The sequence below is a fragment of the Eleutherodactylus coqui genome, chromosome 1 (genome assembly GCF_035609145.1).
Source record: "Eleutherodactylus coqui strain aEleCoq1 chromosome 1, aEleCoq1.hap1, whole genome shotgun sequence".
Taxonomy (NCBI): Eukaryota; Metazoa; Chordata; class Amphibia; order Anura; family Eleutherodactylidae; genus Eleutherodactylus; species Eleutherodactylus coqui.
Window position 1 is genome coordinate 99,393,691 of NC_089837.1, and position 72,089 is coordinate 99,465,779.

General features: G+C 46.1%; 1 protein-coding gene across 2 annotated transcripts; it reads left to right on the top strand.

The window, feature by feature from the left end:
• The first annotated feature begins 5,251 nt into the window (after nucleotides 1–5,251).
• Nucleotides 5,252–52,691, top strand: LOC136623722 (calcium-binding protein 39). 2 transcript variants are annotated; one of them, XM_066598200.1, is made up of 10 exons: nucleotides 5,252–5,549; nucleotides 23,979–24,061; nucleotides 30,018–30,169; nucleotides 36,154–36,318; nucleotides 36,527–36,645; nucleotides 38,975–39,143; nucleotides 41,905–41,964; nucleotides 42,112–42,177; nucleotides 47,329–47,472; nucleotides 50,512–52,691. In XM_066598200.1, exons 3-10 carry the CDS (start codon nucleotides 30,056–30,058, stop codon nucleotides 50,698–50,700), a joined length of 1,026 nt encoding a protein of 341 aa, XP_066454297.1. In that variant the 5' UTR covers nucleotides 5,252–5,549; nucleotides 23,979–24,061; nucleotides 30,018–30,055; the 3' UTR covers nucleotides 50,701–52,691. The 2 variants fall into 2 exon arrangements, with proteins under 2 accessions (XP_066454297.1, XP_066454298.1); XM_066598201.1 differs by lacking the exon at nucleotides 23,979–24,061.
• The last annotated feature ends 19,398 nt before the right edge of the window (nucleotides 52,692–72,089 follow it).

Sequence of the window (72,089 nt, forward strand, 5' to 3'; positions counted from 1 at the left end):
CCAGTATTTTCCAACACTGGTAAAATTCTGCGGTGACACCGGCAGCGTCTTACTGGTATGACATGAAGCCTAAGGCCTCATTCAGACTCCTGTATTGCAAGCTGCACCTGAGAAAATTGGGCACAACTCGCATCAGACAGAAAATACAACCATCTGAATAAGTCCCAACATCATCCATAATCGTAACCTCCCACTCCATTCTCCAAGACTTTCCCTGAGCTGCACCACTTCTCTGGAATTTGCTATTTCATACAATCAGGTTCATCACCAATATCCAGTTTAAGGCTGGCTTCACACGAGAGTAAGCGTAACTGCGCATGCTTTAGCGCACCTTTTTTGAGCTATGAACGGCTGTTTTGCATGCATATTGATGTATTTCACTACATCTTTTCTGCCCGCAGGGCATGGCTGTTTGCGCGCGAGAAACCAATACACTCTCAATGAAATGGCTAATTTGTCTAATGAGTTCCAGATGTGCTTTTTTTTCCTGTGCAATTATGCAGCGTTTCATGCATTGCCTTGCGTACAGCATATAGATTTGCGCACCCCCTAGACGTCTATGGGGTCCTTTGGTGTGCAAATACACAGAAAGATAGAACATGTTCTATTTTTTTGAACAAAAGAAATCTAGGGTAATCTGTCCATTGAAGCAGTGTGGGTATTACGGAGCGCTTCTCTCTCCCTTGTGCCCGCCGTTCACTAGCTGATTCACCCAGCAAACACTTGGAGCTGCCCAACACACGGAGGATCCATTCCTTCTGCTCAGCATGCAAACCCCTTTGCTTCTCTTTCTATATTGTAACAAAATCCCTCTGATCCACGCCAGGTGCTCCGCCTACTTCCTGTGTATGAATCTCCATAGGGTTAATATTGTCCATTGCATCTAGAGCCCCCTCTTATGGTGAGAGCCAACATTGCAGCATCATAGTAAAATGTTTAAAGGGGTTTTCTGACATAAAATTGCATTGCTGACAGTCGGGAAAACACAAATATTAATAAAATAAATTCCCACTGTCTGCTACCGCTCGGGTACTTCAGGCTTTATTTGCACTCTGCCTACAGCGGTCATGTGGTTGTTTACTCATGTGACTGCTGTAGCCAGTAGGGGTACCAAAAAGGGGCATCATCAGTGACGTCCCATAAGCAGGGCCGTACATCAGATGGGCTTCTAATGTAGGAGGCCAAACAACATGTTTTCGGGACGCCACCTGCCCTGGAAACTATATTAATTAAAGGGCTTTCCCACTACTGAAAATTGCTCTACATCCACTCTTTCCTTCCTGGTTACTGCTGCAGTCAATCAATGGCCACAACAGTAATCTTCTATAGCCAGCAGTCACATGCCTTAGTCAGCAGTAACCAAGAAACAGAATGACGGCTTGGGTCGGAAGCACACAAATGGGTCAGATTCCGGATGCGGGATCTCGCAAAGGAATCCGATCCTGTACCTGTTACAGTAATCTACCCTGGATACGCCAGCCTGGGTTGCCCTGGATCTTACTAGCAACCCGTCCCTGCCTACTTGCCTCCACTCCTGGCTAACCCCAGGCGGGCAACTGGGCGGCAGTCCCTACGCTATCTAGGGACCGAGAAGGAGCGCTGGAGTACCTAGAAGAAATGGGTAGACTACTGACAGGACAGGCAGATGTAAAAGAACCAAGACGAAACAATACAAGATAGGTCCGAGGCAGATGGAACAACCTGGCAGATGGTAACCAAATAGCAGACAAGCTGACAGAGGCAGGAGACCTACAGATGAAGACTGGCCATCAGCCTGAAGGAAACCAATAACTGGCAGTGAATGCACCTCACTGCCAGCCTTATATACAGAAGCCTCCGCCCAGGGACGGAGAGAGGGAGGCGACTACCTCCCAGCAGGATCCAGTATACAGGAGCTCATGAACGGATCTGTAATCACAGGCGCATGCGGCACCTTCCGGACCCACGAGCGTGCGCACCTCGCCATCCAGCCACCCGCACCCTCGACAGCCGGACAAGCCGGGGGGATGCACCCCGACTGTAGGAGCCAGCGCCCGGCCGGCGCATGATAACAGTACCTGGCCGGCGTCCGCACGTACCCATTTCTTGCCTTCTTCTGTACTGTGGATGGTCCGGCGCGCGAGCTGTTGGACATGCACAGTACAGATTTTTTTCAAGTGTTTATCTTTCCTGCGCCGTTGCTAGGTGATGACGCGAGTCCCACGACCATGCTGCAATGTCAATTGCGGAAGGCCCGCCGGTAGCGTATGCATCCGGAGGGATGGAAAACCGCTACTAAGCGAAGGGAATGTGACTGTATGACAGGAGAGAGTTTGCCGGGAGAGAAATCTCACAGATAACTTAGACTGTGGATTATACAAAGTCCCCAAGAATCCTCCGTTACACCACTATAACTTGTTTCTGTAAAAAGACTGTTTTATTTGGATCTAATTTCAAGAGTTTAAGTAAACAAACAGGATCGACCATTCCCAGTTCTCGTTCAGAAAATACCCTGTGTCTGGACTACTTTATTACATCTGGGAGATCCGCCACAGAGGACAGAATGGTGGCGTCACGAGTGACAATTGCACTACAGGTAACCTCCGGTTACTATCCCTGTGATCTCCCCCAGCAGTACCGTGGACGGGTCCCGAGCTACCACCAGGGGAGGAGATGGCAGACCCCTGTGACAAGGCCTTCCCCTACCCTGCTGTCTCCTCGGGTGTGGGCCCGCTACTTGGACGCTGCATATGCAGATGCTCCATTGGTTTGAATTTTTTTTCCAATGACACATCCCTTTAAGGCAGACCTGGGCAAAGCACGGCCCGCTGAATAGCTCGGACCGGCCCGCAAAGAGTGTCCTGGTGACTCACCAATGAGTCCGGTGCTCATGTCCACGGGGAAAATCGGGCCCGCTACGGATTCTACATGTAGAATCTGCAGCGGGTCCCTCCTGCCCCGCGGACATGAGCGCTGAAAATACAAATAAATGACAATAAACTCACCTCCCATCCGCTCCGTTTCTTCTCTTCGCGGCGGCGTCATCTTCTCTCGTCGCGGCCGGATCTTCATTCTTCGGCTTGGCGGATGTGCACGATGACGTCGGTGACGTGCCCCGCGCATGCGCCGGGCCGAAGCAAAATGATCCGGCCGCGGCTGAGAGAGGATGGCGCGGCGCCGAAGAGAAGAACCGGAGCGGGTAAGTAAAATGTGATTTTTGTGTCCCGCGGATCCGGACGGCTTCCATAGGCTTCAATAGAAGCCCGCGGGAGCCGTCCCCGCGGGAGACCCGCATGAAAATGGAGCATGGTCCAGATTTTTTCATGCTCCATTTTTTTTAAAATCACTTTTATTGACGATCCGCGGGTATTTATCTACCCGCGGGTGGTCAATGCATCCCTATGGGGTGCGGATCCGCGCGCAGGAGAAGAGTTAAAATCCGCTGCGGATTTTAATTCTTCTTTTCCCCGTGGACATGAGCCCTAAGTGATGCCACTGTAACTTCTGAGTGGAGATGGGAGTGCTCCTTACCGCTCCCCTCTCCATTGGCAGACACGGGAGCCGCGCCGTAAAACGGGGTGAAACACCGGGTGTTCACCGCGCCGTATTACAGCGCCATTCATTTTCAATGGCGGCCGTATTCTGGCCTCAAATCGGGCGGCTGGAATACGGCCCCATTAAGGCAATGTGCATGGAGCCTTCGTATGTTGGTCTGGCCCTCTAAAACCATTCCAATTTCTCATGTGGCCCCATGGGAAAATTAATTGCCCACCCCTGCTTTAAGGGCTTCTTCAGATGGGTGTATTTGCGCCGCACGTGTAATATGCAGCAAATAGAAAGCATTGATTTCATAGGATCTGCTATATCTTTCTACTTTGCGCAGCAATGGTCCCTATAAAAGTCTGTGGGATGCGTGTAAATGTGCAAGCCGCTGCTCAATTCTGTGAAAAAGAGAATACATCTGGACCTATTTGGGCTAAATAGCTTTTTAATTTAGGGTGGAGGGAGTGTCACGTGCACATATAAACACGCCCTGCAAAGAAGTACCATACTAAGCATGAACACGCACAAATACGTTGTGCTGAGGTGAGCGTATTTGCGCATACATTGTCTAAAAAAGCCCTAAGATTGCTGGACATTGTACAAAACACTTGTACCTCCTGTCTCCCCTCTGTCCCCATAGACTGTATGCTCTTGCAAGCATGACCCTTAGGCCCAATGCACAGGGGCGGATTTATGCTGCAGAATGCGGAGGTGTCCTCCTGCAGATACCGCAGCAATAACCCTCCATAGAATGCTATGCAGAAAAGAATTTTCATGCACACGAGCGAAAACCAATTGCGGTTTCCGCTCGTGGATGAAAAATCGCAGCATGATCTATTTTCCAGTGGTTCCCGCACAGACGGCTTCCACTGAAGTCAATGGAAGCCGCCTGTCTGCAATTGACAATGCAGATGGGCCACAGATTCTGCGGGAAAAAATTTCTGTACTGCGCATGTCCGATGGCGACCATCCGCAGTACAGAGCAGCCAGAAGAAGAGAGGTCTGTGCCGATGGCCGCCTGCACACACAGGGTCACCCGTCGCGTGTGTTGGTACAGCGTATTCCGCACGCGGGTCTTGAGCGCATAATCCGCTGTACCGATCTGCCATGGGATGGCCATGCTGCCGCTCACAGGACTTGCAGAAATACGAGCACAAGGCAAATTGCAGAATATCCTATTTTGGCGTGTATTACGCGAGCTTACACACCGAGTTAGTACATGGTGACGTCTGATTTGGTCTGCACGCTCCGCCGGCCCTGTAAAGCGCTGCTGCATATGTTGGCGCTATATAAACATTAATGTAGGTTTTTCTTTAAATTGAAAAAGTCATTTCCGACTGCTGAAAATCTGCTCCATCGTCCAGAAGACCTATTCACAACGCCTGTCAATGCTACACTGCAACAATCCTGCAATACTCCACTTGGAGGGCTATTCTCATACTCCGTGTCTCCATCAGTATTGCATCAGTTATGCAGCTCCAGGCCCCCTCCCACTTGTCTATGTGCATCCCACCACGTCCTCGCGGCTCCCTCGGGAGTCCCAGCTTCAGTCTATGTGTCACATTCTACAGGACACCACCCACCACATGTCCAACTCCACCTGCTATTCATCGCGCCACCACACGGGGGAGCGCGTCAGCTGGCAGAGTATTCCACTGACCACTCTAACCTACTTTACCATAGAGTTCCATAAGATCTCCAGTTCCTTGGCTGTCGCTCGATGAGTGACGTCATCTCCTGCGCCGGAAGTGATCCCTCTGGGACCGAGAACACCATAGAGACGGGAGGAGCCGCCCGGAGTTACCCGTAAAGAGAGAACAGAAAAGACCCCCGGAGTGACCCTTCACAAGAGACACCCGGGAGAGACAGTCAAGGAGTGGCCGTGCAGCGGTGTCACGGATTTCTAGACACCCCGGAAGTGACTGGAGAGAGGACAAAAGCGGAGAAGAAAGGAGCCCCGTGTAGTGAGCCGTCAGCAGAGAGCCCGGCAGAGGGGGGCCCTGTGTCTGCTGCTCCCCAGCTCGCCTGTGAGTATCCTGGGCGTTGTGCATCCATGCTGTACTGTGTGCATTGTGTGCCTGCAGCGCCCCTCCCTGTTGCAGGACAGTCTGCTTTGTGCAGTGTGACCCAGGTCCCTGACTTGTTTTGTTATGCTGCCCTCTCAGTGCAGGCCTTGCAGGCTGTGATTGATGCATCATCGACTCTTAACTTTTCCTTGCAGAGTGTAAAGCTCATTGCAAAGTAACCGAGGCCTCTATATATGTAAATGTCTGATTCAGCATGCTGGTACTTTTAGTTCCAACACTGTTAAAGGGCTGGTCCGGTTACCAGGGAACCTTTTCTCTATGGGTCCAACAGTGCTAAGATAGGAGCTATACTTGTCTGAAGCCCCCCATCATCCTGCGTTGCCCCCCCCCCCCCTGCGTTTGTTGTAGCCGATGATGTCACATGACCACTGCAGAGCCCTCTTTCTGAAATCGGCGATCCCATCCTGGATGCCGGGGCGGTCGGATGACACCCGTGATGTCAGACTCATAGGGAATTAGGCAATTCTGTTTGTTTTTCCCTATCACTTGACAGATCAGTTTGTTTTGTATTTTGCTGGTATTTAGGGTGGCGTTACACGTGACGCTCCATAAGCGGGTTGTTGGCGTGTAAACGATAGTTGTCTGCCTTTCCACACAGCAGTGATTGTTCACTTGTTTGTTTCTCGCTCACCTCCCTGTTCACACCAGACCATAATTAGATCAACCAGCGACTATTTTTAGGTGAGCTACAACAAAGTGACTAGTGAAGGTATTCTCGCTCGCCATCCTGGTTGGAGGCTGTGTTTACACGCTATCGCTCAGGACAGGCTGACGCGAGCGTATTATCATTGCGTGTTAAGCTGTGAATGGAGTCAATGAACGTACATTTTTATTGACCTGCTCACACTAGCGGTTTTTATGGCATATGATATATCCTGGTAGCATTTGCGTGTAGTGACCTCTTCTTCCGTTTTGTGTAGAGCTTGTTGACCACTAGACGTCTATATGCGAAAACTGAAAGGTTTCACAAAGTTAAGAGTTTAAGAGGGGCTATTGGAGTTTGAGAAGCTGGATGGTCGTATCAATCAATTGCTTGCCACCTGGGCAGTTTCGACCAGACTGTTAGGGCCAGTGGATTCATGAGGGCACACAAGGCAACCGGGCTCAGGAGACCATCGACAGACCACCAGTAGAGAAGATCGTCTGACAAGCATGAGCAGCTCCAGCTGTTTTGTTGTCCACCATACAGAGACAGGGCACAATCATTACAGGCCTGTCGGAACCATGCGTGATGAAAGTGGACTGCTACACAGTGGAAGTGGGTTGTCTTTGGCGATTGATCCAGGTTTAGTTTGGGCACTGACTGTGCCCGTGTTTGTGTCTGGAGACCTGGGTGCGAGCTGCTATGTGATGATCTGGGGGGCCCTCGCATACGTCAGTGCAAGAGGGTACTAGAGCCTCCATGCATGTATCACATCTTGTATGCAAGCTAGAGGCGGTACAACAGGGTACTAGAGCCTTCATGCCTGCCTGTATCACATCTTGTATCCAAGCTAGAGGCAGTACAACAGGGTACTAGAGCCTTCATGCCTGCCTGTATCACATCTTGTATCCAAGCTAGAGGGGGCCCAACAGGGTACTAGAGCCACCATGCTGTCTGTATCACATCTTGTGTCCAAGCTAGAGGCAGTACAACAGGGTGCTAGAGCCTCCATGCCTGCCTGTATCACATCTTGTATCCAAGCTAGAGGCAGTACAACAGGGTACTAGAGCCACCATGCCTGCCTGTATCACATCTTGTATCTAAGCTAGATGCAGTACAGCAGGGTACTAGAGCCTCCATACCCACTCATATCACATCTTGTATCCAAGCTAGAGGCAGTACAGCAGGGTACCAGAGCCTCCCATCAACAGGTCAGTTTTCTGCAAAAAGTTATCCTTTTTGTTCTGATATTGTAATTACTTTTCAACATTCTAATCACACATCAAAAAACCAAGCGCCTAGAAGGAGTTGTTGGAGACTTTCTATAATGAGTGTAATAAAGTGCTTGTGCCAACATACTTACCCCCTTCAGAATGCAGGACTCAGGTCCTGGCAAGCAGCTGACTGCTGGGGGGAAGTCATGGCCGATCAGTTTTTTGCGCTCCATTACTGACATTGCAGGATGGTTTTTCAAATGCATGGCTATTCTCTCGTACATGGGTGCACTGTGACTGCTTATAGAAGGGAGCTCAGAGCGGGGGGCCCAGCTCTATGATGACTGGGCCCTAATAAGGCAAATGAAGAAGGGTTAGCTTCTTCGCACATCCCTTTTAAGGGGTTGTCCAAGTTGTATTTTTTTTTTTAGTAAAACCGTGTTTCCCATACTATAATGTAACTAACAGCATACGCTCTCCGCTGCACCCCATGCTCTACTCTGATGTCATGTATACAGGCTGTCTCAGCCTGTTTATGGTATATCACAGGTGCTGCAGGCAATGACAGAACTCGGTGCTTGAGCTCTGTCATTGGCTGCTGTGTCTGTGACGTCCTCTAAACTGGGTGGGACTGCAGCCTGTAAACAAACAAAAAAGAGCAAGGGATCGAAGAGAAGGGAGAATATGCCAGTTGGTCAAGTTATACAATGGGGAACAGGGCTTTACTTTAAGGGGTTGCATTTTAAAGAATGAGTGACTCAACAGGGATACAGTAAAAAAGAAAAAGACATCCAGGAAAAAATGACACATGCCAGCCCTAATCAAGCCCCATATGTCCTACTGTAGTATAGCACAGTTGCCCTGATCAGGGTTACCTATGCAGATGCCTAAAGGCACTGTTACAGGGGACAACTATTGGCCAATCACTCAAAAGATCAAGTTGCTGACGGGGTGGTGAGTAAAAAGTCACTCGTTGTTTCAGTTGAGCTTATCAAAAAAATAGTTGCTGGTCCATGAAAAATCATCTGGTGTAAAGTCAGTCATTCCTCTTTGAACGACTTGCTAACGATTTTACATGGAGATCACTTCAATGAACAATATCTTGGCAAACCACTAACGAGCAATCATCCCTCTCTGTGAAGGGAAGTGGGCGGTCATTCATACGCTGCAACAACTTGTATCACTTCTGAACAATAGTTGTTCCGTGTAAAGGGACCCTTGCCCCGCTTGTAGCATTTTTTAAAACAAAAAAACAGCTCCTCTGTTAGGCCTCATGTCCACGGGTGGGTCGGATTCCGCGGGCGGGAGCCCACTGCAAGAGGACATTACTGACCCTTCTGGATCCTCTGTGTGGCTGTGCGGATCTTCCATCTTCGCCTCCATGGATGTCGGTGGGCCCGCCGGCTTGTATACCCCGTGCAGATTCCGCAATTCAAACCCGCCCGTGGACATGAGCCCTTACGTGTCCTATTTTTTTTTTTTTCCTGTTGTGCCACTCCTTAATGCATGAGTGGTATTATTGGGGGACGCAGAGGGGGTCCAGAGTGAAGGACCCCGCTCTATGATGATTTATATGCCCTAATGGGGACTATCAAGAGCGCATGCCTTTTGATATTTTAGGCTGCATTTAGTAATTTCTGCTTTATGAATGCTGTTTGTGTGACGTGTACTCTTACGTTATCTCTTTGCATGATCTGTCCTCTTGTTTATACAGCGATGGCTTTATAAAGAGCAGTCGGTCTGACATTGTGTTCTCCACATAGGTATATAGACACTAGTATTTATTAGGTAATTATAGCACCAGTGTTTCTGGTGGCGCAGCACGCCGCACAGCTCTGCTACATGCATGCCACACACACATGCAGCTCTGCTACATGCACGTCACTCACACACACGCAGCTCTGCTGCATTGCTTTCCCATGTGAGCTGCACATGATTTACGAACTTTAGCAGCTCGCTGAGGAGACATGTTGGCTTGTAGCTCTCGCATATCTGCTGTACAAGATTTTCAAACTTCAGCTGGTGTTGAACCCTCTGTGGTGACATGTTTGTATGACAGCGACAGTTTGTTTTAACACCGGACAACGGTTGATGATTAGATGAAGGCTGGACTGGTGTTTTCGGCATTAGCACTTGAGATGACATGATATCATGGCCAGGAGATGGGAAGATAGCGGTGAAGGACTATGCTTCAATGCTGTTAATCAATTTGCACCGCCAGCTATGTATGGTGACAATTTGTGAGGTGTCATTTATCGGAGTCTCCACACAGGTGTCCAGCTGTCTCACAACAAACTGCCATACTGAGTAGTGCTGTATCCATAGCAACTGAGGCCACGGGTGTTTGTGATGGATGTAGTCCGCCTATAATCCCTCATTCAGCTTAGAGACCATGTGACTAATCACATGACTGTGACATCATCACGGATCCTGTCGGCACGCGAGCTATGTATCTGTACAGTTGTGAGGTCTCATTTATTGGAGTCTCCACACAGGAGTTCAGCTGTCTCAAAGCCAAGTACAAATTGCCAGAATGAGTACTGCTGTATCCATAGCAACGGAGGCCACAGGGGTTTGTGGGGGAGGTAGTCTGCCGATATTCTCCTTCACTGAATGAGGAATTAAAGGACCTGTGGTGACAGGTGCTGCCAGGCTCTGTATGTAACTTTTACACAGGGATTGATGGACAAGTGGTCGTTAGCACTTTGATTAGGTCTTGCCAGTATTATTAACCCATTCTGCTGTGTAGTGTTTCCTGTACTTGTACCGTGACAAACCTCTGTTACTGTTTAGTAACCTGGATGTAGTGTTGCTGTTACACGGACGCTGCAATCAGTTATGCAGTGTATTTCTTTATGATGCAAGCCCTCATATACCGGCTGCTACTTGTGTAATGCCAGGCACTTCCTTTTTTATATATGGTCTTTGATTACTCATTATTAGGTCGTTATTACGCCTCCTGTTATCCAGTATATTTGTAAGATTTGTGGTCTTTGTATGAGGCTGGGCTCATATATCTGGCGCAGGTTAGGGCGGCGCTGCCGTGCATGGCGCAGGTTAGGGCGGCGCTGCCGTGCATGGCGCAGGTTAGGGCGGCGCTGCCGTGCATGGCGCAGGTTAGGGCGGCGCTGCCGTGCATGGCGCAGGTTAGGGCGGCGCTGCCGTGCATGGCGCAGGTTAGGGCACAGCAGATCAGGCTGTAGTTACCAGTCTAGAGCTCCTAGAGGACCCGTCTTCTTTCCTGGTGTGTTGGTTTTAGTAAATATTTAGTTGCCTTAAAAGAACAATTCTGCATCATGTTTTCTGAGAACTCGGCATTGTGCTGTATTGTGTTCCCTAGAAACATGTGACTAAACTGCCAACAAGTTGTTACGTTCCCCCTGTCACAGCGGTGCGCCCCTACATAATGTGGTGGTAACGTTATTTATACATTTCCTAGGATTCCTGGGAACGTCTCCACGCGGACTTCTAAGAAAAGATGCTCCAGAAATATTAATGGGAAATCCGAGTGTTTACTAAAACAGACAAGTAAGGAGCACCAGCAGCCCTGGATCATGCCTTTAACCCCTTGTCGCAAGACGTACAGTTATGACTTGCGTGTTTTGGGTTTGTATAAAGGGGATTCGGGGGCCAATCCTGCTCCGTACAATGCAGGTATCGGCTGTTTCTCATAGCTAACAGCCGCGATCAGGGTTAATGCCAATTGTGGCTGTTAACCCTGTAAATGCCGCTATAAGTTCTGAGAATAGCAGACGTATGTACTCCAAAATGGTACCAATAAAAAGTAAAAGGCATGCTGCAAAAAAACCAAGCCCCCGCAGAACTGGCGTTAAGTTTTCTTTTTAATGTGTGTTTTTTTTTTTTTTAAGATTTAACTTTTTTTTTTTTTAAAGTAGTACAGCAAAAAAAATCTAGATAAATGTGGTATTGTTGTAATCGTCATGATCCGTAGAATAAATTGTCATTTTTGCTGCAGTGTGTATGTAATAAAAGGAAGAACTCACACCTCCCCAAAGATTTTTTAATTTTATTTACTATTTCACTCCGCTTTAGAAATTTTTCAGTACATGAAATGGTACCATTGAAAAATGCAACTTGCCTCACAAAAAACAATCGCTCAGACAGCTACGTCTATAGATAATTAAGAGTTAGGCCTCCCTCACACAGGGCGTTTTCAGCAGCGTTTTCAGCCCAGCACTAAACGCTGTACAACACTCCCATTCATCTCAATGGGGCTGCTCACACAGGGCTGAAAACGCTGCTTTGAAAAACGCTGCATGTTCTATTCTTGGGCGTTTTCAGCTGAGTCTCCCATTGAAATGAATGGCCAGCCTCTTCAGCTGGGCTGAAAAGGCAGCTGAAAGCTCAGCTGAAAGCTCGGCTGAAAACTCGGCTGAAAAGGCAGCGTTTTGCAAACGCCCTGTGTGAGGGAGGCATTATGGTTTTTTTTTTAAAGTCGGGAGTAAAAACTGCGAAAGGGGGGTGGGGAAGGGCCTCGTCTTTTATGGGTTAATGAAAACCGTTTGGTACCATGTAAAGCCCAATTTAGACGGGACGAGTGTTGGGCAAACGATGCCCGACACTCGTCCCTGCACCTACTAGCTGCTGTGCTGCTGCATGGGAGCTAGTGTCGCTGGCTGACTGCTCTTTGGATCTATTTAGTTAATCCTGAAGAAGAACCCTGAGAGGTTTGAAAGCTTTGCTGTAACATCATGTATTTTTGTTAGCCATTAAAAGGTATCATATCTACAGGATTACTTGGTTTCCCTTGCTGGGAACAATCCTATTTTATGGGTTGGGCATTCTGGGTCATACATTAGAAGAATTGCAGTATTTCTGCAGCATTGCCTAGAAATAAGTCCATGTGTTTTTTCTTCTTGTTGGATATTATTTAACACTTTGCAATCCAGTTTTGGATTCAGGGTTTCCTAGGGGGCTTTCTCTTTCTGCCATTATACAATGGTGCCATCTGCTGGCTAGAGCCAGTACTGTGGTATGGGACATGCTGAAGAGGCCCCCGACAACACATCGGCCAGTAATATACAGTAAGAAAACCCTGCCGGACATCTTCCGACATCGGAGCTGTGCAGCCTTCAATCAGAATGTCTTCAGACGTCAGACAGTGGATTGGAAAGGGTTAAAGGACTATTGATTACCAGTTGTCAGGATAGGTCATCAATATTAGATGGGTATGGGTGCACCACTCAGGAGCCCTGTAGATCAGTTGTCCGAGGTGGCCGGCACTTGAGTGAGACCCTTGGCCCCTTCCCTGCACACCAGGCCCAGTGCTGTACATTGTATGGCAGCTGTGCCTGGTGTGGCAGCTCAGTCCTGTTCACCTGAACAGGACTAAGCTGCTCTAAGGCCATGTGGCCGATGAATCTGATGTTGAAGGCTAGAGAGGAGGCTGCGGTGCTCGTTTGATCACCGTGGTCTCTTTAATCAGCTGATTAGTGGGGTCCCCGGTTGATGTGATTTACAATGACCTGTGCTGAGGATAGGTCAGCAATATCTTGGTTACAGGAAACCCTGTTAACATTGTGTTGTGCTGTTTGTCAGTCATCACTATGTCAGGTTACAAATGCTGAATGGTAGTCCTTGCGGTATCCCGCAGCTTTACATAGTACCTGAATGATGTATTACTGTGGATTTACCTGTATGACCAGGACACTTTCTAAAGATCACTAGTAAGCAATGCTGCATCTGTGGAAATCGTAAGGGACTATAGTCTTAATATTGAAGCTGCCGTGCGTTCTCTGCAATATAAGGATATGTTGTGGATTTTTGTGTGAATCTGCAGAATAATCTGTGCTGCAGATTGGCACTGTAGTGGATCTGCAGTAGATTTCACTCTTTCGATCGAAGCAACGGATGGTACTTCTTTTTTTTTTTATTTCCTCTTCTGTGAAAATTTGTGCCATTTCCGCCAGGTGTGAATGTACCCTAAGGAGCCCATTTCATGGCAAGGGAAGAGTAAAACATGTTCTGATTAGAGAGGTCGTTCTCCTCTACATAGCCGCTCCTCACGATGAATAAAGCTCTGCCGATGTGGTGATGTCTGACTACTGTCCTCTATGGGTATACCGGTATTGTATATAACTAGATAGATGTGACTGCTTCCTTCAGCACCAGCGGTGGACCCCGCAGAGAGAATACAAAGGGGAATCTAAAAGTAACGACTCTACCGTCACCGCTAGTTTATTAATGAACCAATCAAAGCAAACGTGACCCAGATTATGGCCTGAAGTCTCCTGCACAAAAACACTACTGCCCAAGATGGTCACCATTACATACAATACATTTACACATCATTGAACTCAAATATTAAATCCAGTTTGAAAAAATTGAGAAGTTTGCTTCTGGATTCATCTGGCAGACTCACATTTTTTTTGGGATGTGGAAAGCGACTCTGATGCCGTTCCTTAGATTGAAGGTTTACTCTCCGGGTCCTACAGCTATACTCAATTCTCGGCATCAGTGTTCACATTTTTTTAGGACTTCCAGTTCCTCAGCTTTAAAGGCATCCAAGGGCTCTGGACAGATCTCAACCTGCTTCTTGTCAACTTCTTGGGAACCCACTTGGCATAAACTTTGCCATAGTACAGCGTCCCCATAAACCTACTTCAGCCAATTAAAGGCTTTGCTTACCGAAGGGCCCAGCCCTCTATTCGCCTCAAATTCAATGACGTCATGGTTTTAGTCTCAGACCCGTGGTTCTAATCACGGTCTGAAAAAGGAAAGCATACATTAGTAAAGGACATCTATTTTACATCGTTTAGGGCCTTTCACAGTCGCTCATATACCTCAACAGTTAGGCATTACTTTTTGATTCACCCTCGTACTTGCAGAGATATTAACTTGTCAGAGACGGTGATGTCTACTAACGAACCACCACAATGATAGCAGTGCTATGTAGTGTAAACTAGAGAGGAGACCATAAGTAATTCCCTAGATACCATTAGAAAACTTTTTTTTTTTTTTTAATCATGAGTCCGCAGTAGATTTGTAGACACGCTGGCTGCCTGGTTCCTGTCCAGCCATGGAGTAAGCAAACATTTCATGTACTAAACGAGTGGTCGCTAACAAGTCTCATGACCACTGGCTCTTGTGCCAGATATAGAATAGTATCCGGCTATACTTGGGGTAAGTAGTAGCTAACCTTGTGTTGTCTGACAGTAAGTGGATCCATGTCAAAGGAAGAGGTTCTGCTAATGGATATACTGCAAGGGAAGGTTTACCCCAGAGCATCAGTGAACACTGAATGAGTGTGGCCACCACAACAGGAATGCCTTGTGCTCCTCATACAGATGCCTTGTATTCTTCATTTTCCATCTTGGTATATAATATATGATCCGGGACATACTTGGATACACAATCAAGAGGAAGAGTACTACATAACCCCCATGGAAAACGACATTGGAGGCTAAGATCAAGGTGACCCATAGGTTAGCCAACATGTGAACGAGCCAGCGCAAATTTTTATACCGGCTGAAACTGAACGATGAATGAAATGTGTACAATTCTCAATCATTCAGTCAGTGGCTCACGTTTAAACTGAATGATAATCGTTCCGTCTAAACACGGCATAAGGAGATGCACTAGAGAAGCAGAGACCGAAAAGATAACTTGCTCTCTCCTTCCAACTGCGATACAAACACACAGACGGCGGAACCAGCGGAGAAGAGACTCAACTAGACTGGAGGAACACATGGGGGGGGGGGGGGGGGGGGGAGAGAAGACGCAACGTGGCAGCAGTACCTGAGAGCCGAGCAATCCCAGAACAGGAACCAATTATCAGAGTAGCAGACGTTGATCGAGTCGATCAAGAACATGAAGATCTAGACAGCTCCTGCCCGGACATGATGCACACCTACCTGCTGAAGAAACTAAACGTTTATTGCTCAAAAGCCATCTTTTGAATGATTGTTGTGAGTAAAAGTGCGCCCATCGTTCACTTTTCGTCCATCGCTGAGTTCAGCTCAGCTTAAATTCCATCGGGACTCATGAAACGGGCTGCACACTGAGTTTTCCGCGGGCAGCGCTGATTATTCTTTCAGCAGCTGTTCCGCTGGAGAACAATTGCAACGCATTTAGAGAACAGACCACCGGCTGCTCTCTAAATACATGCAAATGAAGCTGGTTAGCTACTAATGGGCTGATTAGCCCATTAGTGGCTAATGCAAAATGATCGCCCAAAACCGTAATTTCAGGTTCATTTTGAGCGATCTGTGTGTGTAAATGGACCTTAACAGCAGTATGTGAACGCTTAGCAGCACAAATAAACTTGCTGATAGTAGCAAGCGCCCACATAGATGCCTTGTGTTCTTCATTTTCTATCTTCATGATGTATAGATGGATATTTTTTAAAAAACAAACTCTTTCCTTTTTTTCTTCCTTGTCATTTGGGTGCATTTACACAGGTTTTAGTACAGGTCTGAATCCATTTCACCCATCCAGTTTTAATTCAATTGAAATGGTGCAAAAACTGCTGCAGATCTGCACCAAAATCTGTAACAAAAGCCATACCAAATCAGCTACGTGTGAATACACCCTTACTGTCGGATACCGTGTCCCGTGACTTGCAGCTTTTCTGTATGAAAAGAAATATTCATGCTCATTGACAGTGGACTTTACTATAAAAAAAAAAGCATGGATTGCCCTTTCCAAGCTGTATGGTACTTATTAAACATATACACTCTCCTACCAAAAGTAACTGGACACCCAAGCACGAATCAGAAGTATTTATTTACATATATTAATACTTATTGGGGCTCCTTCTGGCCCTCATGACATCGGATACCATAGTGTACCTTCTATTAACGTCTGATACACTTCAGCTGGTGTTTCCCTCTATTCATCCTGCAAACATCTGTCAAGATCTCTCAAAGGTCAGTAGTCCAAAGAGTGTCGTCATTGGACAGTCGAGCAATGGTAGAATGTTCTATGGAGTAATAAATTGTGCTACTGCATCTTCAAATCAGGTGGATACCTGGGGAACGCCCTTTGCTCAAGTGTTTTGTAACAGTTAAGTATGGCTGGCTGAGGTTTTGGTCTGGGATGTTTTACGTGCCATGGTCTCAGTCTGTGGGTTGTAGTGACAAGAATGGTGAACACAGAGGTTACCTTGACATTCTGTACAATAATGTGCTGCCCACAATGTGACAATACTCTGGGAATGGTCAGCAATATATGTTTCCCAGGACGTCTCCACGACAGCACCACCTGAGATCGCCTCCTCCTGATAGGGCGCCGCGCCATGTGACTAACGCGATGACGTCATCGCGGCACTCGTGGCCGGCACTCGGAGGGGGCGGGGCTTAAAATTAAAGGCGCCAAAATTCAAAAAAAAAATTTTTTGAATTTAAAAGGAACCTGAGAGAAGATGGCGCTGAGTGAGTAAGAGCCATTTAGTGAGTATTGGCTTACTGCCCCAAGAGTGTCTGCAGCACCAGTGACAAAGCAATGAGTGCTCCAGCACCAGAGGTCGCGGAATGCTCAACCGCGGCGGGAACCGTAAGTAGCCAGTGGGGCAAAACAAGGCATGCATATTCGCGTATGTTATTAATGAATGTTGCATCCTTACACGCAAATTTTGTTTGTCTGCCAGGGGGATAAGAGATGCCCCTCCCAGAGCCAAAGCGAAAAAATGCGCAGAATGCGGCGCAAGACTGCCGGCTTCGCATGTGAGGCCATTATGCAAAACATGCATAGCCAAGCTGGTCAAGGAAGAATCGGGGGGATTCCTCGAGGACGTCAGGAAGCTCGTCCGAGAGGAAGTAAGGTCAGCCCTGACAACTCCTAAAACGCCACACAAAGGGGCATCAGGGGCAAAACGCCGAAGGAAGGCGTATAGCCCAGAGGAGCACTCAGACTCTGAGAAGAGTTCAGAATCAGAACCAGAAGAGCTGGTGCTCGAGGAGTCCTCAGAGGAAGAGGAATACAAAAAATACCTCTTCCATAGAGAAGACCTAACGGAGCTTATCAAATTCGTTAGAGCCACACTTAAGATGGAAGAACCCAGGGAACCCCGCACCATGCAGGACGAGGTCTTTGGGGGATTAGGAGAGAGGCGGAAGCATACCTTCCCGGTCCACGAAAACATATGCAAGTTAATTCACAAGGAGTGGAAGAAAACCGACACTGGCTCCTTCTCCACTAGGGGGGTTAAGAGGCGCTATCCGTTTGAGGAGGAGGCATGCGCAAATTGGGAGGAAGCACCCAAAGTGGACGTCCCAGCGGCTAAGGTGGCTAGGAGGACAACATTACCCTTTGAAGACTCCACACAGCTTAGAGACCCAATGGATCGGAAGGCGGAGGGTCTATTAAGAAGATCCTGGGAGGCAGCTGCCAGTACGCTCAGACCAGGTGTTGCAGCCACGTGTGTCGCTAGAACCCTGGGAGTGTGGCTAGAGCAACTGGAGCTGCATATCTCGAATAAAACACAGAGGGAACAAATGATAGATTCCCTCCCTATGCTAAAAATGGCCACCAATTTCCTGGCGGACGCAGCGGTGGAGTCGGTGAAACTTTCGGCTAAAACAGCCCTAACCAACTCGGCCAGAAGAGTCCTGTGGCTGAAGTCCTGGTCGGGTGACATGACATCAAAAAATAAATTATGCTCGCTCCCCTTTCACGACCAGTTCCTCTTTGGTCCGGATCTGGACAAGATCCTAGAAAAAGCGTCAGATAAGAAGAAAGGATTCCCAGAAGAAAAACAGCGTAAGGGGAGGACCTTCTTTTGGGCCCCAGCACAACAGCCGGAACCGTACAGAGGCAAAGGCAAGACGGGCCGCTGGAGTTACCCCAAGGGGGGCAGAGGAAGGAACTTCCTCTTCAACCCGCACCAGGGGGATCCAGCCAAGCAGAAGCCCTGACGCCATCCCAGTGGGGGCGAGGCTGCGGAGCTTCGCGGATCGATGGGCCTCAATTTGCAGGAGCCCATGGATCCCGGAGATCCTGCAGCAGGGATACCGAATCGAGCTGGTATCCCTCCCCAGGAGAAGATACATTACCACGCGAGGTCCAGCGCAACAACTGCACCCGCTCCAGCAGGCGGTACAGGACCTACAACGTCTAAAAGCAGTGTCCTTCGTGCCACAAAGAGAGGAGACCTGGGGGCACTACTCCAGACTCTTCCTAATAAAAAAAACCTGGCGGTGGCTCACGCATGATAATAAATCTAAAACCCCTGAACGTTTTCGTCAAATATCGGAAGTTCAGGATGGAGTCAATTACTTCAGCAGTAAGGTTGATCCCCAAGGGTGCCTACATGGCATCGATCGAGTTGAAAGACGCCTACTTTCACGTTCCAATCCACAGGGATTCAAGGAAGTACCTAAGGTTCGCGCTAGAGATGGGCAAGAGGACAAGACATCTCCAATTCAGATGCCTGCCCTTCGGAATCTCCTCAGCACCCCGCATCTTCACGAAAATCATGGCGGAGGTTGCAGCCTACCCAAGGCAGAGGTCGATTCTGATAGTCCCCTACCTGGACGACATCCTAATTATAGCCGAGTCCAGGGAACGCCTAGCAGAAAACCTGGCAACAGTGCTCAACCTATTACAGTTCCTAGGTTGGATAATAAATTGGGAGAAGTCCAGCCTAAACCCCAGCACGGAGAAGGTGTTTTTAGGCATAACACTCGACTCAGAAGCTCAGTGCTCCTTCCTCCCCGAGTCAAAAGTACAGAAAATCCGACAGATGGTGGAATCCTTCATTCGGAGACGGTCATGCTCAATCCGGGAGGCTATGTCCCTCCTGGGAAGTCTAATGTCATGCATCCCGGGGGTAGCATGGGCACAGGCAAGCAGCAGTTCTCTCAGCATGGGACGGCAGGCAATCCTCGCTAGAAAGGAGAATGCAAATCAAGAACTCGGTGAAAGTATCCTTGCACTGGTGGACGTCCCCGGGAAACCTAGGAAGGGGAGTCCACTAGATATTGAACCTGGCGGTGCAGGTCACGACAGACGCAAGCTCCTGGGGGTGGGGGGCGCACGTCGGAGACCAGCTCCTACAGGGCCCATGGCCGCTGGGGATGAAACGCCAGTCCTCGAACTACAGGCGATCTGGAAGGTCCTACAGCACCTGGGGGACACTGTAAAAAACCAGCACATACGAGTGCTATCGGACAATACCATATTCGGCACCAGGGGGGCACGAGGTCGCCAGCTCTACAGAGTATCGCACAAAGAATATTCTGCTGGGCAGAGGGCCGCATCCTCTCATTATCGGCAGTACACTTGAAGGGATCCCTGAATCAAAGGGCAGACTTTCTCAGCCGAGGGCATTTAGACCCAGGAGAATGGTCTCTATCCCAGGAGGCATTCCGGATTGTGACGGACAAATGGGGTCTCTCACAACTAGACCTGTTCGCGTCAAGACAAAACGCCATGGTGGAGAACTTCTCCCTCAGACAGGTGGACCGACCAACAGCGGTGGACGCCCTCAGCCAGGATTGGGGGGGGGGGGGGGAGAACTGGTGTACGCCTTTCCCCCAATCCCATTAATCCCAAGGGTACTGCAGCACTTCAGGTCACAAGCGTGCACCCTGATCCTGGTGGCTCCCTTTTGGCCAAGAAGGAGCTGGTTCGGCCTCCTAAGGAACCTGAGCATCCAGGAACCAGTCACCCTTCCGGCTCAAGCGAATCTCCTAACGCAGGGGCCCCTGAACTACCCCGACATAAGCAGACTCCATTTAACAGCTTGGTTACTGAAGAATCCATACTGAGGGGCAGGGGATTCTCAGACAAGGTAGTCAGAACGCTGATGGCAAGTAGAAAAGAGACACTCAACCGCATATACCAGAAAATCTGGAAGAGGCTTACCTCTTGGAAACAGGAGAGAGACTCCTCGAGCAGCGGCGCGGACATCCCTTTGATCCTGGACTTTCTGCAGGAGGGCCTGGATATGGGCCTCGCCCCAAGCACCCTAAGGGTCCAAACAGCAGCCCTTAGCGCCCTATTTGACACTAAGTTAGCTGGGGACAGGTGGATCAGTAGATTCCTGACCGCAGCAGATAGGCTACGACCCAGACCCACCAACATATGCCCATACTGGAATCTTAATTTAGTCTTGGGGGCCATGACAGGGGGACCCTTCGATCCAATTGAGGGGCTCTCAATAAAAATGCTCACAGTGAAAACTATCTTCCTAGTGACCATTTCCTCAGCCAGACGGGTCAGCGAGCTACAAGCCCTATCCATCCGCCACCCGCTCCTCAAAATTACAGACACCAAATTAGTCTTCAAAACGGACCCGACCTTCTTGCCTAAAGTAGTATCCCCATTCCATAAGGCCCAAAACATCGTAATCCCTTCGTTCTATAATCACCCAAAAGACAAGCGAGAACGAGCCCAAAATTTTTTAGACGTCAGAAGAGCGGTCCTGACGTACATTGAGGCTACAAGCCCATGGAGGCAGGATGACAACCTGTTTGTCCAGTTCTCAGACCCTAACAAGGGAAAGAAAGCAGCTAAAAGCTCTATAGCCAGGTGGATCCGCCTGGCCATTAGCGAGTCATATAAGACATTGGGGAAGGAGGCCCCCTCGGCTCTTAAAGCCCATTCCACGAGGGCAATAGCGACCTCATGGGCCGAGCCTAGCTCGGCATCAGTAGAGCAGATATGCAAGGCAGCAGTATGGAAAAAGCCCCATACTTTCGTCAAACATTACAGGGTAAAGGTGCAGCTTGATGAGGACATGTCCTTCGGTCGTAAGGTCCTCTCAGCGGCAATCCCACCCTAGAATAAATTTAGTTGATACGTCTCAGGTGGTGCTGTCGTGGAGACGTCCTGGGAAAAGTAGGATTATACCTACCCGATAATCGGGTTTCCAGGAGTCTCCACGACAGCACCCGTACATTCCCTCCCTTAAAAAAAAAAAAAAAAAAGATATAGGTGTGTGTATGTATGTATGTATGTATGTATGTATGTATATAATGATTAAAAAAAAAACAAAAAACCAGATAGGTAAAAAGTTTGTTAGCTCCTACCCCGGCAGTTTCGTTATAATACACTAAGGAGGGGAGGACGGGGGGATTTTAACCTCTCGGTGTGCTGCCTCGTATAGAGTACATATACAGAGAGAAGCGGAGATCCTGCTTGCTCATCTCCTTGTAGCACGCCCTCTGAAGCGGCAACATAGAGGACATTATGCAGCAGTACTGAGCAGTGTAGATGTGAATCCGGCATTGGGGTCAGGGAAAACGATTACTAAGTGCAGTCAGTTTCTTGTGCGCTCTCACGCCTCCTGTGCAGCTGTTGCTTATCTTTCAATGAAGCTGATCACTTCTGTCCTCTAAGACAGATTTTAAGAGATCAGTGAATTCCGAGTGCTAAGTGCAGGAGGAGAGGAGTCTGATATACAAGAGTTCCCCATTTCACAAGATATATTACATATTTTTCTTTGCTTGTACTATTGACTTATATGCTAAGAGTAATAAACTATATATGCCCTGTCGGGGTGGAGGGTGTGTGTGTTCTCATTTGGTTGTTCCAGTCGCTTGCTTACTGCGAATGGAGGTGCGGGGGTTGGAAGGATCTCCAGACCGCTCCACCGCCATTCACTCGGCGATGATCGCTCCTGCATGACAGCACAGCCGCGATCATTGCTGGCACCAACGCAAACAGCATGCAGCGTACATCTGGCCCCGCTATATCTCTCCTGAACCAAATTTGTATTACTGTAGAAATATATGGTAAATTCAGTGTTTTTTTTTCTTTCTTAGAACTGAGTGAGATGCAGTTGTGATCATAATAGACATGTGAAACTGGGAAACTGGCTTTAGTCCTTTTAGGGAGCAACTACGCTTGGCTAATTTTTTTAAATTTATTTTTTTGAGCCTCCACCCACTGATCGCCTCTCAGCACCCCGACCCCCAAGGATCAGACATTTTGACATGGAGCTATGACATAGCAAAAGTTACTTTAACCCCTTGAGTGGCAGGTTTCCTACCACCCTGTCGTGCCCACCAGGGCAGGTTTTTTAAAATGGTCTAATCATTGAATTTCAACTAGTTTTGCAGTTGCGTCTCAAGAGCCATAACTTTTTCATTTCTCCATTGACATGGCCATATAAGGACTTGTTTTTTGCGGGACAAGTTGTGATTTTTTAAACAGGGGGGAGGAAAAAAAGAAATGGGAAAAAAAGAAAAAAAGGGGCCATGTCATTAAGGGGTTAAATAATGTATTAACTTCCTTCTCTGGGTCATTACGACGCACATGGATACCACATGTGTGATTGTATTTTTGATTTTTTACAAAGTAAAGGGAGACAAGTGTTTTTTTAATTTTTTTTAAATTTTTTATTTTTTTTTGTCCCTTTAGGGGACTTCCACAGGGACCCATCAGGACCCCTGATCACATTCCAGGGGTCCGATGGTGACAGCCCTTTACATGCTGCAGTGACAGCCCTTTACATGCTGCAGTCACATAGACTGCAGCATGTAAAGGGTTAACACAGCAGAGATCGGAGGTTTTCTCTGATCTCTGCTGTAAGAGCTAGTACCTAGCTGTCCTCTGACAGCTAACAACCAGCTCTCCCTGCCACAGAGACCATCGGCTTGCTTCTGACAAGCCAATGGTCTCTATGGCAACCTGTAAACAAAGCAGGACATTGCCGACATGTCGGCAATATCTTCTGCTGGTTTTTCAAAGCCCTTGCTTTGATCTCTGAGGGTCTGTGCAGGCAGAGCACAATGTCACAGCTTGTGGCATTGTGCTCTGCAGCTCCCATAGTGATACATAGCCCGGAAATCTTCCGGGCTATGTTGCTATGAGCAGTGGAGCTCGTCACGGAACTTTTCCGGGCGTGCCACTCAAGGGGTTAAAGGGGTTGTCCCGCGAAAGCAAGTGGGGTTATACACTTCTGTATGGCCATATTAATGCACTTTGTAATGTACATTGTGCATTAATTATGAGCCATACAGAAGTTATCAGAAGTTATTCACTTACCTGTTCCGTTGCTAGCGTCCTCGTCTCCATGGTGCCGTCTAATTTTCAGCGTCTAATCGCCGGATTAGACGCGCTTGCGCAGTCCGGTCTTCTTCTTTTCTGAATGGGGCCGCTCGTGCCGGAGAGCGGCTCCTGGTAGCTCCGCCCCGTCACGTGCCGATTCCAGCCAATCAGGAGGCTGGAATCGGCAATGGACTGCACAGAAGCCCTGCGGTCCACCGAGGGAGAAGATCCCGGCGGCCATCTTCACCAGGTAAGTAAGAAGTCACCGGAGCGCGGGGATTCAGGTAAGCACTGTCCGGTTTTCTTTTTTAACCCCTGTATCGGGTTTGTCTCGCGCCGAATGGGGGGGGGGGGGGGGGGGGGGCTGTTGAAAAAAAAAAAAAAACCCGTTTCGGCACGGGACAACCCCTTTAAGTGTGGTTAATCTTCTAAGGCTCAACACTAATTACTTTTTTCTTTTGTCTTGTTAGTGATTTCAGATACCAAAATGTGAACATATATATCTTGCATGTTAAAAAAATTATATATAAATTTATTATTCTTTTTACTATTCTGCAGGTTGGCTGCTTCTTTTCCTTTTTTGCGTTCTTCAGAGGCTGGCTGCACACCCAATTATTGGGACATAATAAGTATAATTACAGGTAAGCAAAAAAAGAAAACAACCAAAAAACCTTTTTTTTTTTAAATTCCTTTCTTTTCCCCTCTCCCTTTAAGCTGGCCATACACATTAGATAGACTAAGTTGATGGTCGAACTCAGTCGTCTGGTTTTGTAGAGTCAGCCATACATCCTTCAGTCCATATTGGACATTACAGTTGTTCACACTGGCCATTTGTGTTCGATGCCACCAGGAATTCGACAAAAGTTCTTTCCAGAAGCATCGATCATGAAAGCAAAAGATCTTTTGACCGACTGACTTAAAATTGAAGCACTGCTGACTGATTTCTGATTTCCACCGCTAAGAACCTGAATTTTACAGTGTGTTTTTTTTGGCCCAAATTGACACACGGATTTTGCCCTGTTAGTGGGCACAATTTGCATGTGAAACGTTGATGTGGAAACGAGCGTTTCCGTGTCAAGAAGTGACCTGTCATGTCTTGGTGCGGGAACACTGAATTCTGCACGTGGATTTTGCCTGTTGGTAGAGTAAATCCCACGAACAGGTCTGCGCCAAAAACCACGGCAGTTATGGTGTGGTTTGTAGGGCGGATTTCGCCATGGAAAAATCCACCGCGAATTATGCCTTGTGTTTTAGGGCCCTTCTCTACACACTACAGGGGATGAAGTGCCCACAGTTGTTCCAGTGCTTTTACATTGATGATCGCTCAGTGAATGGAGACCGAGCAGACCGGAGAGATCTCTTCCAGCCACTTGTCTCCATACATGAATGTCTGCCTGTTTACACGGGCCGATCGTTTGGTTTTTATGCCTGCCTAAACTTAATAATAAGCGAACAAATCATTCGTCACCCATTCGCACTGAACGATTACCATTCAGATGCCCACAATAATCATTCCGTGTTGCAAGGCACTCGACTTCAAAGTTTACTGATAGTATCATTCAATCAAAGAGGAAGACTTTGTTTGATGACCCCCATTATCTCACTTACTGGATGACCCAATACTGTCGTCCCGCAGGACATCGCAGTCTGCTGTTCCCTCGCAACTTCAAAGCTCGCAGCGCTCAGTCAGTTTCGTGACTCGGTTTAACGTAAAATCTTGAGACTGTGATAATAGATTGTTCAAAGGAAAATAAGAAGGTTAAAGTGACCATAATTAAAGTATAACAAATGAAATAGGTTTATTTTTAAATATCATTTTTTATTCAATTAAACTTACCAGTTGGTATAAAAATACATGTTTTGTAGTCCTACGCCTAATAGCGCGCACAATGTAAGAGCTATTCCGTATACTTGACTCCTATTGACTCAGTATATAGTAATCTTCTCAGTAGTTCTGCATGATTGCTCACGACTTGCTGGCCCAAACTTTGATGTTTCTAGTTTGCTGTCACTTTGCTGGCCGAGCATGCTAAATTGAGAGGCTCAGCAGTGATGGAGCACAATGTGCAGAAGAGGGGGGAGCAGCAGGGGAATATTGGGAGAGGAGAGCCGCCTGGAATAGATGTCAGCAGTGCAAGATGGGAACTGTAGTCTGCTGCTGAAGCCAATACCACTCTTACTACACTATGGAGGGGGGCAGTAATGGAAGAAAAAAGGGGATTAGAATTGCTGGGGTTGTAATATTAGTACTGTACTGTCGATAGATATATATATATATATATATATATATATATCTATCTATTTTTTTTTTATTTTTTTTTTTGAGTGTAATCACCTTGCAGCTGCTTTTCAAGCTTTTTTGACTTTTGTTGTTTAAAGTGATCAGCATATAGTGTATAAATAACAGAGGAATGGTATCATTGATTGGGTGTTTTTTTTTTTTTTTTTAAATTCATAACAAAAACCTATAAATCAAATATTGATGTACCCACACAATGTTGCCTACTTGTCTCACAGAAGACAAGGCCTAATAAGTTTTAACATTTTATAGTAAAGTTTGAAACCAATTTTGACTTTGTCCTTTAAAGCGACCTTCCGGGTTTGGGAAAGAAGTCCATCTCTGGACCAGAGGGTGGTAGGGGGAGTATATTACTTGTAGATCTTCTCGTGGCCATGTTTAGATTACCTAGTCACACGTAGAACATTCATAGTCTTAAACTACTAGTGTGTTATGACGGTGCTGATCAACACTGGGCAAGTAGTGTAGTTAGAAAATGGTAGAAAAATGGTACTTGGAAGAGACCGCCGAGCAGCTCCTCTACAGGTAATGGATCCCTTCCATCCTCTGGTCCTGGGTCAGAATTTTGTCCCAAAACCAGAGTCCACCACTTTCATGAGTTAAATAAAAGTATCTATTCAAGTATTCAAGAGAAACGTGCAAGCAGGTACTACCATACCTGCTAACCTCCATCACTGGTTACCGTTTGGCCTGCCCCCACCAACTGCTGAAATTATAACCCTTATTGATAATAATGACCTTTTATTTACATTACATACATGTTCTATATATTGTACATCACTTGTTGGGTTCTGTCTCCATTGGAGCTCATAATATATATATATTCTCCTATCTGTATATTTTTGGAGGGAGGAAACCTACACAAACCCAAGGAGAACATACATGGTGTAACGCTGACGTCGTCCTTGAGGAGATTTGAACCTGGGTCCCGATTGCTGCAAGGCAGCTGGTAACAGCTGAGCCATTGGGTTGCCTTCTATAAAATAGATGTATGTCTTGACCAGATTGGGGCTTTTATTTTACATATTCCATGCATTAGCAGTGTCCATTGAGTTCTTCTATACATGCACTGCAGATATAAAGTAAAAGGAATATTAAATGTTCGAGACCCTTTTAAAGATGCCTTTAGAATTAAAGGAGGCTGATGCCCAAGGGCTGCCCAGTGTCAAATATTCTGCAAGTGCTGAATGCCATCTGCAAACATACTAGGAAAACTATGTAGTTGTGTCCGGCATTCGCACCAGTGAGGTCGTATTTTTAGACCCTGGTGGTGTCCGTGCCCACGGGTCGGCTTTATAAAAATACAAGAGTCATCCACCAATTTTATCCACTGAGCAGCGTTTTATTTTCATTCTGGCTCGCCAGTGCAGAGCAAGGAGCAATCCAGACGAGATCACAAGTCCATCTTACAGAACTACAAAGACGTCTGCGTTTCCCCAAAACGTAACAAGCTGCTTGCGTATTTCTCTTTAATGAGTTCTGTTAGTAAAGAATAAGACTACTTCCTTAAGAATCTCTGAGAAGCCAGGACTATAGCAAACGGTGAAAATCTATTCCCAAAGGTTTTGAAATCTTGCATCGGAGAATTTGTTGTTCTGTAACTATTAAAGGGGTTGTCTTACGGCAGGTTTTTCCTGCCATTCGACTCCCCAGTTGACTATCTCCGGCAGTCTCATTGAAGTGAATGGAGCAGTGGTGGTCATCTGCTTTAATTCACATTGGAAGTGGCCTGGGAGTCTCGGGGCAGGAAAAACCTGTTGTGATAAAACCCCCTCCAGTATAAAAGTATTATGATGCAGCGGAAGTGTAGGGTTTTCCTTATGTGACGTTAGTGATGGGAAAGGTTAACTGAACTTGTCACTTTGTTCCCTAGTAGAGATGAGCGAGCACCCAAATGCTCGGGTCCGCATTATTCGAGTTAAGCTATTCGTAAAATTTGAGAGCTCTACTCGAGTAACGAACCCCACTAATTACAATGGGAGACTCGAGCATTTTTGTATGTGGGACTCCGGGTGGGGCGGGGTTGAACACGGCCTGATGCTCGTTCGAGTAACGATACCATTGAGTATGCTAATACTCGAACGAGCATCAAGCTCGGCAGAGTACGTTCGCTCAACTCTATTCCTTAGCGAAAATTTTTTATATAAACTTAATGAAATAGTTGCCCTTATTACATAGCACTGTATGGGAAAGGGTTAATTAATTAAAGGGAGTCTGTCAGCTTGGTCCTGCTGTCCAGATTGCAGGCATCATGTTATAGAGCCGGTGGAGCTGAGCAGATGTTATATAGTTTTATGGGGAAAGATTCAGTATAACTTGTATTTTACTCCTTTTATATCACTGCTCATTTTGAGCTGATCAGTCCAGTGGGCGGAGCTATTGGTGATTGACAGCTGTGTAACTGTACATAGAGGTAACTGGCAATAACTGATAGCTCCGCCCATTGGACTTTTTGGCTCTGAAAGAGCAGAGATATAAATGGATAAAAAATGACAAGTTACGCTGAATATTTCCCCATAAATCTACATATGAATCTGCTCAGCTCCTCCTGCTCTAAAATATCATGCCTGCAGTTTGGTCAGCATCATCAAGTTAACAGATTTTAAAGAGCTTATCTCTAAATCAACATGTTTTTACAGAACCCTCTCCTAGGTATCCACGATACATTGTAAGTTTGTGAAAGCATGGCACAATATATCCTCCTATACCTTTTTGGCCTCCTGTTCCTCTGTGTAGCATACTGTGATCAAAGGATAAGCTGAGGGCCATCCTCTTGAGTATCTCGAGTGACCAGCGCTTCCCACAAGCCCACTGCGGTTATGGGGCCAGTGCTGTACAGTAGACTGCGCCTGCTCTCGCTGTGTATTGAGGACTATGCATAGGCTCTCTTTTGACACAGAGCAACAAAGTGGATGGCAAGTACTGGCAACTAGGTAGAAACAAACAGATGGCATGTGGTACATGGGGGGTGATTACTGAAGAACCGTTCCTTTTATGTAATTGGTTATATTAGATAACCTGACTCTTTTTAACACTTGGGTACAATGAGCCTGAGTTAGGATTGTGGTAATACCCCTTTCATGGACAAGCAGAGCTTAGCCGCAGCATTTAGGTCAGGTTCATTGCTTGTGCAGTAGGGAAACATGTGCGTTTCCTAATATAGGTGCAACAGAACAAATAAGGTGTTATTTACACCGGAGCTCGCAGAGAACAAATTGCTTCTTTGCTTGATCAGATGCTCTTAAAGCCTTTCACATAATTCTTTGGAATGCCAACTTCCCAGAAGACTCGGCGTTAGCCTTTAAACCGATTTATAGCCTGAATGCCATAATAGACAAATGACTGTTGTAAATAATTGTCTATTATCTGCCAGGTAATTGGGTGCAGATTAGTATTCATTTAATCATTTGGAAGCTGGCTTTATGTCGCTAAAACAGCTTCTTTAAACTGCCGGGCAGCCAACATCTATCTGTCCTGGGTTAATAGTTGTAGTGACTGATCATGTTTAATGCATAGATCCAGTTATCCACTTAGAAACATCTTTGTGCATCTCTGTGCATGAATTGGGCTCCTGCACACGGGTGGATTTGATTTGCGGAATCTGGGGCCGGTGGCTACCCCCAAATTCCGCAGCAAATGCTGCCCAACTACTGTTGAGAGAGTATAGATATTTTAGATATCTTAGTTATCTATCACAAACTACTATAGCTAAAGTAACTTGAATATCTTAACCAAATGGTAATTACAGGCTGACTGTGTGTCTTTCGAGGGAAGGTGCTGCCTAACAAAATCCTGTGCTTACAGCAGCATGGGCACTGATTTTAAGAAGGCAGTTTTTCATTATCTCACAATATTATGATGCATGCAGTGCTTTTTCTTCCTGTATTTTCAGCCGGGTTTATGAAGCCTCCATAGATTCAGATACAGATGTGAAACCTCCCTTATTCTGTGCAACCAGCCACAAACTAGTAAACTTGTCATTGGATGCCGTAGAGTAGCTTTAGTCTCCATAGACGTCTATGTCGTCATTTGCGACAGCTTAACAGGTGGTTTGAATATTTAAAGGGTTAACCATGCATTGTACTTATGGCCACTATGGGTACATTAAAAACCTACCAGCCAGGAGAGCCTTTGGAGGTTATACAAATGACCAGCCTTTCCATCGTGGGCATTCTGGATGTAACCTATGTAGATTCCACAAATGGGTAGAGCAGGAATAGAAGGATGCAAGATGTTGTCTTCATGTTCTTTTTCACCAAGCGGTGCTGATGTGTACCTTCTTACTCTTTAATCTGCAGGAGGTCCGGGACTGTAAAGCAGTGTTATCCTAGCAAACATGCCATTTCCCTTTGGGAAGTCCCACAAGTCTCCTGCAGACATAGTGAAGAACTTGAAGGAAAGTATAGCAGTACTGGAGAAGCAGGACATCTCGGACAAGAAAGCAGAGAAGGTACAATAAATGTCATGTTTATTACCCTTAATCATTACAAAAGAGGGACTCAAATCACTAATTGGGTGAAATATACTGGTACTACTGGTTTGTCCGTCTTTCTTTCCGCCCTTGTTTTTATTTATTTCTTTTTTTGATGTGAAATAACATTTGGTTCTAATTTTATAATGGACAGTCTACTACTTAGCAGCGAATAACCCTGTTTCTGCCGATTATGACTTAAGGCCCTCTTACACACGATGATCACTCAAAATTCGCTTCCCATCTTTTGAGCGATAATCGTTGTGTGTAAATGTGTCCATCTTTCACTTTTCTACAGAACGATGATTTTATGTTCGGCATAAAATCCATTGTTCGTCAGAAGAGCTCATAGTAGGGACTTCATGTTGTGTTCGCTGTGGGGAGCGCTGATAACATTGTCTCAGCTGTCAGCCCCGTGGCAGAACAAAGGAATATATGTAGAGAACAGGCACTGTTCTCTGAATATAGCTCCCGGCGGCTCACAGGCATTAATAAGCTACTAATTGGCATTAGTACCAAATAGTAGTTTATGCAAAATTATCACTCAAAAGCTATCTTTTGAGCGATCATCTTTGGGTGTAAATGGGCCTTAACATCCTGGATTTTTCCCCTAGAAGGCCTACATTCACGTGAGTGCGAAACTCGTGGGAATATTAACTCCATTCTTTTGATTGGAGTCACACATGAGCAATGTTTTCACTTGCAGCGATGTTTCATGGTACAAAATCGCTGCATGTTCTATTTTATCGCGTTCCTCAAATGCATCACTATTGTTTTCAATGGGACAGTCAAAACACATTGCATGCTATGTGATTTGATGTTTCCCATTAAAATCAATGGAAAAAACACTTGCCAGTCCTCCAAAGCGTATGAAACAAGCGCTGGAAGATTGCATTTTTTCATCAACTCCTCGAACCCACGGGTAAAATGCTCATTAAAGGGGTTGTCCCGCGCCGAAACTGGGTTTTTTTTTTTCACCCCCCCCCCCCCCGTTCGGCGCAAGACAACCCCGATGCAGGGGTTAAAAAAGAACACCGCACAGCGCTTACCTGAATCCCCGCGCTCCGGTGACTTCTTACTTACCTGCTGAAGATGGCCACCGGGATCTTCTCCCTCGGTGGACCGCAGGGCTTCTGTGCGGTCCATTGCCGATTCCAGCCTCCTGATTGGCTGGAATCGGCACGTGACGGGGCGGAGATACACGGAGCCCCATTGAGAAAAGGAGAAGACCCGGACTGCGCAAGCGCGTCTAATTTGGCCATTAGACGCTGAAAATTAGACGGGCACCATGGAGACGAGGACGCTAGCAACGGAGCAGGTAAGTGAATAACTTTTGATAACTTCTGTATGGCTTATAATTAATGCACAATGTACATTACAAAGTGCATTAATATGGCCATACAGAAGTGTATAGACCCACTTTGTTTCGCGGGACAACCCCTTTAAAGAGTGCAATATAGGGCCAGGTTTCCCGGCACAATATCTTGCTCGCCCCCTGTGAATGTAGCTTAAAGGGTGTATGCCTGATTCTCCATCCTCGCAGGATTGGTAGTACAGCAGCAGCTCCTCCGATCTGTGCAGACTGTACACAGAGAACTACAGTCTTGCTTTCTAGTTACACACACATCCTGTACATGTGTAAACGGCAGATCTCACAATTGGCTCTACTTGCAGCCACCTCGGTGTCTCTCCTCCCCCTCCGCTCTGTTTACAGTTCCATTAGCAGGATGACTCATTTCATGCTCCAGGGTCCTAGCATCACATTGTCAATCAAGAGCTAGCAGGCATTGGGCAGCCAGCTAGGAGAAAGTAGACTGCGCTTTAAAGGAATTTTTCAGCACATAAATACTATTTTAGTTAATTAGCAAAGCTACTACCGTGTTTCCCTGAAAATAAGACTGTCTTATTTTCATATTTGCCTCAAAAGAGGCACAGTGTCTTATTTTTGGGTGGTGTCTTATATGCACCCAGCCACCGGCGTCTGTGTTCCTCGCAGTGGTCCCCACGCTGCTACAGGCTGCAGTCCTCAGCACTGACGGGATTCTCTTCTCCTGGTAACGGGGGTTTGAACACCCCGCCTCCGGTAAGCACTGTGATTGGTGCATCGAGCGCCTGTTCTGATTGTCTGGTGTTTGATCCAATCACGGCGCTTACCGGAAGCGGGGTATTCAAAGCCCGTTTGCCAGGAGAAGAGAACTGAGAACTGCAGCCTGTAGCAGCACGTGGACCAGCCGAGAGACACAGATGCCGGCGGCTAGGTGAGTATTGTGCCTGGGTTTTTTTTTGTTTTTTTTAAACTAGTGTAGCTAGGGCTTATTTTTTGGGGAGGTCTTCTATTTCAAGCCCCTCTCTGAAAATAGGGGCAGGGCTTATTTTGTGTGGGGGGTGGGGTGGGGGAAACAGTATATATTTATCACATTGGCTGTCGTATAAGTTGTTTTGAAAACCCCTTTAACAGGGCTGTCCAACAAAAGGAAGTTATCCCTCTATCTTAAGATCATACATTTTATCTATCTTGTAGATGGGTGATCAATCTTGTGGGATAACCCCATTTTCATGAAGCCATACTTTTTCATTGGTTGAGTCGTAAAGTGTGTCTAAAAATCCATGATGCTTGTGGTGTAAATCATATAGGATGGCTTTCTTGTTTGTTGGCAGCACAGTCCTGTTCACATGGAGCTACGTGCTGCCGAAACGGGCATTTAAAAAAAAAAATCCGCATTAGAGATCAGTACGATTGATAAACAAGAGTTGGATTGTTGGTTGATCGGTCGCTTGTTTACACTTTTGTTTGCCTATTGATCATCCCGTATAAAAAGACCTTTAGAAATCTACCGCTAACATCAGATGCATTCGTTATTTTATATGGTCACCTATGCTGCCAGTTGCTTCCGCTTTATAGGCTGTGCACTTGCCTTTCCCCCAGTAGATGATATCTGGTAAGCAATCATTGTGATGTTTTATGTGGTTTCTGAGAAGCCATCACATCTTTTCCCCTTAGGCCTCATGTCTACGGGCCCGCATGGTTTCCCCGTGCAGAATCCTGCAGCAGATTCCACCCGTCACGCAGACATGAGGCCAAAAAAGACAGTATACTCACCTGCCCGGACGCTGCGGGGGCTCTCCTCCGTCGCGGCTCGATCTTCTTTCTTCTGCCCGGTGGATGCGTTCAGGACACCGTTGGCGTGCTGGGCACATGCACTGTGCCGTCTTTTCTTTTCTTTCTTTTTTTTTTTAAATAGAAGCCATCTGTGCGGGAAAACCGCACAATATGGAGCATGCTGCCAGGAAAAATTGACAACCACAGGTATTTATTTACCTGCAGTTACCCAATGATTCCCTATGGGTGCGGATCACACATGCAGGAGACCTGCACGGATTTAATAAAACTGTTTTCCCCGTGGACATTGGGCCTAAATGGGACTGCAGGACATTTACTTATCCTTGTGCAGCAGCTTCCCGCCTGGTTGGGTGTGAGAGCTCAGGAAATGATTCACTTCTAATTCCAGAAATCGTTAATTGTATCCCAGATCATTCACACCTAGTTATACAAACCTGTTTTGTAGCAATCTACTTTATGTAGTCAGTGTGCAGACTGGACTAGTCGGTCGCCTACTGTCCCATTGTAATTATACACGCCTTGTGATGCCGGTGTAATGTTTCACTCACAGAATGCTCGTCGTCTTGCTGGCAATTTATTTGCAGTGCTTGATGTATCGTACTTGTACCAAATGCCCAAATGTATGTGTGTACTCGACTGTCCACATCTATATGAGCTGGTTGGGTAACCCATTCCATAACCAAATGAGGGAGATGGAACAATACCCTTTGCAGCGCCACCTATTAGAAGGCAGCATTCCTGCAAGTCAATGTTAGACTCTTTATACAAGCCTTGTAACAATGACTGGGAGTTGGAAGCCAAGCTAGAATCCATACACAGATAGCTGTTTCAGGGTGTTTGCCCCGCATCAGTCGGCAGTAGGCTTGGCTAGTGAGAGTCCTGTAACTGGGTCAGAAACACTATCTTTTCTTCTTAGGGAGAGCACCTAGAAGGTGAGTGAGGAGACACATGAGACCATTCGTGCTCCTCTGGGTAATATGCAAATAAGCGAGATAGAACAATACCTCTACAGCGCCACCTATTGGAAGGCCGCATTCCTGCAAGTCAATGTTGGACTCTTTATAAAAGCCTTAAACAATGCCTGGGTGTTTTTTCAATGCAGTGCTAAACGCTGTCGGAGGCTCCCGTTGTTTTTAATGGAACCTCTCAGACATGCGCTCAATTGCGGTTCTTTCCAGCACTGCGATCTTCAAGCATTGTCTGTTACATTTCATGCGTTTTTAGCGCAACTCATCAATGATTGAGTATGCTAAAGCCACTTTCGGAGGCAAACGTAAAAGTGTGGCAGAATTTTAAATCCCAACGCTCTGCCGCTTATGTGTAAGGGAGCAGCACTAAGCGGGAATGGAATGGCGAAAACACAATTTCACCAAGAAGAGAATATTTGTACAGCACTCATAATGTGGTAAAAATGATGTGACCATGATAAGAATGATTACGGTAATACCAAATTTTTATATAGTGATATAGGTCTTAAGGAAAATTAAGTCGTCTTAGCCTTTTACCTATTTCAAGTGAAAGAACTTTTATTAATCTTATTGTTAGATCCCATAGGGGATTTAAATTAGATTGTGTCTGATCACATGTGCAATATACTGCAGTATATTGTACCTCTACTGTCTTCCTACCATATTCTATATGCACAGCCGGCCTGGGGCCCTGTGACTGAACGGCAGTCCATGATCTCATCACACTGGGAGGCAGCTGCCTCTTACAGTATATGACGCTACATATAAATGTCCTAACACCCAATATCTGCCATACATGTATGACTAATGTCAGGTAGGGGTTAAAATATAAATTTTTTACACTATAATTTATGTAACAACTTCTATTATGCTTGAGAGGGAGCTTGCTGTAGCAGAAACCTTCACCCATTAGTTGGTGTGCAATAGACCTACAGCAAACTGAACCAGAACCTGTGCATTTTACGTTGCTTTTATTGTGCTATTTCCACACACATTGAACTCCTCACCCTCCAAATTCTCTTACCTGTCCTTTCTCTGGCTCAAACCTCTCACTTTCCATGTATGCTACCGATGACCTGCACATTGGCAACAGCAACTAGGATCCTAAGAAAGTGGCGTGTCAAGTCGTTGTCCTGTTTGTGCCTTGGTCTGCACGGTCGGCCTGCAGAAGGGCTGTCTAGGTGAAACCTTTGGTGTTGGGTGTAGAACTCTATGTCCAAAATTATGAGCGGATCTGTAACTTTGCAACTGAGTTCTATTCTGCCTCCTTAAAGGGGTTGTCTCGCGAAAGCAAGTGGGGTTAAGCACTTCTGTATGGCCATATTAATGCACTTTGTAATATACATCGTGCATTAAATATGAGCCAAACAGAAGTTATTCACTTACCTTCCCTGCGCTGGCGTCCCCGTCTCCATGGCTCCGGCTAACTTCAGCTCCGCCCCTTCTACGCGTCATCGCGTAGCTCCGCCCTGTCACGTGTGCCGAGTCCAACCAATCGGGAGGCTGGAATCGGCACACGTGACGGGGCGGAGCTATGCGATGACGCGAAGAAGGGGGCGGAGCCAGAACGCCGCTGCTGCCGGACAGACCCGAAGGCAGAAGACCCTTCTGCGCAAGCGCGTCTAATCGGGCGATTAGACGCTGAAGTTAGACGGAGCCATGGAGACGGGGACGCCAGCGCAGGGAAGGTAAGTGAATAACTTCTGTATGGCTCATATTTAATGCACGATGTATATTACAAAGTGCATTAATATGGCCATACAGAAGTGTATAACCCCACTTGCTTTCGCGAGACAACCCCTTTAACTGTACCCTCAGACCTTTTTAAAAAGGCCTTTTTTTTTTTGTAAGTGTCATTATTTCCCTTTTTGTAGGCAACTGAAGAAGTGTCTAAAAACCTGGTGGCTATGAAGGAGATCCTTTATGGGACAAATGAGAAGGAACCTCAGACTGAAGCTGTGGCTCAGCTCGCTCAGGAACTGTACAACAGCGGGCTCCTTGGAACCCTAGTGGCGGACCTCCAGCTCATAGACTTTGAGGTACTAGTAGATGCCAGTGGCTTAATTTGTAAATACAAATACAATTGTTTTGTCAGAAAAAAAAAACAACTTTTTGACACTTTAGATTGCATTGTAAGACAACCACGTGCGTACCGTTTGATCACTGTGCACCTCACACCATTTGATCACAGTGCACCTCACAGCTTCTGATTTTATTTGACCTAAGCTTACGATTTATCCTTTGCAGGGCAAGAAGGATGTGGCTCAGATCTTCAACAATATATTACGAAGGCAGATTGGAACGCGAACCCCGACAGTGGAATATATATGCACCCAGCAGAACATTCTCTTCATGCTGCTGAAAGGGTATGGCCTATGTAGCTATGGAGTCGGTGTATCGGGCTGTATCCGTAATGATACTAAATGGGTAGAAGGGTGCAAATAATAATGAACTGATCATATGTAATCTAACTGTGTGACACTAAAGGGGCTAGACCGGGCAGGATTTGGTTTAATTGGTAAGCACAGAGCTGAAGGGTTTGCAATATTTTTAAGGCTGCTAAATGAGCGTGTACATGCTGCGAGGAATAGAATTGTAGAAGGTTGATGGCTGATGGATATTTAACCCATTCCCGCTATAGAATGTACAGTTATGTCTTGAAGCATCTGGGTACGTATGAAGAGAAATTGCGGGATGACCCCTCTTCATACAGTGTGGGCATCGGCTGCTTATTAGAGCCGACAACTGCCAGAAAAAGCTGAAATAAGCCGCACGGCTGATCGGCACTATTAACCCTTTAAATGCCACTGTCAATTCTGACAGCAGCATTTAAATCCCCCAAACAATGTTTGGAGGTCCTTTTAAGGCTTCCCCTGTGATGAGAATGCAGGGAGCCGTGCGGGTGTCATGGCAGTCGGGGGCCATGTAATTTTTATTGCAGTTTGTGTGCCGTAGAGACAAGACGCACCGAAAGATGAGCGCAATGTACTAAAGTGGAAGTGTTTTTTCCACTACGTGACCCAGCGATCACGTGACTGCCGAGTGCCCCCTTGCACAGCAGAGCCGCAGGGTCCTAGCAGACCCCGATCAGCTATGCCAGTGACTATTTTTACTACAGGGGATGATTTTCCCTGTAACTGGGCACATGATGAAAATATTGTTCTTCCTCTTTACAAGTCACTGGTCAGACCACACATGGAATATTGTGTACAGTTTTGGCGATTAAGGGGTTGAAGACCTGAATGGGCTCTGCTACTGACTAATGCCACAATAGGGGATGTTTTTCCCTGGAATTTGGGCTCCTAAGTTAAAATACAAGTATATTATGTAATTAATGGCCACACCAAAATAAACAGTTGCCATAGATGCCCTATAATCTGAGACATGTCCTATATCAAAATGTCTGAAACAATAATGGGGAACCAGTTAGTGCTGCGGAATAAGTTGGCGCTATACAAATAAAGATTATTATACTTTTATATATTTATATTTTAGCATTAATGTACTAATTTTAAAAATTAATAATTGAAAACGTTTTGGACACATTACTTCTAATAAAGTAAAAAAGGAAGAAATATTGAGTTAAGAAAGGTATTAACTAGAGATAAGCGAGTATACTCGCTAAACGTAATTGCTTGAGCGAGCATTTCCTTTAGTGAGTATCTCTCCGCTCGAGACGGAATGTTCGGGTGCCGCCAGCGGGCAGGGAGCTGCGGGGGAGAACGGGGCGGAACAGAGGGGAGATCTCTCTCTCCCCCTCTCTTCCCCCCCCCCCCCCCCCCCCCCCCGCTCCCTCCTGCTGACTGACGCTACTCACCGCTCCCCCGCGCCGGCACCCGAACCTTTCTTTTCAAGCGGGGAGATACTCGCTAAAGGCAATGCTCGCTCGAGCAATTGCCTTTAGCGAGTATACTCGCTCATCTCTAGTATTAAACAGTCCTGTACAGAGCTCTGGTGAGGGCACGGCTGGAATACTGTGTTTAGTTCTGGAGAACTCATCTACAGAAACACATTGTAAAATAGAGTCCAGAGATGGGCTACAAATGGAGCATTTTGGAATTAAGCATCTTATGGATGAGAGCATTGTTTTATGATTTTTGAGCATATTGAAATAGGATTCCTGAGATCGGAAAACCGCTAAAGGCCTTTTTACACGCAAAAATAATCTATCAAGCGATTGAAAGATTTAGTGATCTATTTGCATAAAGTGTTAATAGTGATTTAACATTCTTTTATCGTCTTCATTTGCATGTAAAATGACCACTACAAATTGTTTGCACAGCCCAGCGTGTATTTAAGCACACGCCCAGCTGTGCAAACCGCTGCCACCACATTCCATTGTTCTCCTCCTGGCTTTTGAGTGATAATTGCGTGTAAAGGGGCCTTAAGTCTTTCCTGATATGTTTTTTGTTCTTGAGATCTTCCACCGTGTTTGTAGCCCATCTCTGAACTCTTTTTATCAGTGTCTTTCCGTGGACGAGCGCTCCAGAACTGAACACGGTATTCCAGATGTGGTCTCACCAGAGCTCTGTACAGCGGGATCACAATCTCTCTCTTTCTACTAGTTTATACCTCCTAGCTATGCAGCCAAGCATTGTACTTGATTTCTTTACTAGGTTGCTACACTGTTAAATCATTTTAAAAGCTGTCAAAGGGAAATGTTTTTTTAGCGTCTCTTTATTTTCTCATTAATAGATATGAGTCCCCAGAGATTGCTCTGAATTGTGGAATCATGCTGCGAGAGTGTATTAGACACGAGCCACTTGCCAAGATAATTTTGTGGTCTGAGCAGTTTTATGACTTCTTCCGATATGTAGAGATGTCAACATTTGATATTGCTTCTGATGCCTTTGCTACATTTAAGGTAAGATTCCTTTTTATTTGTGTTTAATTAAAGGGGTTCTTTGCTTTGGACAATCCCTACTTGTGTCCTTTTTAACAATAAGCTGATCAGTGTCTAAAGGCCCTTCTACACGTAATGAGTGTCGGGCAAACAAAGCCCAACACTCGTCCCCGTGTATCCTTGTATCGCTCACAGAGCAGCTGCCGGAGCGCTCTCTCCTTGCTCTTCCCCTGCCCGTTTAGTACTGAATGGCTGCTGTTTACACTGAATGATGGTCGGTTGGGATTTTAAGCATTCTTAAAACTGAACGACTGTTATTCAGTTTCTGCATGCTTTTACACGGGACGATTATCATTCAAACCCCTGTGGAAACGCGGCGTTTTGAACAACCAGAACGATCGTCCTGTGTAAAAGGACCTTAACTAATCACCTGTTATCTTTGTGAAAACCTGGCAGTAAATATTATGTTTTCTTGCAGCGCCACCACTGGAAAAAATGAAGCATTGTGCATTGGCATCAATAGGTTCTGTGTAATGTAAAGCCCTTTTTACATGCAAAGACCGTTTGAGTGACCATTTTAAACGCTCATTTTGCATAGCTACTAATGAGCACTAATGCCTATTAACAGCTTATTAGCTTCATTTGCATTTAAATTAAGCTCTTTGCTGTATGCAGAGAACAGCAGATTGTCTGTTATCTGCATACAGCTCCATTGTTCTCCCGCGAGACAGCAGCTGAAAACAATGTAATCAGCACTCCTGCGGAGAATCGCAGTGTGCGTTCCCTGCTATCAGCTGGCCGAACAATGTTTTTTATGCGGAATTAAAAATCATCATTCGGGCGGAAAGCTAAAGATGGTAGCATTTACCCGCAACAATTATAGCTCAAAAGACATTGTTTGGACGAATTTTGAGCAATAATCGATGTGCGTAAATATATCTCAAGAATGGTTCCTCAGAGCAAGAGAGGCACTGTGTTTAACCTCTCTAATTGGGTGACTGCTGCTCAGGACTCCAGCTGATCAGGCACCCGCCCTCAGCGCTGCAGTACATGGGTAGTGAGCGGAACCTGCGGATTGCTGCCTGCAATTTTAACTGCAGGTGCAGCTCCCATTCATTCTAATGAGAGCTACACCTGCACTTACAAGAGCCAGCTATCACATTGGAGTCGAGCAGCAGCTTTCGCAGCATCAGCCATGTGTTGCAGCACTGAGCCAGTTTTTCAGAGAACGAGTCTCCCTGGATAATCCCTTTAACCAGGCTCATCTATTAAAACTTGAGAGAGAGACTCTTCACGATGAAGCACAAATTAGGGTAGAGTGCAGTGCAGTATGGTTGGGATGGAGGGAGGGGAGATAATATAGATGATAGATGCCTCACTAGGGGTCATGCCCTTTGCGGGGGTGTCCGGCTGCTTCATGCCCATATATCCCCCACCCTTGTGTCATCCTTTGTTACAGGGTCACTGCAGCAAAAACACATTTTTTTTCCCATCACTGCGCCCATAACCTGCCTGTCATACTATGAAAATCTATGTATATTGCACTCGCTTCTATGCAGTGCAGCCTACTGTCTGACACGTTTCTGACACCAGCTTGATTTTTAGATTTATTTATTTTTCCTACTTCCTCATCCTTCTATACTCTGCCAGCAATCCCCTGATGCTAGAGCCTGTACTGTCTCTGTCTGCTGGGAGGCCAGTGTAAATAACGTTAGCAGAAGGGCAACCGATTTCAAGTCAAAATCTGTACTGATGGTGCGGAAACGCTGCGGAAATTATGCAGCATTTCTTCTGTGTGTAAATCTATCCTTAGGCTGTATTCACATGGGGTGTAATTTGCTGCAGAGCGTCCATAGAAGACATTTAGTGTCAAGTCGCCCCATTTGGTGCAAATTGTGATGTGGAATTTGGTTCATAGTTTACCCCTCATTTGAAGAGGTAGACCCAATGACGCAAATCATGCTGCAGGTCGACTTTCCGCAGTATGTGGATGGGATCTTGAAAATCTCATCCACTTTGCAGCTACTGTAAGTGCTGCTGACTTTCTGTGTGGAGGGTCCAGATGGAAAATATGTTACAAATCTGCCCCAGTCTGAATGTAGCCCAAAAAGGTTGTCTCGCCAAACACCTTAAAGTATTCAAAAAGATTCAAAATACAATATTGTGACCGTTTAAATAAAAAGAAGTCCTTGCATCCTCCTGTGTTGTGGCAAGCACTTCTTGGTTAATTGGGAAGGGCTATATTCCACCCGCAAACTAGGATGCAACTAGTAATGCATTTAATAGATGGACTGCTAATGTCTGTTGACTTGGAGTGAGAGTGGACCTTGAAGCCCATAGTTGAAATTCACTACGATGAGTAAGTAATTTATCTTAGCACCATGTAAAACATTTAGATGAGGGAGTGAGTGGACAACCCTTTTTAAAGCGATCCTCCAGGCCTGGAGAGACAAATGGCTGCCGCGCTTCTTTGACTACCTGATACACACTTTGCATTGGTATACCGCTACATGCTGCTTTGTGGGCAGCGCTGCTCAATCAAAGCAGGTGTAGTGTGTTATATTAATGAAGACTGAGCATTAGCATGCATCATCAGGCAATCAGAAGTTGATGCGGCCATTTTTGTATTGTCCAGGCTTGGAAAGTCCCTTTAAAAGAGACAGGGTTGATTGGTACCATTTTATATGGCGCCTCTGTGCCCTATCGGATGTTTAATGCTGCACATGCTTCTTAATGATGGTTCTTACCTGGGTCAGTTACGGTTCTATATTTTCTTTGCTAGGACTTATTGACTAGACATAAACTCCTGAGTGCCGAGTTCTTGGAACAGCATTATGACCGGGTAAGATGCAAACTAATATTTTGCACACTTTACATATAGTTTCTTCTTTCATGTTTTTTCTTTGCACAGACTCCAATCTTGGCTGTACCCGATACTACATTAGTTGGGAGTTGCTAATTGTACCCCTATTTCATTTTTTTGCTTCAGTTCTTCAGTGAATATGAAAAGTTGTTACACTCGGAAAACTATGTGACAAAGAGACAGTCGCTGAAGGTATGTGGGACAGTGAATCTTATATAAAAGTCTACTAAAGTGTAATTTTACCCTTAGTGGATTGAGTCTAACTATCAAATATGAAAAGGCCCCACTTTTATATTATATCTTATTCTGTTCTCCCTCTGCCTTAATTCAATGATGGGTATTTTTTGCCAGTGGGTTACAGAATTGTTTGATTTGGATCCTGAATACAAACAGCCTCCTCTGTAGGTTTTTAACCCTTTCCATCCACTGTCTGACCTCTGAAGACATTATGGTTTAAGGCTGTACAGCTCCGATGTTGGAAGACATCCGTCGGGGTTCTCTTACTGTATATTGCCAGCCTCTCTGCTGTCAGAGCCTATCCAACGTGTCGCCTCATGCAGTACTGGCTTTAGCCAGCAGATAGCGCCGTTGTATAACAGCAGAAAAAGAGTAAGCGCCCTAGAAAACCAGGATACAAATTGGATTGGAAAGGGTTAAGGTCTAGGTATTCAAAAATCTAACTGAAAATAACTTTTTGTGCACCTTCAGATTTCTCGTACTACAGTGGCAGAGTAGCTGTTTTTTACATTAATAAGTTGAAGGGGTTGACTGGTTACCAGGCAACATCACTTTACTAGGGCTGGCTGAAGTATACTTACCCCTCTGACGCTGGGGGTATCCAGCTGACATCACTGGAAGTCAGGTGATGACTGCAACAGTCAGAGGCTGTTCCCGAACTCCTGTCGTCATGGCGCTCAGGTTGTGAGCAACGAGCTGTAACGCTGCAGCCTAAAAGTGACAGCTGGTGGTGCTGCTATTGTTTAAAACTGATGGTTGCAGTGGTTGGTGCTGGTGACTGAGGATGCATTCACATGGGTGAGAAAATCATATAACCATTGTGCACTGCGCAACACACAACGCGCACAGGAATACAACCTATTTGTAACTGGTGTATTTACAGGGGCGATTATTTTCTTGCAGCGATGCTGCGGAATGGAAAAATCACAGCATGCTCTATCTTCATGCGAGTCTTGCATTAGAATAGAACATAGAGATGTGAGGTCTCCTGCACATCGCACAGTGTAATAAGAGTCGCACCCATTGTTCTCGACTGTCTCCTCTATGGATGTACCCCAAGAGTGGATGTAATAATAATGTACAGTAAATTCTTACTGGGACTCTTGGTGCAATTATCGTGGGTAATGCTGTCCTCCTTGGGTAGTACAGCAGACACCGTACCAGAGGGCATGTGCAATCTGCTATACTTGAACATGGATGTGGAGTGTGGCCCCATAGCTATTTGACAGCGCACTAAATGGTGCGTGTGATAAGTGCCGTGTCCGTCGCGGTTAATCTTGAGATTTGGGACAACTTTTGAAAGACAAGTGGAGTATAAGGAGATTACTTGAACCCTGGATGATAATTAGATGGACAATATAATGTTTGGAGGACTGACCCCTCTGTGTTATAAAGTCATATGAGCGTAGTTATAATCACTAGCCATGTATTACTATTACTGATGGCGGCACGTTGTAACTACGAGGGGCCGTGGTAATGTACTTTCCCCCCCCCAAAATGGTGGCATTGTATTGGTAATTGTAGTGTGTTGTGTTTTTTGTTTTTTTTTTTGTGTGTAGGTTTTAGGTTTTTAATACAATTTTATGTATATTACATTTATAGCTGGATACCTTGAATTTATACATTGTTTAGTGCATGGATACCACACTATTTACCTCGTTATTAGCATTTACATCCTGATGTTTGTGCTCGGGCGACCCATATTTATAGTTATGAAAATTTGTTGGCAAAAAGCTGCCCAGAGATAATTATATTCTTGACAAAAATGTGAAATCTCCACATATGTTTCTTGTGTTCTGCTATAGTGATGTCACTTGTATTCCTTACTAGATTTAGGAAATGACAGTAAATAGATTTCTAATTGTATATTTAGATAATTAAAGTGACTAGATCAACTTTTTTTTTAATTAAAACCAAATAGGAACACATTACATTTTTTTTTTTCTAACCTGTTTTTAATTTTGTGATTTGTGTATTTTTTTTAATTTTGTTCTCTTTAACCCCTTAATGACACGGCCTATTTTGGCGTTGAGGACCAAGCGATTTTTTTTTGGTATTTTTCCATCTCCATTTTTCAAAAGCCATAACCTTTTTTTTTTTTCCGTGGACGTGGCCATATAAGGGCTTGTTTTTTGTGTGGCGATCTGTAGTTTTTATCGGTGCCACTTTTGGGTATATAGACAATATCGTAAAATTTTTTTTTTTTTTTTTTATAACAGGGAGAGAAAACGCATCAATTCTGCCATAGATTTCTTTTTCTTTTTTTTTTTTACAGCGTTATTCATGCAGCATAAATGACACACTAAATTTTTTCTGCGGGTCGGTACGGTAACAACGATACCAAAATTGTTATATTTTTTTTTAGGTTTTTACACTTTTTTGCAATAAAACCCCCCTTTTTTTGGAAATCTTTTTTTTTTTCTCTATAGCTGCATTCAAAGTCCTGTAACTTTTTTATTTTTCTATGTACGGAGCTCTTTAAGGGCTTATTTTTTGTGAGACGAGCTGTAGTTTTTATTGGTACTATTTTGGGGAATGTACGGCTTTTTTAATCACTTTTATTGCATTTTTTGTGAGGCAAAATGCTAAAAATTAGCATTTTGCCTGGTTTTTAGCGTTTTTTTAAACGCTTTTTGTCGTACAAAATAAAAAGCGTGTTCAACTGTTTGTACATGTCGTTACGGACGCGTCAATACCCAATATGTGGGGTTTTCATTTTTTTCCCCTTTTTTTATGCTAATATTAGAAAAAGCATAAAAAAGAGTTTTTTTTATATTTTTTTTTACATTTTTCTTTTTTTTTTTACGTTTTTCTTTTCTTTTTTTTACACTATTCGAGTCCCTCTGAGGGACTTGCAGCACTATGCCTATGATCGCTGTCATAAGGCATGGCAGAGCTACTGCTCTGCCATGCCTTATCGCTTGTACAGCGATTATAGGCACAGGCAATACAGGACGCCAGTGTCATGGTGACAGGCCGGGCTCTCGCGATGACATCGCGATAGCCGGCCGGAGACACAGTGGGAGCGCGATCCCTCTGTGAACTCTTTCTCTGCCGCGATCTACTTAGATCGCGGCAGGGAAGGGGTTAACAGCGGGGGGGGCATCTCCGATGTCCCCCCGCTGTTGCAGCGGGACGCCGGCTGTGACTGACAGCCGGCTCCCGCTACGGGATATCGCGGGATCATATGTGATCCCGTGCTATCCCCAGGACGTACCGGTACGTCCTGTTGCGGGAAGTACCAGGCTCCCAGGACGTACCGGTACGTCCTGGAGCGGGAAGGGGTTAACTATGGGGGCGGCCATCTTCCCTGAACTACATTTTAAAAGCATTGAAAGATAAGCTTTGCAGCAGCCTCATGGGCCATTCACACAATGGACGGGAGGGGACCACCGACGTGTATGGAAGACTGTTCTAGACATGCTCTGGGACTTGTGCAGGGGTCATTTTGCAGGGAGTGGAGTAGATGGTCACAGCTGAACACCTACGCTGAATGATGGATTCTGCGTTCTATACATATAGGTGTTACCTTTTAGTGTAATCCTGCCTGTGATGTTAAACTTCATTTGCATGGGCCGACTATTGGCTAAACGACTGCTCGAGCGCTGACTCCACCGCTAGCTTGTTAGTGCTCATGCAGAGCGTTTATATCACTAATTAAATATTGGGGAGCTTTTACACACGGCGAGAAGTCGGCAAATCAGCAATGATTTTAATGCTTGTTAAAAGTAAGTGACAAACACAAAGTAAACGACGGCTGTGCGTTTAGACATCACTATTATAGCGTTTTTTTTTTTTTTTATGAATGTTGCGTGATAATAGTCTTTGTATAAATGGTCCTTTAGTGAGATGACTGCTGCAAAGCTTTCTCTGCAGATCAGGGATTGATAGACTAGTCTTAGGCCTGATGCAGCGGAATCGGACCTGGCACCCCCCCAGAGACCCTATACTCACCTCTCCGGATTTGCCGTGGGAGTCTTCTCTGGTGCGCCATGTGCAATGAAGTACTGGGCTGTGATGCAGATTCCTTCGATACTTCTGTCGTGCTCACACTGCGTTAGTATGGCAGGACGGACGGCTACCATTGACTGCAATGGAAGCCGTCCGTGATTTTCCGCTCAGAATAGAACATGCTGCGATTTCTCATCCCCCCCCCCCCCACGCCCGTGAGTGGAAAATCGCGGTTGATTTCCGCTTGTGGGCACGGGAGAATCATTTTATACAGCATGTCTATGGACGGTCATTACTACAGAATGCACTGCGGGTGTCTGACCGCGAATTCCGCATAGATAATCCGTCCATGGGCATTTGGCACTACACTCTGTTAGGCCTCCTTCCCACGAGCGTGACGGGGTCCGCCGCGTAATATTACGCAGTGAAGCCCGTCACGGCGCCCCCCAGAGCCCCTATACTTACCTGCGGGAGATAGCGTGAAATCGCTTCCCCGCCCACCACCGCCGCGTCACCGCCCGTCACCGCCCACCACCGCCGCGTCACCGGCCGTGTCATGTGCACGGCCGGCCGTGTCATGTGCACGGCCGGCCGTGTCACGTGACGCGGCCGGCCGCGTCATTTGGCGTCATATGACGCGCGGCGGTGGGCGGGAAAGCGTTTTTTCACGCTATCTCCCGCTGGTTACAGCGGGAGATAGCGTGAACGGACGGCTTCCATTGACTGCAATGGAAGCCGTCAGTGCGTACAGCCCGTCCTCACCCGCAGAAAATAGAGCATGCTGCGGGTGAGGACGGGAGAAATCGCGGTGCGTAATTCCGCGCTGGAATTACGCATCGTGAGCATTGTGCTATTAGGTTCAATAGAACCTAATAGCTGCGGGCAACGCAGCGGATTTTCGCCGCGAATTACGCGGCGGAAATCCGTTCGTGGGAAGGAGGCCTTAGTGTGAAAAAGACAGGATTTTAGGATTTATTTATTTTTTTAATCTAGATTGTGACAGAAAATCACCAAACCTTCTTAAAATGTAACACCCAAATGTGATTTTATATAACCCTCTTGTTATGACGCATTCCCTTTTAAGTGAAGCCTTCCACATCTATGTGCATTTCTTTCATTCCTTTTTCTCCGTTTTCTTATTTTGCTCCCATGCAGCTACTCGGTGAACTTCTTTTGGATCGACACAATTTCACCATTATGACAAAGTATATCAGTAAACCTGAAAACCTCAAGCTGATGATGAATCTGCTACGTGACAAGAGCCGCAATATACAATTTGAAGCTTTCCACGTGTTTAAGGTACTGCGCTGGCGACTGTGGCTTCGATTTTGTGTGCAATAGGAGCGATGTGCCAAAAAATAGTGAAATCTGTGATACACTGAATGAAACCCACAATGAGTCATCCTATAGCATAGACTTAGATGGCATTTCATTAAACACTGTCCATCGTGAACAACTGTGGTGATGGGTAAGAAATGTCTCTTGTTCCAAGTTGCCATACGGCAGTGGAGTTCCTGAAATCCTCACCTTTCCATCTGAATTTCTGCTAACTGTATTCCCTGTAAGCTGCAGTCCTTGGTCTCCATTTCAGCATGTTTCCATTAATTTCCGGCATTTTAATCATCCTATATGCCATAGTCAACTATGCTATTCTGTTTGACCAAAATGCTGGAAACGGACAGACACCTGGGGGACCAAAGATTTGCAGCATTGGCCTTCATTTCACAAATTACAAGTCACTGTCCAGGGTTCCATCTTAATGCCATTTTAGCACTCTATATGGGACCGCATACAGAAAGCAAGGATGGGCTGGAAGATGCCATGACACCTGAAGTGAGTGTACTTTCTTCCTGCATCATTTAGGCAGCCATGACAAGTGACCGTTATAGTGTCCATATAATATAGAGGCAATTCATAGGTGATCTGCGGGTCCAGTGACACCAACTAATGACATTGTAGAGATTTATGCTGTTGGAAGGTCAGGTCATTAGACCCACGGGCTAACGAAGACTGATTACGGATGTCTGAACAGTGTTGTGGATTAAAGAGCAGGTACTGCACTGGCATAGAAGGTTTCAGGCGTGCATGAATAAAAGTTTTTCCATATGAATTGATTTTTATGGAACACTTTTAGGGTATTGGTCACACTGGGTGTAAGTGCTGTAGAATAAGCCACAGCGTTTACAGTAAAAGCCATGGGGATGAGATTTACAAAAAATATTGTCATAGTGTTCAATAAATCCACCTGAAGGCTGCAGCAGAGTTGACTTGCGTTGCAGATTTTAATTCCATAGTAAGTCAATTTTAAAGGGGTTATTTGTTAAATTCCTGCTCCCCACATATAAAAATGATAAAGAATCGTATACTCTCCTCTCCCGGCTCCCCTGCAGCTCCTGGTTTCAGACTGCTAAGAAACTCGGAAGATTTGTGCATTGTGAGACGCGTGAAAATGAACCCCATTCTTTTGAATGGAGTCCTATACATGAGCAATGTTGGAACTTTGCTAATCTGCAGTTTTGCATTTTATATAATGTGGCAGAAGACCTGTCCCATCTCTTCGCATTCCTCGGAACTGGTCGCCCGATGTGCATGTGAGTGCAGTATGAGGGTTCCCATTGAAGACCATGGGAAACACTTGCTGATCTTCTAACACAGCTGAAAGCCGTGCTGGAGGATCGCTATTTCACAGAAGTGATGGGAGGTGGTTTTGCCCGAAAAATGCCTCGCATCGGCGTGAAAGCACACATTGGCGAACGTGGTATCTTGCCAGGTTTCACAGCCTGATATCATGCTCACCTGTGTGTAGGTAGCATTAGGTGCAGTTTTTGAAGCACAGCCATGGCAGATTTTACCCCTTCAATTCAATTGAATTAAAAGGGTGAAATCTGCAAATTTATGGCAAAATCTATGCACATGTGGGCACAGTGGATTTGGTGTGGATTTTGAGGCGGATCCGCAGCAGACTGAATACCTTCAATTGAGGAGATGCTACTTATGCACGACAAAATCCATACTTTCTGTTGTGGAAAATCTTCTCCAAATCCGCTGGATGTGGATGCACCCAAAGGACGTGTACCAGAATCTCCAACAAATCCACACCGCTCAAGTGCGCAGCAGAGACATTTGCAAGCAAATCAGTTTTGTGCCTATTTTGCTTAGACCTGCAGCAGATTTGACACCTTAAATCGAAGGGTTTAAACATGCTGTAAATCCGCACCAGAGTTTCCTCCTGTGGTGAGTGAGTGTACACTGTACATTAATTATATACTTGTTTGTAAGATATGTGCCTACGTACATACAGGTTTTTCTTGTTCCAATCACCTCTGACGAGCAAGAGGAACATGTGCGGCCACCATTTTTAGGGAGGAGGTCACCGTGTGTAAATAGCAGCCTTTATTTAAATGTTATTAAAATCATTGGCTGTTCAGTGCAATGGGTTTTTTAAAATATACATCTAAAGTCGTGCGTGAGTCTCAGCTGTCACAGAGCGGCTGCTGCGGGGAAGGAGTACACATGCATGGCCCAGTCTCCGATGACTAGCAGAGCGGCTGATGGCGGAGCATCTGTGCACACGTGACCTTTCAGGGAGATCGTGGTGTCTCACTGTAGAGGAAAATGGAGAACTACAGGCGGCTGAACGGGAACCTCTCACTAGGAGACACTACTGTGCACGCTCCACCATTGCACATGGAACTATAGCAGGACGTATCCATGGGCTATGGTGAGCCAATATTCCAGGGAAGGGGGTCTGCATTACTGGAGCACTATACATGTAAAAGGGGCATTGTTATAAAAGACAGCGGGCACAGGTAATAGAATATTGCTGCAGCTTTGCAATATAATATTGTATAACTTGTTTTACAAAGTGTAAATGTTTTCGCCTTATAAAGCATATAACACTCACTTTAAATCGCTAGAAATCCCCTTTTGAGGGTACTTATCATTTTCTCAAATTCTGGCACAAATACATGGGCTTGTAGCTCTTATGCCTGAGATTGTGTAGTAACGTTTAATGGGACACAACCTGAACAGCGCCATTATAATGCATCCACCCATTTTCAGTGGGTGGGACCCCATACATGCTAGAACTTCCTTTAGCTCCATTTTCCATTGACCAATGGGAGCACTGCCCTAACCTGAGAGCCCGCCTCTCCTGTCATAGGGGAGGGAACAAGCAGACAGACATGCACTGTACTGATACTAGATATGGGCCATTTACAGGGGAGGATTATCGCTCACAATTAGTTCAGCCTCTTATTGCTGACTTTCAGTCTGCTTAAAAACCATCGCTGGATGGGACAACAATGACCATTTAATTTTTTTCCCCCCGACTTCTAGGTATTTGTAGCTAACCCGAACAAGACGCAGCCTGTCCTGGATATTCTCCTCAAGAACCAGAGCAAGCTGATTGAATTCCTCAGCAAGTTTCAGAACGACCGCACCGAAGACGAGCAGTTTAACGATGAGAAGACCTACCTAGTGAAACAGATCCGGGACCTGAAAAGACCTGCACAGCAAGAAGCCTGAAGTGGATGGCGGGGGGGAGGGAGGAGCCCAAACCCAGCGCTTGCTGCGAGAGTATTCAGTATCCCGTGGACTTTGAGAGCAACATCTTCACTTCTATCCCTCCCGAACAGTTTCACCCTATTCCATTGCATTTTGAAGTTTTAGTCCGAGTGTAAGCCCCTCTCTGATGGAAGAACCCGGATGCTGCACTATTCTTCTGTAGCTCAGGGGGTTGGAAGATGAATGCATTAACTACCTTTTATGTTCTTTTCTTTTCTCCCTTACACCTTTTTACTGAGCAAGATGGAATTCCTCTCCCTTCTATCCTTTATGTTGCATCAACACGGGATTGAGACTCGCTGGTTATCACAGTATCGGGGTGCAAAAGTGAAAGGGGAAAAAAAAAAAAGGTGTTAGAGTCTCGAGCGAGTGTGTAGTACCTAGTCTGGGTTTTGGATAAGATGGCATATATGTAGTTACATTTTTTTTTTTCTTTTTCTTTTTTTATTATTGCAAGGCATTGCATGCTTGCAGCAAAAACCTGAAAAAAAAAAAAAACAACCCGTCAACACAAAATCTGGTTTCCATCAGCGTATTTGCACATAAACTCGTTAGAAGATATTTTGAGCACAAAATCCGATCTGTGCATAAGCTGGTACCTTTTTAGTTTTAAAAAATAACAATATGCCTTGATTTCAAAGTGAAATAACCAATAAAATGAAACAGCGCAGTGCTTTTATTTGTAACGCCACGGAGTGGGGTGGCCCACGCTGCGGAGGGTGCATAGGAATGGAAGATTGGTTCTGCAGTACATGCGTACATATTTTAAAAGTGTGGATTGGGAGGCGCTTATTACAGATGGGTTTATGTAAAGATGAGTGTACATTCATTATATAATGCCTTTCATTTGCTTATTTTTCTTTTTTTTTCCTTTGATTTTTCCTTAGCAGTGTGCTTTCTTGTTTTACCGGGTGTCTAAGGAGGTGACGAGGACAAGCAGCATCTTACATCCTTGGCAGACCTATTCTGCAAGCTAATACTATTGCTTAGGAAGTAATAACGGCACTTCTCTATCACACGTATGTAGAAGGCCTCTTGCCAAATTACCATGTCTCAGTTAACTCGATGAGGCAACAAGTGGGAATCGTCAGCTTAGGGAGCTGCACTGATCACGATCTAGAAGTGGGGCCATGCTCGGACAGGCTTGGTTTATCCATAACTTTGCTCTCGAACATAACATGCTGCTTTAACCCTCCACATTCCTCACCACCGAGGAGGTTGACATGATTGCTTACCTCCCTATTTCCCTGAGACGTCCTAGTACAGGGAGGTAGGCAGGTGAGTTTTGAGGCCTTGTGTGATTTATTGCTTCACCCTGGGGGAAACCAAAATTCAGCAGAGCTTCCACCCCGTACCACATATATTAACACTATAGAACTTCTTGCCGGTTCGTTGGATGTGGCCATTCGGTCAGCATGCCTGCTTATGTTTTGCTAAGCAGATGGGTGGATTGCATCGGAAGATCGTGGTCACACTGGAAGAATAGTTGGTTGTGCATTGCTGCAGCTACTTTTGCTAGCTATGAATGACGTTGCAGAATGCTTGGGTAGTGGAATGAGCAGAAGGGTAAACCGTATCTAAGCTTGCAGTATAAGCTATTGTCAAACACAAGGAACAAAACATATCAATCTTACAAAAACTGTTTTCACTCAGTTTCTGAAGAAAGACCTGAGAAAACTTTTTTTTTTTCTTTTAAATCTTATTTATTACACACAGGGTTTCTGCCTGGTGCATGCAGCTGGTACAGTGCATGTCCTTTTTATTTCCTGGAAGGAGCCACTGTGGTTCTACTACTTACGCCCCCTAGGACAGTGCTGAAACCAAAGCCTCGGGTGAAGGGGTAAACACTCGCTTCATGCAGATTTGCTTTGGGTTACTTTGGATTCTCTGTGTACATACGTTTTTGGCCTCTTATTCGTAAAGAAAAAAAAAATAAACTGTACAGCAAAGGAGTGTACTCATGTTTCTTGCAATCAGTATAATGGCAGGATTCCTCCCTATAGATGGTAGAGGTTGGTCAGCGTATGCCAGTGTTACTGGTGTGGATGTTACCGACTGGAAGGCTGGGTTCTGATGAGCGTATTGGAACACTTGTATAATACGAATGTGGTAGGCCGGCTGTCCACAGGCGACGCGGTATCCTGTGGCGAAGCGCCGCTGTCCGGGAGCAGGACCCGCCGGCGAATCTCCTCTGGTCGCCCTATCTAATAAATGACTGACCGCGGAGAATTGGGGCAATTCACAACATGCTGCGAATTGCCCACTGCGAGCGGAGAATCGCAATAATTCTCTTCTTGTGGACAGGTGCCGGCGCTTTCCATAGCAATGCTATGGGAAGCGTTGGCCAGCTTAATTCGATAAACTGCCGTGGACAGGGGGGGCCTTATAGATGATTTTACAACCGTGTGTCTTCAGTATTTGATCGATATTAGCTGCCATTTCTACTGGGCAAATCCTGGTGTCATATGTTGCCTAATAGAAAATAATACTGAAACAAAGTAAGAAATTAACAAAAAAAGGTCATGCTGTGTTTTTATAAAATAGCCACGGGAATAGGTAGAGATTTACATTAGTTTCATATTGTTGTCCACCATACACAGAACAAATGTGCAGTTAAAATACACTTGTCTGAAAGATACCTCGAGAGAACTTGTCAGGTTGAACATGTAGTCTAATCTGCATCCAGCATATTATAGAGCAGGCAGATATATAGTTGTGTAGGAAAATATTCAGTATAACTTGTATTTGATTCACTTTGATCCCTGCTGACTCTGGGCCTAGGAGTCCAGTGGGCGGTCCTACTTAGTGACTGACAGCCTTTTCTCTATAGATAGCTGTCAATCGCTGCCTACTGGACTCTGAAGCGTAACAAAGAGCAAAAATTAAAATGAATGTGTTACAAGTTCTACTGGATCTTTTCCCATAAAACTGTATAGCAATCTGCTGAGCTGCTCCAGCCCTATAACATCACGCCTGGCTATAGTCCTGCAAGTCCGATGGGACAGGCTCCCTTTAATTTCACAAACTGGAATGGCAGATGGGATGAACAAGGTAGGCTTTTCTCTGGGCAGGACCTGTATTGTAAGATGCTCGCAATTTGCCTTAACTGGTACTTGTGACTCCAACTCTCTTACTCAGAGCTTATTTACATGAGCAACATTCTTGCACAAATATGAAACACATTCTTAAAAATGGATTTATTCACATGACTTTTTTTTCTCTTCTGTGCAGCGTGTTCTTTTCTTTGGGCATTCTCTCGGAACGCCTCGCCCATTGTTTTCAATGGGACATTTTTAAAGCCATTGCATGGCACTAACATGCCATGCGATGTGATGTTTCCCAACTATCCACTTGATGGCTGAAAACTCATAGATGGGGGTGGGGGGGTGGGGATGGGGTCTGATTGTTGGGACTCCCACTGATCCTGAGCATGGGGGACAAGATACTTGTTTCATAACTATGATGGCATGGGATGTTTACCAAGTTCCTCTGAGACCTAGGAAAAGGCTTCCTAATTTCTAACCAAAATCAAACATATTTTACCATAATTTTGGGAACAAATTGACATCTGACTGAAGGATCGGACTAGACAAGGTTTGTTGTCTTTTACCATAAACATTCATAGGACTGCAAAAGGCCGTATTTGCATGGCTGAGAGTGAGTTGTGCCCTAGATTCTCAGATGCAACTCGCATCGAACAGATCTGGTCTGTGTGCTGTGTCAGGATATCGGACATTGAAGTCCTATTCTTGCAGATGAAACTACAACCTGCTTCGGTTTTTCCGTCTCGCACTATTGGTACGAGGGAAAAATGGCAGTAAATCAGTCCATTGGAAGCAGTGGATTCATACGACGCACAAGTTCTGTGGGCCGCGCAAGTGTTCAGAACGCATGCGATTTCCTCGGCTTTGTAAATACAGCCTATGACCGGTCTATACAAGATAGGACATTTTTAATTACAGTTTAGTTGTGAAGGTTTATGAAGCCTTGAAAATGGTCCAAAATGTAAATTAAACACGCAACGGGGAAAGTTTTACAGATGTTCCCAGCACAATAATGACGATCACTCTGTGAAGAGAAGGTGAACATGGCTTGAATAGTTAACATAGCCTCTTAGACAGGAACGTTTATTGAATGTGTACCTTGAATACATTAAAGCTAAGGCTACATGGCCATATGTAATGATTGTCAATGGTGTCACAGTGCGCCCTACTGCAACATGGCAGACGCTGCAAATCCAACTTTGTTGGATTTTGGTTGCAGGGCTTTCCTACTATAAATGGCCATATAAGTCATGCCTATGATTTGGCTATTGTTTAACAGCCAACTTGCAGCTCTCAGCCATGCAACAAGAAGTCATACACAAGTGGCACAAATGGTTTGACCGCATGACTTCTGGGACTATGTTGCATGACAAATGTTGCCATGTACACTATTGGTGTGCATCAAAGACTGCATTGAGTATTTCTAGTTTTATAGGCAGTCTGCTAGCAAGTTTCCTGCTTTCTTTTCCACATAAAGAAACATTACCCCCCCCCCCCCCCCCCCCCGACCAATAGTGTTAGTCTTAGGGTACATTTATACTGGCAAGAGCAATATCAATACGAGAAACTCTGACCAATACTGCACTTGCAGATAACCTGTGCGTGTTTTATGCGAGCGCACTGCATTTTGCGAGAAAATTGCATTGCTACTCGCGTGAAAAACGCCCATCATAGGAGAAAAAAATTACATGTACATGTGAGGGTGATGCAAGCTTTTTTTTTTTTTTTCTCCCATATGGAAGAATGGGTGATTCTTCACCAGGATCTACCATAAATAGGACATGCTATTTATTTTCTCTGGCATTGCTGCTGCCCACAGCACATGTAAAATAATGTGATTTCTGTGCATCTTGCAACGCACAGAAAGTGTATCCTCATAGTCCTAGGGGGAGGTTTGTGAAGCTCTCTAAAAGGACTGTCTTTGTTACCCATAGCAGCCACTCACAGCACAGGTTTTATTTTTCAAGAGAAGAATATGAAAGAAAAGCTGCATTCTGATTGGTTGCTGTGGGCAACAAAGACAGTCCTTTTAGGGACCTTTCACACGTGCACCTAAATAATCCGCTTAATCTGCTCCATAGCCTGTAATGTACAACTGCAGATTTTTTTAAATCAATGGGTTCTATTCTTTGCATGTTGAACATATTTGGAGCGCACAAATACCCCCGTGAGAAGGAGCCCTAAGTTTAAAATCCGAAAGTCACATGGTAAGAGACCACTTTGACATGGGACTTCACATTCTGATTTTCTTCATAATGATGTGTTGTGTTATAAGGGGGGGGGGGGGGTTTGGGGGGAAGGAGAGGAGAGAGTCAAGGTAAGTAAATTAAGTATTACCTATAATAGTCCACAGAAGCTTGTTTCACCTGGCGGAGTAATCACTGCTGTAAAAACCTCTGTTCTCTGTACTGGCTGTCACAAGTGTGCTCTGGTATAGAAGTAAGATGCGTGGAGTGCCATTTGAGACCTGACCATTTGGGCCATAATACTGCACGGCTTGTTCCTGTCTGGCTAAGGCCACTCTCACACAGGCATTCTGAAAGGAAAAAAAAAATGCTGTGTTTTTTTAGAGTTGAGAGCAGTGGTTTACAGCATTTTTGCAAGCGTTTGCCTGCGTTGTTACTGCATATTTTGTGCAGTAACAACGCAGGACAAGTAAGCTGATGACATTAACATTTTTTCCTCCTTCCCCGCGGCATAGTAAGGCCTCCTTCCCACAGACTGATTTCCGCCGCGTTGCCCGCAGCTATTAGGTTCTATTGAACCTAATAGCTCAATGCTCACGGTGCGGAATTCCATCGCGGAATTCCACACCGTGAAATCTCCCGTCCTCACCCGCAGGATGCTCTATTTGCCGCGGGTGACTGCAATGGAAGCCGTCCGCTCACGCTATCTTCCGCTGTAGCACAGTGGAAGATAGTGTGAAATCGCCTCTCCGCCCACCGCCGCCGCGTCATGTGACGCTGTGCGCGTGTCTTGTGACGTGGCCGGCGTGTCACATGACGCTGCGGCGCGTCACGACGAAGCGTCATGCGGGACCCAGGATGCCGGATCCGCTGGTAAGTATGGGGTCTCTGGTCTCATTTCAAAGGGAGATGCAGGGTGTCAAAAACGTGACGTGATTTTTACATTTATTTACCATGGGCAAGTTTTCTACAAAAACTCAAATACATAGAACATGTTACAATTTTTCTAGCACACAGCATCAGCGTGATACGCACATTTTAAATGGGTCTATTTGCATGTTCCATTTCTCTCTTGCACTGATGCTGTGTGATAGAAAAATTGCAACATGTTCTATTTTTTTTTTTTTTTTTTTAAACTCGCCCATGGGAAATGTAAGTTTCGTACGAGGGTGATGTTTTTTTTCCCCTCCTCCTATTGAAACACCATGTGACAATTGCATGTAGAGCAATATGATCTTCTCGCAAAACTTATTGTACTTGCTGTGAAAATCACAAGTTTAATATCGGTCTGAGTTTCACTGGCGGATATATCACGCGCCTGTGTAGATGCAGCCTTATTGGCGCTAAACCTTAGCCATTGCCGCAGCAGCTGATTGTAGAACAGAGGAGTCTGAACTCTATGCCTCTAGAAACCTGTCGGGCAGACTGGAAATGAACCAATGCAAGCCATTAAGCTCAGTCAGCCCGGCAGGAACAAGCAGTGTCGTAATATTTGCCGCTACGTAGTCCATCCTAGTGACATTCTAGGGCAGGTTTCTGACAGTCCATATGGAACATGGCCATTTTAATTCACAACGGTAATAACCCCCCTGGACAAAATAAGCATAATTAAATGTACATTATTAAAAGGAACTATAAATTTCTTTAATATTGACAGATTTTATTTGTTTCAGTTCCTGTGGAATCCTTTTAACCCCTAATGGATCAAGCAGTGTAAATTTATAGAGCTTGGTCCTGGCCAGTTGTAAAAATATGACATGGAATTAAAGCTCCCCCTGCAATCTATGAGTGCAGGTTTGATCCTTGGCTGTTAGCCACAGCTGAGGACCCAGAGGGGAAGGGTGAGGCGGTTTTTAACAGCTTCTACCTTCCCATTCACAGACTACATACTACTCAATGAGCCCTTTGTGGTGAAGAAAGATAGTGGAAGAGTCACGCTATTCGACCAAGCGATTACGTGACTACTGGGTGTCCCCTGCCACAGCAGAGCTGCAGGGTCCCAGCAGACCAAAGATCAGCTTTGTTAGGGACTACTAACTATAGAAAAATCTTTTCCCTCTGTATCTGGGGCTCCAGTAGACGCCCCAAGCAACAGTGGAAAGTGGGATATTTAAAGAAAAAAAACAACAAAAAACCACACAATGTGATTCACGCCGGCCGATATATGGAGTCTCTCTCTGCAGGGGGAGGAGGCTGGAAGAGTCGGAAGCAGTGCACTGAGCTCCCGCCTCCTCTCTGCCCCTCGGCACTTTTTGCAATGAGAGGAGGTGGGGTGGTGGTGGAGCTAAGTCCGGGACTTAGCTCCGCCCCTCCTTTTGCAAATAGTGCTGAGAGTCAGAGAGGGAACGGAAGCTCCGTGCGCTGCTCTAGGCTCTTCCAGCCTCCTCCCCCTGCACAGAAAGACGCTGTATATCATGCGGCACAGAGGTGTAAAAAAAAAAAAAAAATTACAGAATAAAATATACATATATAAATAAAGAAAGCAATACTTGGGCAAATCCATAAAATGTGACCAATACACCTTAGTCCTATAGGGTTAAATAACGCAGGCCTGATACATTTCCATAGAGATGCCTCTGTTATTAAAGGCGCCATGATATAAAGTTATCCCCTATAATTTTAGGGGCAGTGGGGGTCCAACTGCTGGGGCCCCCATTGATCCAGAGAACGGGGCTCCTGATAGTCCCTACATAAATAGAGCAGCATTTAATCATACACACTACTGCCCATTCATTTCAATGTGAGCGCGGGAAATTGCTGAACACTTAATATTTGCCAATCTCTGATTCAGTCATTAAAATAAATGGAGTAGCAGTGAGCAAGTGTGTCCTCTGCTCCATTCATGGGGGTGGGGGCCTCCAGCAGCCCCGGCTTCTGGATTGGTAAGGGTCTCTGCAGTTGGGTCCTCACCGATATTAACCCTTTCCAATCCACTGTCTGACCTCTGAAGACATTATGATTTAAGGCTGTACAGCTCCGATGTTGGAAGACATCCATCAGGGTTCTCTTACTGTATATTGCCAGCCTCTCTGCTGTTGGAGCCTATCCAACGTGTCACCTCATGCAGTACTGGCTTTAGCCAGCAGATAACGCCATTGTATAACGGCAGAAAAAGAGTAAGCCCACTAGGAAAACCAGGATAGAAATTGGATTGGAAAGGGTTAAAGTTATCACCTGTCCTATAGATTGGGGATAACTTTATATCTCGGCACAACCCCTTTATCTATGAATCTGATCATTTGCATTTTGTATAATGTGGAAGAAGGCACAAGACTACTTAGGTTTGGTCTGTAGGTCCGATGTACTGCACTTACTACTTCTGTATGGCCTCCGTGTGGGTGAAGGGTGAAAGAAGACCTGGCAGCTGCCCTGACCTGTCTGATAGTAAATACTCCTATTCCCCATGAGATAACAATGCTTGAACATCTTGCCTTACAACTGCAATGTGCAGTTCCTCTGTTATTACTCCTGGAAGTACATGCATAAGCTGATAACTCACTGTTAGAAACATAGAAAATTGATGGCAAAAAAAGCCCACCTGGTCCATCTAATCCGCCCTTATAGTCCCTTCTTATTCTTCTCTTACCTTAGATCTATGCTCGTCCCAGGCTGCTTTAGGGCTAATTCACAGGTGTCAATATGCCGCACGTTATGCAGTGAACGAAACCCATTGATTTCAATGGGGTTATTCACGTGCATTGAACACGTATTCGTTTACGCAACATGTCCTATTTTGGCCCGTATTAAGCACCAAATATGCACTGACTACGCATAATACATGCGTATTTGCAAATGAAACAAACGGCATTTCTTGTGGAGTTTTTTTATGCGTGTATAGATACGCAGTGATTTTGCGTGCAAAATATATGAAAAAAAGGGAATACAGATGCAAAAATACAAGAAGGTCCAAACACGCAGTGAATACAGTTTCTGTCGGTGAAAATCCTGTTTCTTTCAAAGACTGAAAATGCATACACTTGTGTGAATAAGCCCCCAATGTAACTACTCCTTAACATGGCTATGGAGCTCTATGCACTATAATGGGGTATTCCCCCTTCCACCTCTCCAGCACTGAGCTTCCTACTTAGGAGAGTGACTAGGATGCCCGGATAGGGCTGTCAGAGCGATACCACCACCTGTAAATTGCTGAAAAGAGCTGTGTGCTGGAGCTCAGATCCCAAGATAGCTCCTACTACGTATACTGGCTGTGTCCTACAGGGAAAGGGGAGAGCCCGGGCCTTCTGTGTCCAGACCTCATTGTGGGCCACATCAAATGACATGGTAGGCCAGATTCGGCCGTCAGGCCTTGAGTTTGATTAGTGTGACCTGATCTGCCCTCAGTAAAGTTGTTACCATTCTCCTTATCATAGAACATTGTGGTACAGAGCAAACATATAATATAAGGGCTCGTTCACACAAGGGAATTTGCACAGCTAGGTTAGCCATGCAAATAAATTGCGACTATTAGAACCAATGGTTTCCTATGGAAACATTCAGATGAAGGGATTTTAGGAGCGCAAAAAAATCTCACCTAAAAAAAAAAGTGATTTGCTGCGCAAAAATATAGGTCTTGCCTTATCTTTGGTGCGCAAAACCCAGCAGTGTCCATAGACTCCGATGAGAGCTGTAAAAAAAAAAAAAAAAAACGAGATTGAAAGTGAGATTAGCAGCATTAGCTAAACCAGGGGTCCCCAACTCCAGTTCTCAGGGACCACCAACAGGTCATGTTTTCAGGATATCCTATAGTAAAAACACCTGTGGCAATGTCTGAGGCACTGACAATAATTACATCACCTGTACAACACTGGGGAAATCCTGAAAACATGACCTGTTGGCTGTCCCTGAGGACTGGAGTTGGGGAACACTGAGCTAAACATTGCCATTATTTAGCTAACACTGCTAAACAATGGCATTAGCAGAGAGAGGGAGTTTATGCAACAATGCCAGAGGGAGGAGGAGTCAGATTAGCAGTGGGGAATGCTGATGAAGAATGTCACACAGGTGTATGTAGTGAGTTGAAAGTTTTGTGCTCTCAGCAACACGCCGCTCTCGATCGAGTTAATGGACAATTTTCACGCTAATGAGACTCGGGACTTGATTGCGGAAAATTGTCTTCATGCGTTTTTTTTTTTTTGCGTGATTTTGACTCGGCTAACTTCTGCACAATTTTCATGCCCATGTGAACGAGCCCTAAGAGTTTCAGCAAGTCTGACTGATCACATCCTTCATATGTAGCTGTCAGAACAATATATGCATACTATAATATCTGTAATATTGCATTCAAGTCCTCAAGCATAGAATAAAGCATGCAGCGACATTTGTAGTCATTGTGTACAGGTCTATGGGGCTGTGTTCTCCCTTAGCAGCAGTACCCCAACTTTCCCGTTGTATGTATCTGTATAAGGTTCAGGCTCAGGAACCCATACATTTCTAAGGATGCTGTATGGTGGATCTCTACATCACAGATTCATAATATGGTTGAAGTCTTATTAAACTGCTTGTTACACCTCGCTTTGACCATTATGTCCAACATGAGTTATTGTGAACTAAAAGAAAAGTATACAAATCTACGGAACTACTTTATTAAAAACAGCAGCCTGTTTCCAACTGCAGCTTCCCTGCCTGAAAATTAAACCTGTTAATCTGTGCTACACTAGCGTGGACCAGAATTTTTTATACACTACCATCTGTGTGGGGTTTTCATGCAATGGTGTTAAAAGTATACCGAGAATGATGTAAGAAGAAAAAACATCCATCAAAAGGGGTCAGAGAGGGATGTCAAGAATCGTTCTGATTAAACGGCGGTGCACAGTCAGGCAAACTGCAGCCAATACAAAACTGGTGCTCCAACTAATGTGTCCAAATGCACAACTCATCCTTCCTTGGAATGGATGCAGTATAAAAGCAGACGACCATTTCCAGCACCATTGCTGTCTGACAAAATTAAAAAAGGCAAAACCCCAGTTGGCAAAAGAGGGCAAAATTGGATCAGTGAGAAGTGGAAAATCATCACCTGGTCAGATAAATTTCACATTCCTGTTGCACCATGCTGATGGGGGAGGAAAAGCAGCATGAATCGATGAACCCTTCCTGTCACCTGGAGTCAACAGTTCAGACTGATGGATGAGGAGTAATGGTGTGGGGGATGGTTTGGCACACACCGACTCCTCTGATACCTGTGGATGGATGCAATAAGGAATTGCTGCAGTTTGAAAGACAAAGGAGATCCAACGGGTGACTAGCTAGGGGTCTGCAATAAATTAGCTAATCGGTGTTTATGCCAACTTTGTCTTTTTTTTTGCTACTCAGTATATTACAAGGGTTCTCTAGGACTTTAATCAATGATTTATCATGCAGGACCAGTGTGGGTCTGACCTCAAGCAGGATCAGGGAATTAAACCCAAAGCATTTACAACACCCCATATTCGGATACTATTTCCAACCATGGCAAGCTGGGCAGGATAATACCAGACCTGTAGTAAGTGCGCTGGTCACTAGATGGCAGCAAACATGAGAATTATCAAATTTGAAGAATTTTACGCTGATAATGACTAGAGATGCGCCAAAATGACCAAAATGCTCGGGTGCTCGTTGCTCGAGTCAAACTTTTCGTAATGCTCGAGAGTTAAAGTCAATGGGGGACTCGAGCATTTTTGTATGGGACCGATGCTCCGCATAGCTGATGACTTGTGAAACACCAGAAAACATCAGAAAGTCATGGAAACACCACAGAAACGGATAGGAAAGGGCAGGGGCAACATGCAGGCTGCATCTCAGGCTCCCAGGTCCCACTATTAAGCCACAATAGGGGCTAGAGTCTGCCCCCTCCTCCCAAACAATTTACTTCGGTCAAACCCTCATTAGCAAGGCACACCTTTGCTAAACACCACACTACCTGCAACCAAGGACAATCACTGCCTGCGGGTGACACCGCTGCCTCTTCTCCTGGGTTACATGCTGGCATTGCTGTCCAACCCTCCCCCCCTCCGCACGATCCTGCGTCCACAGCGCACACAAAAGTTTCCCTGCCACACCACCATCAAGTCTATTTATAAGTACGAACTGGATGAGGAGCAACTGGAGGCACACACTGCAGAGGGTTGGCAGGGCCAGGCAGCGAACCTCTTTGAAAGTGTGGGCGATAGCCCACAATGCTGTTGAGAATTGATGATAAATTGACGTACGATCATCATTCCAATCCCGTGCCACCTCCGTCACAAAATTGTCAGGAGCGCAAACGTGGGCATAAAGGGGACTCAGGTGCCAGCCTAGCACTTCTACACATCTCCACAATGCAGCAATACTCTGTGTGGGAAGCACGTGAGCGGGCCCAGGGTCAGGCTCGGTCCCAGCCTCCACCTTGTGTGACCCAAGGTGCAGTGAGTTGCATAGCAATGGGAAATCCATGTGTCCCCACACAATTCATTCTGTGTAGGTGTTAGATAGCTCAACACCGCAATGGGAAGTCTTTGAGTTCCTTGGTCTTGCCTATGCTGTCGGTGCACAAAGATGGTATTACACAAGAAGAAATCAGAGCGCCCAAACACGGCAGAGTTTCACCCGCCAAGGACCTTGGCCCACATTTCTACCCTAGTCAGTTAGTGTATTTGTGCCAGACAGGTAAAACACCGCAATGGGAAGTCTTTGTGCACCCACAGCATAGGCGAGCCCAAGGAACTTAAAGATGGTATTACACATAAAGAAATCAGAGTACCCAAACAAGGCAGTTTCACTCTGCCAAGGACCTCAACCTCGGCTCACACCCTCAGTAATTGTGGGCATAAAGCAGGCGGATGCTAGTGCAGCTGTGAACGTCTCATTAATGCAGTAACGCTCCTTTTGTTTGGACCAAACCAGTGTCTCAGATAACTGTGGTAACACGAGAGAAAATACATGTTGCCCAGTGCTGATCCCCTGACCCCAAGCAGGAGGAGGTGGCAAAACAATACCAAGAAACCATGACCGAGGTAGGACTCGCAATAGTCTGTGTGGGAAATATGTGAGCGGGCCCAGCGTCAGGCTCCGTCCCAGCCTCCACCTTGTGTGACCCAAGGTGCCACGAGTTACATAGCAATGGGAAATCCATGTGTCCTCACACAATTCATTCTGTGTAGGTGTCAGATAGCCCAACATCGCAAGGGGAAGTCTTTGAGTTCCTTGGGCTCGCCTATGCTGTCGGTGCACAAAGATGGTATTACACAGGAAGAAATCCGAGTGCCCAAACATGGCAGAGTTTCACCTTGCCAAGGAACTCGGCCCACATTTCTACCCTAGTCAGTCAGTGTATTTGTGCCATATAGGTAAAACACCGCGATGGGAAGTCTTTGTGCACCCATAGTATAGGCAGACCCCTGAAACATTCCTGTAGCTAAGGTATAGGCAGACCCCAGTAACATTTCTGAAGCAGAAGTATAGGCAGACCCCTGTAACATTTCTGTAGCAAGAGTATAGGCGGACCCCAGTAACATTTCCGTAGCAGAAGTATAGGCAGACCCCTGTAACATTTCTGTAGCAAAGGTATAGGCAGACCCCAGTAACATTTCTGTAGCAAAGGTATAGGCGGACCCCAGTAACATTTCTGTAGCAAAGGTATAGGCCGACCCCAGTAACATTTCTGTAGCAGAAGAATAGGTAGACCCCTGTAACATTCCTGTAGTAAAAGTATAGGCGGACCCCAGTAACATTTCTGTAGCAAAGGTATAGGCAGACCCCAGTAACATTTCTGTAGCAGGAGTATAGGCAGACCCCAGTAACATTTCCGTAGCAGAAGCATATGCAGACCCCTGTAACATTCCTGTAGCAAAGGTATAGGCAGACCACGGCAACATTTCTGTAGCAAACGTATAGGCAGACCCCAGTAACATTTCTGTAGCAAAGGTATAGGCAGACCCCTGTAACATTTCTGTAGCAAAGCTATAGGCAAACCCCTGTAACATTTCTGTAGCAGAAGTATAGGCAGACCCCAGTAACATTTCTGTAGCAGAAGTATAGGCAGACCCCTGTAATATTCCTGTAGCTCGGGTGCTCGTTGCTCGAATCGAACTTTTCGCGATACTTGAGAGCTCGTATCGAGCAACGAACCCCATTGAAGTGAATGGGCGACTCGAGCATTTTTGTATATGACCGATGCTCCACATAGGTCTTCACTTGTGAAACTCTGGGAAACATCAGAAAGTCATGGAAACACCACAGAAACGAATAGGGAAGGGCAGGGGCAGCATGCAGGGCTGCATCTCAGGCTCCCAGGTCCCACTATTAAGCCAAAATGGGGGCAAGAGTCTGCCCCCCCTAACAATTTTTACTTCGGACAAACCCTCATTCGCAAGGCACACCTTAGCTAAGCACCACACTACCTGCAACCAAGGACAATCAGTGCCTGTGGGTCACACTGCTGCCTTTTCTCCTGGGTTACATGCTGCCCAACCCCCCGCACGACTCGCGTCCACAGCGCACACAAAAGTTTCCCTGCTCAGCCTTCAGCTGCCCTCATGCCACACGCTCGCTTCATAGCTACACCACCCTCATGTCTATTTATAAGTACGACTGCGATGAGGTGGAACCGGAGGCACACACTGCAGAGGGTTGGCAGGGCCAGGCATCGACCCTCTTTGAAAGGGGGTGCGATAGCCCCCAGTGCTGTTGAGAATCGATGATAAATTGACGTATGATCATCATTCCAATCCCATGGCACCTCCGTCGCAAAATTGTCAGGAGCCGCAAACATGGGCATACAGGGGACTCAGGTGCCAGCCCAGCACTTCTACACATCTCCACAATGCAGCAATACTCTGTGTGGGAAGCACGTGAGCGGGCCCACGGTCAGGCTCGGTCCCAGCCTCCATCTTGTGTGACCCAAGGTGCCGCGAGTCACATAGCAATGGGGAATCCATGTGTCCACACACTACTCATTCTGTTTGGGTGCCAGATACCTCATCGACAACGCAAGGGGAGAGCAATCTGCACTCTGCACCCTACTCAAGTCAGTCAGTGACTTTGTGCCAGGCAGGTAAAACACCGCAATGGGAAGTCTGTGTGCACCCACAGCGTAGCTGGGTCCTAGGCAACCTAACACATGAACCATGAAGAAATCAGAGTGCCCAAACATGGCAGACTTTCACTGCGCCAAGGACATAGGCCTCTGCACAAACCCTCAGCAATCGCGGGCATAGAGCGGACTCCGATGATAGTTCAGCTGTGAACGTCTCATTTGTGCAGTATCGCTCCTCTTGTTTGGCCCAAACCAGTGCCCTGGATAACTGTGGTAACGCGAGAGAAAATACATATTGGCCTCAGCCCACAATTCATGCCCTAGTCAGTCAGTGTTTTTGGGCCAGATAGGTAAAACACCGCGATGGGAAGTCTGTGTGCACCCACAGCATAGCTTGGTCCTAGGCAACCCAAGGCATGAACCATGAAGAAATCCGAGTGCCCAAACATGGCAGACTTTCACTGCGCCGAGGACATAGGCCTCTGCACAAACCCTCAGCAATCGCTGGCATAGAGCGGACTCCGATGCTAGTGCAGCTGTGAACGTCTCATTTGTGCAGTATCGCTCGCCTCTTGTTTGGCCCAAACCAGTGCCCTGGATAACTGTGGTAACGCGAGAGAAAATACATATTGGCCTCGGCCCACAATTCATGCCCTAGTCAGTCAGTGTTTTTGGGTCAGATAGGTAAAACACCCCGATGGGAAGTCTGTGTGCACCCATAGTATAAACAGACCCCTGTAACATTCCAGTTGAAAAAGGTATAAGCAGACCCCAGTAACATTTCTGTAGCAGCAGTATAGGCAGTCCCCAGTAGCATTTCTGTAGTAGAAGTACAGGCGGACCCCTGTAACATTTCTGCAGCAGAAGTATAGGCAGACCCCTGTAACATTTCTGTAGCAGCAGTGTAGGCAGACCCCTGTAACATTTCTGTAGCAGAAGTATAGGAAGACCCCAGTAATATTACTGTAGCAGTAGTGTAGGCAGACCCCTGTAACATTTATGTGGCAGAAGTATAGGCAGACCCCTGTAACATTTTTGTTGCAGAAGTATTGGCAGACCGCTGTAACATTTATTTAGTAACAGTATGACAGACCCCAGTAACATTTCTGTAGCAGAAGTATAGGCAGACCCCTGTAACAGTTATGTGGCAGAAGTATTGGCAGACCCCTGTAAGATTTATGTGGCAGAAGTATAGGCAGACCCCAGTAACACTTATGTAGCTGAAGTATAGGCAGACCCCTGAAACATATCTGTAGGAGGAGTATAGGCAGACCCCTGTAACATTTATGTGGTAGAAGTATAGGCAGACCCCTATAACATTTCTGTAGCAGCAGTATAGGCAGACCCCTGTAACATTTCTGTAGCAGAAGTATAGGCAGACCCCTGTAACATTTATGTAGCAGCAGTATAGGCAGACCCCTGTAACCTTTTTTGTAGCAGCAGTATAGGCAGACCCCAGTACTATTTCTGTAGTAGAAGTATAGGCAGACCCCTGTAACATTTCAGTAGTAGAAGTATAGACAGACCCCAGTAACATTTCTGTAGTAGCAGTATAGGCAGACCGCTGTAACATTTCTGTAGCAGAAGTATAGGCATACCCCAGTAACATTTCAGTAGTAGAAGTATAGACAGACGCCAGTAACATTTCTGTAGCAGAAGTATAGGCAGACCCCTGTAACATTTATGTGGCAGAAGTATAGGCAGACCCCAGTAACACTTATGTAGCTGAAGTATAGGCAGACCCCTGAAACATTTCTGTAGCAGGAGTATAGGCAGACCCCTGTAACATTTATGTGGCAGAAGTATAGGAAGACCCTTGTAACATTTCTGTAGTAACAGTATAGACAGACCCCAATAACATTTCTGTAGCAGAAGTATAGGCAGGCCCCTGTAACATTTATGTGGCAGAAGTATAGGCAGACCCCTGTAACATTTATGTAGCTGAAGTATAGGCAGAACCCTGAAACATTTCTGTAGCAGGAGTATAGGCAGAGTCCTGTAACATTTATGTGGCAGAAGTATAGGAAGACCCCAGTAACACTTATGTAGCAGGAGTATAGGCAGACCCCTGTAACATTTATGTGGCAGACGTTTAGTCAGGCCCCAGTAACATTTATGTAGCAGACGTTTTGGCAGACCCCAGTCACATTTATGTAGCAGAAGTATAGTCAGACCCCAGTAAAATTTATGCAGCAAGAGTATAGGCAAACCCCTGAAAATTGGGGTACCACGACTGTAGGCGAAGGCCGGAAAAATTAGTTAGTTAAGAGTATAGGCGAGGGCCAGAAAAATTAGTATACCAAGAGTACAAATGCACCCCTGAAAAATTGCTCGACCGAGAGGGCAGGTGAAACCCATAAATATTTTTTTAAAGATACAGCTCGCTGTTGCTAAATTTGTAACACAGCCTGGAGGCAGCCCTGTTCAAAAAATTGGTTCATGTTAAAGTATCAAAGCTTTTGAAACGTTGAAAAATTGGAAAAAAATTGTTAGATGTGCCTTTTGGGCCGCAGAAAAATTGGCAGTTTAGTGTGATGACATGATGTTTCATGAGGAGGAGTAAGAGGAGGAGGACTAATATCAGAGACAGATTGACAAAGCTAAATGCCCCGCTTTTCCGGTGATAGAGAAGAATGCCTTTATCTGCGGTTGCAGCGAAAAGTATCTTTAGGTTCCGCTGCTCTCCGCTGGTGGAGAAGAGAAGTCTGGGGAAATCCAGGCTTTGTTCAACTTTATGAGTATAAGCATGTTGGCACTGGCAGTTGACAGGCGGGTACGCTTATCTGTGATGATTCCCCCAGCTGCACTAAACACCCTCTCTGACAAGACGCTAGTGGCAGGGCAAGCCAGCACCTCCAGGTCATACAGTGCAAGTTCATGCCATGTGTCCAGCTTTGACACCCAATAGTTGTATGGAGCAGAGACATCACGGAGGACGATGGTACGATCGGCTACGTACTCCCTTACCAACTTTTTACAGTGCTCCCTCCGACTCAGCCTTGACTGGGGAGTCGTGACGCAGTCTTGCTGGGGAGCCATAAAGCTGGCAAAGGCCTTGGAGAGTGTTCCCCTGCCTGCGCTGAACATGCTTCCTGATCTCCGAGCCTCCCCTGCTACTTGGCCCTCGAAACTGCGCCTTCTGCCGCTAGCGCTGTCAGATGGGAAGTTTAGCATCACTTTGTCTACCAGGGCCCAGTGGTATTGCATCACTCTCGTACCCCTTTCCTCTTCGGGAATGAGCGTGGAAAGGTTCTCCTTGTACCGTGGGTCGAGAAGGGTGTACACCCAGTAATCCGTAGTGGCCAGAATGCGTCTAACGCGAGAATCATGAGAAAGGCAGCCTAACATGAAGTCAGCCATGTGTGCCAGGGTGCCAGTAGGCAAGACATGGCTGTTCTCGCTAGGAAGATGACTTTCAGGATCCTCCTCCTCCTCCACAGGCCATACACGCTGAACAGATGAGAGGCAAGCAGCATGGGTACCCTCTGCAGTGTGTCCAGCTGTCTCTTCCCCCTCCTCCTCCACATGAGGGTGGTCTGGTTATCAAGCGACATACTGTTATCCCCCGTCTCCTGTTCCAACCGCAAAACGTCGGCCTTTATGCTTTGCAGCGAACTTCTCAGCAGGCATAGCAGCGGGATGGTAACGCTAATGATTGCAGCATCGCCGCTCGCCATCTGGGTAGACTCCTCAAAGTTGCCATGCAGGCCCACTCCTCGGTAAAGAATTGGGGAGGCTGAATCGCACTACGCCGCCCATGTTGGAGTTGGTATTCCACTATTGCTCTACGCTACTCATAGAGCCTGGCCAACATGTGCAGCATAGAATTCCACCTTGTGGGCACATCACACAGCAGGTGGTGCTCTGGCAGATTAAACCAATGTTGCAGGGTCCTCAGGGTGGCAGCGTCCGTTGTGGACTTGCAGAAATGTGCGTAGACGCGGCACACCTTGCCGAGCAGGTCAGACAAGTGCAGGTAGTTTTTCAGAAACCGCTGAACCACCAGATTCAAAATGTGGGCCAGGCATAGCACGTGTGTGAGGCTGCCGAGCTGCAGGGCCGCCACCAGGTTATGGCCGTTGTCACAAACGACCATGCCCGGTTGGAGGCTCAGCGGCGAAAGCCAGAGGTCGGTCTGCTCAGTCAGACCCTGCAACAGTTCGGGGGCCATGTGTCTCTTGTCACCTAAGCTGAGTAGTTTCAGCACGGCCTGCTGACGCTTGCCCACCGCTGTGCTACCGCGCCACGCCACACCGACTGCTGGTGACGTGCTGCTCACACTTCTTAATTGAGAGGTAGAGGTTGCGTAAGAGGAGGGGGAGGGTTTAGAGGAGGTGGCATAGACCGGTAGGACCCGCTATTCTGGGTGTGGGTAGGACGTGAGCAGTCCCAGGCTCTGACTCGGTCCCAGCCTCCACCAAATTCACCCAGTGTGCCGTCAGAAAGATATAGTGGCCCTGCCAGCCAGTACTTGTCCACGTGTCCATGGCTAAGTTGACCTTCCCAGTAACCGCGTTGGTCATGGCAAGATTTATGTTGTGGGAGACGTGCTGGTGTAGCGCTGGGACGGCACACCGGGAAAAATAGAGGCGACTGGGGACCGAGTGGTGTGGGACCGCCGCCGCCATCATGTTTTTGAAAGCCTCCATTTCCACAAGCCTGTACAGTAGCATCTCCAGGCTGATTAATTTGGCAATGTGCACGTTTAAAGCTTGTGCGTGCGGGTGTGTGGCGGCGTATTTGCGCTTTCGCTCCAATGCTTGCGCTAGCGACATCTGAACGCTGCGCTGAGAGACATTGCTGGATGGGGTCGAGGACAGTGGAGGTTAGGGTGTGGGTGCAGGCCAGGAGGAGCTCGTGCCTGTGTCCTGAAAGAGGGGTTGTATCTGAGTGGCAGGTTGGGGCACAGGGGAAGAGGCAGTGGTGCCACCTGGAGGCGATGAACGGCCTTCGCCCGACTTTGTGGGGTGCTTGGCAATCATATGCCTGCGCATGCTGGTGGTGGTGAGGCTGGTAGTGGTGGCTGATCTTGGTGCGACACAGGTTGCACACCACTGTTTGTCGGTCGTCCGTGCTCTCACTGAAAAATATTCCACACCTTTGAACACCTAGCCCTCTGCATGGAGGCTTGGCGCGAGGGTGTGCTTTGGGAAACAGTTGGGGGATTCTTAGCTCTGGCCCTGCCTCTACCCCTGGCCACCTCACTGCCTCTTCCAACCTGTCCTGCTGCTGCACTTGCCTGCCCCTCTGAAGACCTGTCCTCAGTAGGCTTAGCAAACCAGGTGGTGTCAGTCACCTCATCGTCCAGCTGCTCTTTCTCCGAATCCTCTGTGCGCTCCTCCCTCAGACTTACTGCCCTTACTACGACCTCACTGATAGACAACTGTGTCTCATCATCATCATCCTCCTCACCCACTGAAAGCTCTTGAGACAGTTGCCGGAAGTCCCCAGCCTCATCACCCGGACCCCGGGAACTTTCCAAATAGACTGACTGACTACGGTAGAAATGTGGGCTGAGGTCCTTGGCGGGGTGAAACTCTGCCATGTTTGGACGCTCTGATTTCTTTATGTGTAATACTTTCCTTGGGTTCCAGGGGCTCGCCTATGCTGTGGGTGCACAAAGACTTCCCATTACGATGTTTTACCTGTCTGGCACAAATACACTGACTGAGTAGGGTAGAAATGTGGGCCGAGGTCCTTGGTGGGGTGAAACTCTGCCATGTTTGGGCACTCTGATTTCCTCATGTGTAATACCATGTTTGAGTTCCTTGGGCTTGCCTATGCTGTGGGTGCACAAAGACTTCCCATTGCGGTGTTTTACCTGTCTGGCACAAATACACTGACTGAGTAGGGTAGAAATGTGGGCCGAGGTCCTTGGCGGGGTGAAATTCTGCCATGTTTGGACACTCTGATTTCCTCATGTGTAATACCATGTTTGACTTCCTTGGGCTTGCCTATGCTGTGGGTGCACAAAGACTTTCCGTTACAGTGTTTTACGTGTCTTGCACAAATACACTGACTGACTAGCGTAGAAATGTGGGCCGAGGTCCTTGGTGGGGTGAAACTCTGCCATGTTTGGGCGCTCTGATTTCTTCATGTCTAATGCTTTCCTTGGGTTTCAGGGGCTCGCCT

Coding starts and splice junctions, on each gene's coding strand:
- LOC136623722 (XM_066598200.1), top strand. CDS start 30,056: ATGCCATTTCCCTTTGGGAAGTCCCACAAGTCTCCTGCAGACATAGTG. Junction 36,319..36,526: donor TCCAGCTCATAGACTTTGAG/GTACTAGTAGAT, acceptor TATCCTTTGCAG/GGCAAGAAGGATGTGGCTCA. Junction 42,178..47,328: donor CAAAGAGACAGTCGCTGAAG/GTATGTGGGACA, acceptor GCTCCCATGCAG/CTACTCGGTGAACTTCTTTT.